This window comes from Eulemur rufifrons, chromosome 25 (assembly GCF_041146395.1).
Source record: "Eulemur rufifrons isolate Redbay chromosome 25, OSU_ERuf_1, whole genome shotgun sequence".
In the NCBI taxonomy this organism is placed as follows: Eukaryota; Metazoa; Chordata; class Mammalia; order Primates; family Lemuridae; genus Eulemur; species Eulemur rufifrons.
In genome coordinates this window covers 5,290,165-5,351,112 of record NC_091007.1, presented here as the reverse complement: position 1 = coordinate 5,351,112, position 60,948 = coordinate 5,290,165, and the positions used below count along the sequence as shown (strand labels likewise).

General features: G+C 48.8%; 1 protein-coding gene across 1 annotated transcript; it reads right to left on the bottom strand.

Moving 5' to 3' along the window:
* Positions 1 to 13,527: 13,527 nt before the first annotated feature.
* ECHDC3 (enoyl-CoA hydratase domain containing 3) lies at positions 13,528 to 29,125 on the bottom strand. Its single transcript, XM_069458623.1, has 5 exons — positions 28,870 to 29,125; positions 24,038 to 24,159; positions 22,222 to 22,319; positions 17,442 to 17,642; positions 13,528 to 13,917 (listed from the first exon to the last, which is right to left on the bottom strand). The coding sequence occupies exons 1-5, from the start codon at positions 29,028 to 29,030 to the stop codon at positions 13,606 to 13,608; spliced, it is 894 nt and encodes a 297-aa protein (XP_069314724.1). The 5' UTR covers positions 29,031 to 29,125; the 3' UTR covers positions 13,528 to 13,605.
* Positions 29,126 to 60,948: the final 31,823 nt, after the last annotated feature.

Below are 60,948 nucleotides of genomic sequence, written 5' to 3'. Positions count from 1 at the left end.
TGGTGGAGAAAGGATTAGGGCAAAGGTCTTTCCTAAGTGATTAGATGGCTTTGGGGACTGCCTGCTCTTTCTGCTCGTAAGTGGCCTTGGAGAGGTGAAAGATTTAAAAGGCTAAAAAAAACTTATATGACCCTGAGTTTACAAATTGCACAGAATCCCCTCATACAGACTCATCTGCCGGATGCAGTCCTGTCTCTTACTCGGTCTCCAATCTTGATTCCTCTCCGTTTTGTTTCTAGAACCTTGAAAGAATCAATAGCCTAATTTGAAGGTGGGCTAATCCTGCAAGTTCTGCTGTTCAGTGGACTCCATGTCCCCATAAGTGAGTTATTTTGCGATTTTGTGTCTTGATTTCTCCCAGTGCCAGACTGTAGTTACGCTGCCCGCTGCCTCCTTGCTCCAAGTGGTGGCAGAAACATTTAAGCTAAGAAAAGGTTCAGGTGGCCGGGCGCGGTGGCTCACACCTGTCATCCCAGCACTCTGGGAGGCCGAGGCGGGAGGATCGCTTGAGCTCAGGAGTTTGAGACCAGCCTGAGCAAGAGCAAGACCCCGTCTCTACTAAAAATAGAAAAAATTAGCCAGGTGGCTAAAAATGGGGAAAAAAAAACTAGCCAGGTGTGGTGGTGCATGCCTGTAGTCCCAGCTACTCAGGAGGCTGAGGCAGGAGGATCGCTTGAGCCCAGGAGTTTGAGGTTGCTGTGAGCTAGGCTGACGCCATGGCACTCTAGCCCGGGCAACAGAGTGAGACTCTGTCTCAAAAAAAAAAAAAAAAAAAAAAAGATGCAGGTTCTTAGTAAGTGTTAAATATGTATTTAGAGCCAACATGCTTCTTCCTGTAAGTGGGATGTACAGTGACTTAAGATTTAAGTTCCCTCTTTGACTTGTGAGGCTAGAAGGGACTACTTACTGCTTTTTATGAAAAAACACTCCCTTTGCTCTTTAAATTGTTATCACTTTCTTTTAGCAATAAGTCTGTGGTAGGTAGAAATTCCCTGAAACCTTGGAAAGGATGGCTTCTCACTTCACTGTCATTTTGATAATTGCAGCTAAGGGCAGCTGGGGCTGCAGCAGCCTTGGCCGCAGCGGGAAGCCAGGCCTGCGTGCCCAGGGTTGTCGCATTCTGTCTTCCTCCCCCAAGTCCCGTGGGGCGGCGGGTTCTGCGCTCTGCGTCTGATGTCACTGCCCCCACTGCGGGACTCAGGAGTGCGGGGAGCAGGGGCTGACAGCCACTCTGTGACCATGGCATGTGAGAGTCCTGCCCCGGGTGCTTGGTAATCTTGGCGACCTTGGCCCGTCCACCCTCTTGCTCCGGGCAGTGGGAGCAGCGTTAAGCATGAAGCCAACAGCCCGGCTGGCCACGGGGCCTCTTCTGGGCACCGGTGCCAGTCAGACACGTCTATGCCCCACTGGGCCGCTGCTCTTGTAAAAATGCTTTAATATATCATTTTGCAATAAACACCACACATGAATGTTCTAGGAGTTCAAAGAAAAACGTTCTAGGAGTTCACTTCTCCTGGCCAAATTCCTTCTCCACTTTCCAAAGGGAGAAAGCGCAGAGAAGGTGCCCGAAGAGAATATTATTAACTCCCCACAGGATCTCTGGGGACTCTTCCCTGTGAGGGATTAAGGCTTCCCTCGAGTTTTGCGTTCAAATTAACTGAGATAAGCCTCCCGTTCCAGTTTCCTGTCTTTGGTTATAATTGCTATTGCAGGCGCACTAATCATTTCCTGCAGTTTTTCCTTTCTTGGCGATGATAAATATTAATGCCTTTAATTTGCCATTCCTCCTTTGGGCCCGGGAGTCTGGGGGAGAGTGAGGTTTTCTTGTTCTCTCATCTGCCTTTCTCAGTGAGGAACTATCTTTATATTCTGTAACAGAGTTTTCTAGGTCTAGTTTCTAATTCAAACCTTCCCCTTTTCTTTTCTTTGTTCTAAAAAGAATGAGAAGCCTACAGCCAGAGCCGCATCCTAGAATCTGAAGTTCCTTGTGGTCTCTTTTGCATTGTTTTCTCTCGAGAGCCTTAACCCGGGCTTCAGAGGGGGTTGTCACCCCCTGAGATGATCTGCGACGTGTCATTGGTATGGGAGGATGTGCCTTTTTCCCCAGATAAAATGTCATCACTCTCACTGGGTTTCCAAAACATTATGTAATACTATAATAAATTTAAAAACATTAAGGAACTTTGCTTAACCATTCTGAAGATTAGTTGCTTTGCGCAACTCTGGGGTGACCGAGCTTCCCCCGATGTGGTAATATCAAAGATCATCGTATCTTCTAGGGATTATATGTAGGAAAAAGGATACCTCCTTCTCCCTAAGAACCACAGAACACTGGAACCCAAAATGATTGCCCCTTCCCCACTTCTTCCTTGTTCTGTCGATGCAGAAATTGATGGCTCAAAGTGGTGAATGATCTGTCTTTGCAGAGCTAGGACTGGAACCCAAGTCTTTTCCTGCTGGATTCAGGAACCCGTTGATGATCCACCTGTGACCAACAGCCAGGTGGCACCTAGCACTCCAGGTCATGCAGCACCCCAAATTCTCTCCTTTTTGCGGTGCACCAATTCATTCTCTCTAACTGAAGCAATTTCATCCCACATAGCTAAGTGCCTAACTGATATTTAGTAGTTGAAAAGCAACCTTCTCAACCATTTAAAGTGTCTGTGTGTACAATCCACCTGAGAAATCATTTCTTGTCCTTCCCCACCTGCCCAGTGCATTTTTTTTTTTTTTTTTTTGAGACAGTCTCGCTCTGTTGCCCGGGCTAGAGTGCCGTGGTGTCAGCCTAGCTCACAGCAACCTCAAACTCCTGGGTTCAAAAGATCCTCCTGCCTCAGCCTTCCTGGGACTACAGGCATGCGCCACCATGCCCTGCTAATTTTTTCTATTTTTAGTAGAGACGGGGGTCTCACTCTTGCTCAGGCTGGTCTCGAACTCCTGAGCTCAAGTGATCCTCCTGCCTCGGCCTCCCAGAGTGCTAGGATTACAGCCGTGAGCCACCAGTGCCCGGCCTCAAGAGTGCATTTTTGTGCCTATCACACACACCAGAGGTTGCATTGTGAGGTGGTGAGTTATGGCTTTGTGTTCCTGTTCCTCATCCTCCCCATCTCCCAGGACTTTAAAAGCCCTGAAGATGAGGATCTTGTCATTGGTGCTTTTCTGAGAGGATCTAGCACAAAGGGCTTTGGGTGAGGCAGGTATTTGCAGAAGGATTAACACTATTTACAAATTCCATTACACTTTTAGGACGGTGTCTTGGTGCCACCCCTGTGGACGGTGAATCATAAGCTTTCAAAAGCCTTCTGGGGCCAGGCGGGTAACATACATGAATGAAACAAGACAAGCGAAGGCCCCAGGGGTGGTGGACTCAGTGGAAAACTGGGAAATTCCTGCCCCATCACATTTAAAAATTTTTACAGCCCTTCAGAGGCCAAACTTGCAGCTAGGGTGGCATGAAAACATCAGCAAGTCCTTCCCCAAGAAAACTAAGAAAAAATTGTCAATCAACAACCATTCTGGGCTCTGGGAACCAGTCACAGGCAGACAACAAAGTGAGAAGCATTGACTGGAGAGAAAGAGCTAGAGCTTCAGCCAAGGGCAGCAGGAGTCTGCAGGTTCTGTCTGGTCTGTTTCTACCCCTCCCTCTTGGTGTTGTCAGCAAGGGGCTGGCCGGAAAATACGGGAACGTTGTTGCCAAATGGGGCAAACTGACTTTGGCGGAAAACCCACAGTGCTGACAGTAAAACAGACAACTCCACGGGGAACAAATGGGAGAAGCCACAGCCCCGCCAGTCTGAGGATGTGGCCCTGGTGGGGCCACCCAGGGGCCAGCCCTAAACTTAGCAGAAACTTCACGGAAACTTCTGGAAGGAGACCGCCACCAAATGGCCAAAGTGGGCAACGTTCTGTTTAATGAAATCTCGCTTAAACCTCCCAACCACCCAATGAGGACGTCACTCTGATCATCTTCTTTTTTTGTAGTATTGTCTTTCTTTCCTCTTTGTTTTTTTTTTCAAATTTTATTCTGATAGTGGGTGGTGAAGTTTGCTAAAGAACTGAAATTCCAAACGTCCAAATTTGTTTTGAAGCTGAGCTGTCCTCTCGAGTGTCCTGGGCCCCGGTGGGGGCCACAGAGGGGGCCCATCCGCTGGGCGCCAAATTATTCCCCTGAAACGTGATGAAACACCCCTCAGCGTCTCTCAATTATGTCACCCACCTTCAGTTTGGTGTGATCGGTTGTGCAGGGAAGCCTGGGCATGAGTGTGTGTTTGTGCACGGATGGGGTGGGGGTGTCTGGTGGGAGGGGATTCTCCGCCCAATTTGATCCGACTTAATGAACAGATTAGATCTACCTTGTGGGTTGTGAGACTCAGCATTTTATTGCCTTTTTCATCTTTAGTCCTGCACACGCGCAATGAGGATACACCTGCAGGAGCAGCTGCGTAATGTGTGGGGCCCGGGGTTCAAAAATTACCGCGTTCCAGACGGCCACAGCAGACCATCAAACCGAGCTCCAGGCCCTCGTGACTGCCTGGGTGACACGCCCGCCCGTGTGGCTGGCCCTCGGACCCTGCCGGCGTCTCTCCTACGGTTAGACTGGAGAGGATCTCGCTTAGTTAGTTATCATCCGCCTCCTGGAGGACTAACTAGTCCTCACGTGCAGAACCGCCCATTATCCACCTCTGCTCCGCTGGCTTTGTCGGGAGCCTCGTGCTGTCGGGACGAGCTGACCTGGCCTCCACGGTTATTCTCGTTGCTTTGCCCAGCCGGGTCAGGGGACAGGGGGTGCAGGTGGGGCCTGGGAAAGCCACCAGAGCTGACACCCTCTGCGTCACTTCTCCCACCTGGCTGCTCCTCTCTGAGGCCCACAGGCTTCCCGGCCCCTGCTGGTGGGGGTAGAAAAGTGGAAACACCTTTGGAATTTTGTCATTCCTGCAGCGGGAGGGAGAACGGCCCGGGCCAAGCCAGGAAGGCAGGAATTGCTGGCGTGGTTCTCTAGTCGGTCCTTGCTGGCTCAGTGGGCTGGGAAGGGCAGACGCGGTAACCGAGCTGCCCCTTGGTGCCGGTGCCCGTCATTCACCGTGGCCGTGAGTTCCAGCCTGTCCACACTGTCCCAGACCCACTGACACCGTCAGCTCAGCCTGCTGCCCTCTTCCCATCTGGCTTCTGATCCACAAGGGCCGTGGCATCCGTACCAGCCCTCGGGGGGTGTCCGGGGCCTCGTGGGTATGGGGGTGCTTCATTCCGCCACGCTCAGGGTCCCAGCAGGTGCACCAGGGGGCGAGCAGTACCGTCTTCAATCCTGGATGAAGCGTCTACACCTGACCCTTCTCTGTGAGTCACCCAGATGCTTCCTGACCCTACGGGGCAAGCCCCTTCCTTCTGAGGACTTAGGTCACACGGGGGTGGTCGGGGGGTAAGCGGGGTGTGCACAGTGATAAACCAGCACTTCAAGAGGAAATCCTCCGCTGCTGTCTCTGAGCCCCAGAAATGACCTTGAACCCCGAGAACCCCAAGAGGACAAATGGGGCAGTGAGGACCTGAGAGCCACAGGGACACCAGGGATGGGTGTTCACGGACCTGGGCTCCGGTCCTGTGTGGCAGGCGGAATAATGGTCCCCCAAAGAGGTCCCTGTCCTAATTCCTGACACCTGGGACTGTGCTAACTCGAGTGGCGGCAGGAACGCTGCAGGTGTGATTAAGTTAAGGCTCGTGCGCGAGGGAGACGGCCTGGATTGCCCAGGTGGGTCCCATGTGACCACAGGGGTCTTTGCACGAGGCAGGCGCGTCAGAGAACGAGACGTGCTGGAGGAAGCAAAAGGCGGAGTGACGCGGTCACCGGCTGGAATCGCAAAAATGATCCCAAAAAGCGTGGCAGCCTTTCAAAGCTGGAAGAGGTGAAGAGAAAGATCCTGCCCTAGAGCTTCCAGAAGCACGCCGTGGTTTAGCCCTTTGAGACCCCTTGTGGACTTCTGACCTCCAGACCTGTAAGGTAATACGTGTGAGTTGTCCTAAGCCACTAAGTTGTGGCAAGTTGCTGTGACAGCAATGGGAAGCCAACAGGTCTTACCTCTGTCGTGGGTGGGTTATTTGACCCTCGGGTGGGTCATTCTTCGGGGTCTAAGATACTTATCTTTACTGTAGGGAAGGTCATACACAATGGCTTTCAAACACTTACAATCTAAAGTAGCAGGATCCTTTCATCTGTGGAAAAAGTCCAGGGCGAGACAGACGGCCGTGGACCTGCCATGGTGCGGCTGGGGCCGTGGGCTGGGTGAGGCAGGACGGGTGGCGCTGGCAGAGCGGGGTCCCCGGGACGTTGCTGTTGACTTTCCCTTTTGTGGGTAGGCAGGTACTCTGCATGTGACCGGTTGGCACCTTCAGACACAAAGCTCCTTGGAACTGGGTAGAACTTGAACGACTGTTATTACAAATGAGGCTTCACAGGTGTATTAACTTGGGTTCTCATATAACTCACAAGAGCAGACCTCATCTGCAAGACACTTGCGTTTCTTCCAAGATCCTTATTTCAAACCTCTTTCTCTCTGGGAGCTTAAGCAGGGAGGTAACCTCCTCCTCCCCTCCTCTTCCCCCTCCTCCTCCTCCCCCTCCTCCCCTCCTCCTCCTCCTCCTCCTCCTCCTCCTCCTCCAAACAGCCATTAACATCCCAATCTAGTTTTAACAACATCTAGAAAAGTCCAGACATTGTTGAAATTGACTTTTATAGCCTCCTAGAGTCCTCAGAGCGTCCTTGGGGAAGGTCTTCTTTCCATGGTGTTTTCCTTGTGATTTTTCTTCTGTTGCTCTGGAAGTCTAGCCAGAGTCTCATTGGGGACGTCCTAAGACACCACGCTCAAATCATCCCGGAGTGAAGTAAGGAGGGCGGCAGATGCCCGCGTTTTCTTGTTGGCACTGAGATTCCCTGGGAGGCTGCCAAGGGCAACACAAACCCAGCCTGCCTGTGAGATCAAAGCATCCTCTGAAAAACAAACAAGCGAGCCCGACGGGCTGGGATCACCACTCCCTTATTAAAAGCAACTTTTGGACCAGACAAAACAACCGCAAACTTAGAGGAGGATTATGTGAAGGGTGCTTCCCGGGAAAGCATTACCTTGCCCACCTGAAGGAATGCGTAGAGCAAAACGAAAGCGGAGAGATGGATACGTTTTCCTGCTGCAGCAGGTCTGGTGTGAGACACTCCAGGTGATTCTGCCATGAATGGTCCCAGAGGGAAATTGTGACAAGCAGGGAGGACGGTATCTGAGCTGCCAAGGGGAAGGCGGGGTAGTCCAGGGATTTAAATGCGGTCTCGGAAACTCTTGAACGGCAGGACCCGGCCCCCCCATACTTGTGTTTACTTCCTGCGCTGCCTTTCCTCCACAAAATTTTATTAAGTGAATACACAATGGTTCGATAATCAAAAGTAATTATTATTGGTGTGTTGTGCAGCTTCATGTAGTGTTGACTGTCAACGTATCGTAATCCAATTACATCGTTAGATTATTCTTTCTGAAATGAAGGAGCTCTCTGTTTTCTCTGCCCGTTTAAAAATTATCTGTGGAGTCACAGATTCAACATCTCTCTGATGCCAGAATACGTGGGGTTTGAAGAGGCTGGGAGAACAGGTGAATCTACTCACTCGTCTTTCTTCTCTCCCGGGGTATCTGATCCACCCTTTGCACTTCCCCTGCCATTGTCCTAGGAGCCTGCGACGTCCATAAGGACAGCCCAGCCAATAAGATGTCACCCATGATCCTGACCTCCGGTGACCTTCACGTCCACACCACTGCCCAGTCGCGCCTGGGATCCCCTCAGCTCCCGGACCCTGTGCTGCACCCGAGAATTCCAAACCAGCACCCCCTGCTCTGCGGTCCCACGGTTCTACCACGCCAGTCCTCCTGGGCCCAGTGGATTAAAATAATACGTGGTGGGGTGACCAGATGACTTCAGACTGGGTGACTAGGCAGGGGCTGTCTCCAATTAAATACCCGAGCTCTGGATGCCACGAAATCATTCCTGCTAACATCAGAAGCGGGGAGGCATCCAGGCAAGAGGGGGACACATGCTCAGGGAATATAAATTTAAGATCAGAGCAAACAACATAATTAGCAGTATAATTTTGTGCCCCCGTTAAATAAGTGTTCAAAAACCTATATTTCTATCATACCTCCAATAAAACAGACTAGTCAGAGTCAACTGTAGAGAAATAAGTCGTTACGGCCACAGACAGCAGAGAGATGTCAAGCTGCTTAATGGGGTGAAAAATCAGGGAGCAATATTTGCAGCACGCTGTGACGTCAGCAGGCTCTATTATTTCAAAAAAATTAGAAAAGCAAACAACTATATTTATGAGCTTCTTCCTCTTCACTGCTTTGGCCAGACAGCTAACAAACTCTATAACCTGCTAAATGAGTTACTTAGTTTCAAGGACGGAAAAGCAAAGGCAATTTTTGCAGTCAGTGTAACCAGCCGCAAAATTTCTATCTAGAGATAAACAACCACCGCCCTCTGCTGGAGAATTTTATAACTGCTGCGTTAAGTGCTGAGAAAAAGTGGGCGTAGGTTGTTCTAATTTGACAAGTGTCTGGGACCACTGACTTCTTTCTCTGGACGTGTGATTGCTGACAGGGGCGGGGAGTGTATTGGTTTATATGACCAATGTCTTTCTTATGTAGTACCCTAAAAGTTGAGATATTATTATTTTTTGAGACAGAGTCTAGCTCTGATGGCCAAGACCTGCCTCGAGGGGCTGTAAGTGGCTTGCAGGCACCGGATGAGCGAATGTGGGTGGGCTTTCGCAGACGCCCCCACTCGGTGCTGTGACGTCACCCCTGTGCAGAGCGGTGGGATGAGTCTAAGGAGGTGAGAGAGGTTCTCTTGGACAGACTGGGCTCTCTGGCCCCCATGTCTCCTTTCCCGGCTCGTGTCTTTGTTTTGGTGGGGCTGTTTTCCAGGAGTATTGTCAGGTTCAAAGGATGCCACAATGGCAGAAGGCACAGTGATGGCAATCTCGGTACGTCAGTGACGGCACAGGACTATAGTAGAAGACAAATGAAGTCCTCGGGTGCTTGTACCTATATGTAAAATCACTGTGAATGCCACAACTACAAAAGCAGATCGGTTAGATGTTTTAGGTGACATAAGCTCTAGCCACAGAAGACAGGTTACAATTGAAGCAACAGGGTTGGTTGCTAAATGAACAAAACAGCATAGGCAGTAAGTATTACAGGGAACAAGACAAAAAAAAAAATCCACTTTTGACTCATTAGTGAGCAAATGTTTTTGGGGACACAGTTTTCTAAATGGTGAACGACTCTTGGTAAAGTTCTTCCAGCATCCACAGTGGAATTCCCGGCGCGCTCTGTGTGCCGTGCAGCTGTGCAAATACACGTCGTGCTGATTTGCGAAACGGAGTTGCTTTCTAGCTTTGCATGACTGCACGCCGGTTTCTCACCCACCCGAATGTGCAGCCCTGTGGAACGTGGGACGCTGCTCTGGTTTAAGGACTGTTGCATGCTTTTTGAGACAGCTAATATTTCTGGTCCTTGACAGCTAAGTGCCTGTAATGTTTCCAATTCGTTTCGACCATAAAAATGCCCTCACAAAGGTCCAACATTGCCCCCTAACATTGGGATTCCCCCAGGGAGAACGCCGGTTATCATATGCGGCAGATAATGAGGAAGCCTGCCTCTCTGCGCTGGCTGGCAGAGTTCTGGTTGAATGTCACTGATGTGAATCTTCTTAGATGTGAAAGAGACAATGTCCCTCAAGGGAGAGGAGCCGGGATTAGATTGGGCCGGTGGAACCAGTGTGGATGATAACAATGTTTCTTGAGTAGAAAATAAACTGTCTTTGCTGAAAAGTCTTTGACCTATATCTTAAGGGTCCTGAGTCTTCTACTTGCTGATTTATAAAACAAAACTTATTTGGGTCCTGGGCGGAGGGAGTTCCCCAGATCTTTGGCCAAAATTGCTCCTAAAACGATGACATCATGTGACTGTCTCTACAGTCTAAACAGGCAGCCCCTTTGGGGACCTGTGTTCTGGGAGAAACTTACTGTTGAGCTGTACTTGCGGAGTGGCCACATTAGTACCCTACTTATAACATGTGATGTGGAATTCACTTCCAAACAGTCCAGGGCGTGGGAGGTGTGTGTGGGTGGGGTAGAGGAAGCAAGATTGGCCGTGAATCGATCATTGTTAAAGCTGGGTGGCGAGTACACGGTGGTTTATCACACTTTCTCTTGACTTTTGTTTAAACGGTTTAGATTAAAAACCATCTCTTAAAATGTGCCGATCTAGGTTAGATTCCTGTGTCTGCTGGTAGGCAAGGTGGGGGACAGCATATTAAAGTCGATACTGATGCTAAAGAATGACAGAAACTTCAGGAATTGCCTCCAAATACTTTCCTATACCCTGTTTTAAGGTGATGCATTTGAGAGCTGAAATTAACAGCCCCTTAAGGAAACCGGGCACCTTCTTCCACCACCTGCTGGCTCCAGATCTTTCCAAGGCAACTTGTCACTGGTCATAACAATCTGTCATCTCTAAAAAGTGAGTCCTGGTGATTGCTTCTCCAACAAGTTCCCCATAATTTATTTTAAAAAGAAACAGAATCAGACTTGAAATCGGTCTTTAAAGGAATGGAGCGACATGATGCCGGAGGACCAGAGTTCATTAGAGCCGGCGTCTGTCTGGATCCTTGGTCGTGCCCCGGGGCGGCTGTCAGCGCGGGAGGGGCATTGAAGCGGATTATCTGAGCCTTTGCTGTTGCAAAGATGGATGGTTTCTAAGTGAAACCTCTTCTCCTCACGGTGACCAGGCATAATATTGAGTAAAATAATGGTCAGAAAGAACATCGCCGGGCCCCTAATGAGAAGCTGTTGACAGAAAAATTGCTCCAACATTCATCAAAAAGCCAATAAATGCCAAGGAAGGGACTGGAGCTGTAGTAGCTCATAAATTCCTTCTCCGGGGGCCTCTGGAGGGGAGTTTTGGGGCAACATACCTGCTCTTCCTTCCCCCGAATGTTGCTAAATAAATCTCCAGAAAGCCTAGGACATTCATGGGGCGGTTTGCCCTGTTAGTTTGGGGGGATGTCAACAGGAAGGCCACTCTGGCATGTGGTCAGAGGATCCTGTTTTGGGTACTGGGACCGTCTGGGTCTATATCTTTCTAGTCATTTGTATGTATGCCATGTCCCAATTAGTAACTTAGAGCCGAGATCTCCTCCCACTTGGAGAGCCAGAGCTTATAGGGCTGGTGCCATTTGCTCACTAATGGGTCAAAGTGGATTCCCCCATGTGCTTCCTGCAATACTTATGGCCTGTGCTATTCATGTAGCAACCAATCCTGCTGATTCATCGCAACGTGCCTTGTGTTGCTAAAGCGTGTGCACGGACACTTCTGTGCTGGGGGAGTGGGGTGCTTATGAATGCCCAGTACGAACCAGCTTCTTGACTCACTTTGGGCCCCCCCCCAACAGCAGACACTGAATCGAGGACTTGCAGCTGTAGTCCCAGCTACTCGGGAGGCTGAGGCAGGAGGATTGCTCGTGCCCAGGAGTTGGAGGCTGCAGTGAGCTATGATCGTGCTACTGCACTCCAGCCTGGGCAACAGAGCAAAACCTCGTCTCTAAACAGTAATAAAACCCAGCCCTGCCCCTTACTAGCTGTGTGATGATGAGCAAGGCATTTAATATCTCTGTGCTTTTAGTTTGTCACCTGGAAAATGGGGTTAATAAGGCCTACGTCGTAGAGCATTTGTGAGGATTTAATGTATTTCCATCTGCAAAATGCTCACACCAGTGCCAGGCACAGAGCAGTGACTCTATCAACCTAGGAGCTGATAAGATCTAAATCACATTCTACCTTGACCAGTACATTTGCTGTTTGTTTTCTAAATTGCTAGAAATAGGCCGGGCGCGGTGGCTCACGCCTGTAATCCTAGCACTCTGGGAGGCCGAGGTGGGCGGATCGTTTGAGCTCAGGAGTTCGAGACCAGCCTGAGCAAGAGCGAGACCCCATCTCTACTAAAAATAGAAAGAAATTATATGGACAGCTAAAAATATATATAGAAAAAATTAGCCGGGCATGGTGGTGCATGCCTGTAGTCCCAGCTACTCGGGAGGCTGAGACAGGAGGATCGCTTGAGCTCAGGAGTTTGAGGTTGCTGTGAGCTAGGCTGACGCCACGGCACTCACTCTAGCCTGGGCAACAGAGTGAGACTCTGTCTCAAAAAAAATAAATAAATAAAAAATAAATTGCTAGAAATTTCCAAGACTGGAATTTACACTTCGGTATAAAATTTGGTAAGAAAAATACAAAAAAAATACAATATAAAAAAGGGTTCTTAAATGTGTAAAAGATACTTGCAAAATTGATTTTTAGGGTCTGTCCTTAAACATTCTGGGGCAGGCCAGGGAGATCTGAAGGAAAAAGTGACGTCACTACGAGATCCGGGAGAATGAGGTGCCACGCTGGGTATATGAAGCTGGTGACACTGGGGTCACCTAACCCCCGGGGTCCCTTTTCCCCATTTCCCTGGCGAACGGCCACCTCCCCTCTCACAGCTAGACTGGGCCAGACTGTTCCATTCAAGACACTGTAGCCACAGTGCAGGTGGCCTGCCAGCTTTTCACGGGCCTATTTGAGACGGGACAAATAAATTTTGGGCTCCAAAAGAGGAAAAGAAAAACCCTTGCAAGTCGAAAATGTACTATTTTATTAAAAGTTTACAAAATGCAACATGTCAACTTCAATAGTGTTGAATTTAACTCTTACACACTTAGATTGCTAAGAAATAATCATCTTTAGTCAAAAATGTTTAAAAAACTTAAAAATCAAATTATTCAACCGTTTTCCCAAAAATACAAGAATTATATTTGGTGTGGGACGTGGGTGTGTCCTGTGTGATGTGATGTGTGGGGAGGGGCTTCCAAAGGCACCTGGGGCTATGAAGGTCACAGAACCTGCTTCAGGGGTAAGATTTTCACAGACGCTTGGATGGCATGGAAACCCGTGACGGGCGTACCGGGCGCCCGCTCCGTGGCCATCAGCGTGGCCAAACAAAGACAGAGCTAATTGATTTTTTTTTTTTTCCCCTTAGCTTACAGTGTAGTTGGGAAGAAAAAATTACCAGTCTCTATAAATATTTAACCTATTTAAATCACATAAGATTTAAATCACATAAGATTATTCCAAAACCATAGGAATGATAATTTTTTCTCTTTCGAATCCAGATTTTCGCTGTGGAGAGTATCGTGGAGATGTGAAATGTTGTCCCTCTCTTGAGCCACCAGAATTAACTGCTCCTTGGAGGACGTTTCTGAATAGGTCAGGTCGCCACCCTCCTTTCTTGCCTCGACTGGGCGGTGTGACCTGCGTGAGGGTGGCCGCCGCAGGGGCTCCCGGCCTCCCACTGAGTTAGCACCGCAGCTACTCCTCCACTCATCCCCTCCCCGTGAATTCGTGGCTTTCAATATTATTGTCATACATATGACGATACTGATGTGAACCCGATATTAATATGAGCAGCCTGTCGTCCATTGAGAGGCAGCGGCAGTGGCTGGGATCGGGAGGTGAGCCGTGGGCCCGCTCGCCGGGGCTCAGTGGGACCAGACCGGCCTCCTCTTCTGGAGGAAGGCCGTGATCCCCTCCTGCCCGTCCCGCAGGGCCAGGTTGTCCACCATGGCCTGGGAGGTGAGGCAGTAGGCCGTCTGCAGGTCCTGGGGCAGCTGCTTGTAGAAGGTGGCCTTGCCCAGGGACACCACCGGGCGGCTCAGGGAGGCGATCTTCGCCGCGATCCTCATGGTCTCTTCCTGCAGCTGCGCCTCCGGCACCACCTTGCTGAGCAGCCCGTGCAGCAGGGCGTCCTGCGCCGAGATGGGCTCCCCGGTGAAGAGCATCTCCAAGGCCACCTGGGGGCAAGCGGGGGACACGGAGGTCTTTAAAGTGCTCCCCTGTGACCTGCCCTTTCCACTCTGACCACCCTGTTAAAACTGTGAAACAAGCTCCAACACTGTGTCCCTTCCCGGCTAAATTTTTAACCTTTGCACTTCCCCCATTGAACATACTATGTATTTCACAGGTTTATTGTGTGTCTCCTTTGCTTGCATGTGAACTCCGATGGGGCAGGATTTTTTACGTTTTAAAATCTTGTTCATTTCTGTACCTCCAGCACTAGAAGGCTGTCTTGCACACAGTAAGCAACCTGCTAAATATTTACGAACGGATGAACGAGGGCCAACAGCGCAGCACAAGTGACACCTGGCTCCTTTGAGGCCGGGTCAGAAAGGTGGTGCAGCTTCCAAGCGGCTCTTCATCTTGGAACCTGCAGCCAGGCTGTCAGAATTGGGGTGTTGAACCGTGTGCTCTCCAAGGCTGAGCTCCTCAAACTCTGGCCACGCAAATCGCTGCTAAAATGCGGTCTGGGGCGGGCCTGAGACTCAGCATGTCCCCCGGGGGCCCTGGGGTCTGCGCAGCAGGGCTTTAGCCCTGTCCAGCTTGGCAATCCTGCTCTGTTCTCATGAGACACTTAGATTCTACAGACACACAAAGCTGCGATGGGTAAACGGGGAAGCGAGGCTCCCTAGCTCGGAAAATGACTGGTGTGGGACCAAGGGGCTCCGATTTGTCACGTGCTGTCTGGCGAGGCCAACTGCTTGGGGCTTGGCTGTGCCCGGGGAGGGGAGCAGCGGCACCTGACACCTGCTCACGTGGCGCCGAGAAGATGCATTAGTCAACGCGCCGGAGGAGAGAAGCAGTTTACAAACGGGGAAAATGATTCCCGCCCGGGCCGAGTGTGGCTGCAGCGCGCAGCTCCACTGCTCGGTTTCTGCACCCGGGGGACAGATCGCGGCCCTGGGTCTCCGGCGCAGCCGAGCAGGCAGGTCCCCGGGACGACCAGCAGAGGGCGCCAGAGACCGACTCGTGTCGGCTCAGCGGGCGCGACGAGGGCGGCAGTTTCCGGCCCCGCCAGTTTGCAGAAGCACCTGCCCGCCTCCCCGTGGCTGCATGTGGGACTTGCACCCAGCGCCCATACGGGCTCCGTGTGCCTGTGCGTGGATGCGCTCCTACGCCTGCAATGACGCACAGACGACAGGCAGGTGTTTGGGGTCGGGTTTAGATTTTTACGAATCCCAATTTTTCCTCCCCAAACAAGCCACACAGGTCAGATTTGCAAATCCAGGAACCCGGGCAAAAGCCTCGAGTTCCGGCAGACTTTTTCTCCTGCAAAATTCCCTTTATCAGTGACTGAGGTTTCTGCGCATTCGTGTGGACCCCAAACCACATCCCTCGTTCATGCCCCCAAGTAGCCCAGCATTAATGACCCCGCGCTGCAAAGCCACGTATTGCCAGGACCCCAGACCCCTTTCTGATGTCTCAAGTTGAGCGATTCAGGGACCTTCTGGGGGCCAGAACATGAGGAGCAGGGAGCAAGATAATCTGGGAGATTTTTTTGTCCCATGTCCTGAGGAGGCCTGGCTCTTGCCAAAACTGTCTTTGGGAGGTAAAAATCTACTTTGTGTCTTACGACATCCTGCCCTTTAATCTGTGTCACTGGGCAATTTTGCAATGTGGTTCTCAGGACGGGGGCGTCCTTGGAACTTCGGGCCTGTTTTTGTCCCATCTTTCCCGTCTGTCTTTTTTTTTTTTTTTTTCATGGAAAAACCCTCTCGTTTATTTGATTAAACAAAAATAAAATAAGCTGCATAGGAACAATTTTAAAGTCCAAAGAGACACCAACTTTGTTTTAAGGCTGTAGTAGCTGATACAGCATCTCCTTGCTACTTTCTCCAGCCTTCTCTGTGGACTTTCCCGTCTTTCTTAAAAACTGATTTAAAATTTGATACATACGGTGTTAAATTTGTAGGAATCAATTCTAATCAGCCTTTATTTCAAAAGTTTGTTTTGAGACAGAATGGATTCTTCTCCTGACAGCAGGGCTGATTTAAAGGTTTCAAACGCCGGACTGTGGAACCTTCCAGCATGTCAGGTGTTCAGGAGGACAAACAGCTACCAGGCAGGCTAACCGACCCAGTACAGCCACCTTCCACTATACGAAGGTCTCGTGATTTGATTTGCGCAGTTATAAGATGATTTATGAATAAGCTCTGACAATAGATTTGTATTATAACGTTTTCATTTAATGTACTGGCACGAAGTAGGGACTTAAGAAATATTTACTGAATGAAGATCTATACTTCTTATTTATTTATAGAGTCAGGCTCGCACTCTGTCGCCCAGGCTGCAGTGCAGTGGCACATTCGTAGCTCACCGTGACCTTGAACTCGTGGGCTCAAGTGATCTTCCTGTCTCTGTCCCTGCAAAGTGCTGGGGTTACATGTGTGAGGCACTGCGCCCAGCCACATATCTGTATGTTTAAGGTAAATGTCTACCTTGACAGAATGAAAACGCCCTCTCAGTCTGAGACATTTTAGCAAGCTGTCACCTGTTGCCGGGCGGAGCCCACTCCAGCCAGTTTTCCTAAGCGTGTGAGCTTGCAGGTGTACCGCCCTGAGCCTCTTGGCCCTACTGCTGAAGTCCCCCTGGGTCTCGTTTCTTTTGTGCCTTGGGCATGTGAGCAGCTGCCAGTTTTCATGGCTGATGCTGAAACAGACAATACATTCTAGAAAGCAATTTAGATTTCCCGCTTGGTGTGATATATGACTCTGCCCCCTTTTTACAGATTTCCAACTGAGAACGAGAATGCACTTTTTCAAGAACAAGGGCACTGTTGGTTTATACTTAAGGGATGTCCCATAAATATTGTTTTATGGTGTTGTAGGAAGGAAGGAAGTCTTGTGATGAAAACCATCACAATAGTTAGACTTCACCATAGTTAGCAATGACAAAAACCACTTTGTCAGCATGGCTCCTCCTTGGGCAGATTCAACCCGTGCAGAGGACATTCATGTTCCCGAAACGCAACTGAGTGTAAACCCAACACACTCAGTAAATCAGCTACTTTAAGTCCTTCCTGGAACAAGACAGATGGCTGATGAACAGTAAGCCGGCGACACTACTGTCCCAGCCTCTTGATGCTGGCATTGTATCGGCACGCAATCGTATCTCACAGGTGACTGTTCAGTGCAACAAAACTGATTCTCAACTGCCATTTCATATAAGATTACAAAAATACGTGCTTTTGTGAAAACAAAACAATTTGAACAACCTAAGTAGCTGTACCGAGGGGCATGCAAGATGGGAATGCAATGTCTTTACAAATCGACTTTACAGATGAGTGTAAGAAGCTACAGAGGAAGAGGCAGGCAGGTGGCCCTGCCTTCCCTGACAGCAGAAGGACTGTAGTGTCACAACCACCCAGGTATGCTTAGGGCGGCATGCCCTGGTAGGAACGTCGTTTTCAACAAGCTGATTCCGAAAAGCCACACAAACTGGAGGACGGACTCCAGGGAAGGATCCGGGGAAGTTAAATTACCTTTCTGGGCACGGCTCTCCCCAGGGCAACCGCAGGGGTGGAACAGAAGAGCCCGATGTTCACCCCAGGCGTAGCAAAAGAGGCCTTGTCGCTGGCCACGGCAATGTCACAGCTGGCGACCAGCTGACAGCCGGCAGCGGTGGCCAAGCCGTTGACCATGGCAATGATGGGGACGGGGTGGTTCCGGATCAGCATCATGACCTGTGGGAGCAAACACACCCGTTACTTCCGTGCACAGTGAGGCATGACGTTAGCACCCACCATTTTATACAGGACTTTTCCAGAGCACCTTTCCTATGTATTAGTTCATCAGATTCTGTGCAAAAAGGCATAAAAAGCACTAACTTGCATGAAATACCAGACTGTATAATCTGTTCTTCCAGAGAACCCCATGAAGGAGGAACCCTATTTTGCAAAAAAGTCACCAAGCTCTGAGGGGGACGTCACCGGCCTGAGGCCACCTGGCGGGAAACGGGAAACTGGTGGACTCAGGGTCTGTAGCCCCAAGACTAGCTCTGCGAGGTGGCAACCCACCCCCACCCCACACCCCACGGCAGAACAGCGTGGATTTTTGTCTCGGGGGAAACAAACAAAGCCCTTCATAAACAGTTCAGTTCTCACCCTGCCTGTGTGTGGCCCTTGGGTTAAAAAGTCTGAAACTGGTATTTGGTGCTTCCTTGAAAAATTAAGGTGCAAAAGGGACTTGAAGGCCATCTCCTTAGTCATTACTTCTCAAATTAGCACCAAGAATACTCTCTTCATTCTATTCAAATGGGGGTGGGGGGCAGGCCCTGCTGTCTTCAAAATAAACAGAATTCCCGAAACAGCCACTGGCACAGAGAGGTGAGACCAACATGTGCTCGTGGGACCCCAGCCCCCGCCACGAATCCCCAGAACTTTCACTTAGGTTTGCGGCTTATTTTTTCATGACACTCTAAACAGATTGTGTTGCTATGGTAACTTCAATTTCTAAATTGCTGCTCTTTGAACCTTTGCAGGGAAGGAGGGAGGGAGGGAGGATAAAAACTAAATCTGAGTTTCTTTCCCCAAGGCAGCAATTCAAAGAAAAATGACCTTCATTGATTTGGAGGTTTTGTCTAAGAAATATACCTTTTGTATTCGTAAACATTTGATATTTGTTAGCTCTATTCTAAAATAAGCAGTTCTATATGGAAGGCTGTGGTGTCTTATTCTAGAGTGGTGGTTTTGACTTTTTGCAGGGAGGGGCACCTTTTGAGACTGTGATAAATGCTAATGACCCTCTCCCCTGTGCATACCTGTACACAAAACCGTGCGTGGATCTAGGGGGTTCGTGCATCCTAAGGTGAGGTTGGGGACAGGCTGGTGATAGACTCATTCCCGGTGAAATGGAATAACAAGGAGAGGAAAACACAAGAATTTCTAGTCTTGCCACAAAGAAAGATCTTTAGTTCTGAGTGTTGTCCGTCCCTCAGTGAACTGAAGTGACTTAGGAAAAGCCAGCTGATTGGGATTAGAGGTGAACAGTCTCTGTGTCCTGTCTGCCATCTGTGGACAGCTAGGATTTCACAAAACCCGGTAGAAAAATACTTAAGTAATGCAGTAAACATTTGACAACACGAAAACTGCTTATACCTTTGATCTAGGAATTCTACTTCTAAGAAATAATTGGAAATAGGTAAAAAGCTCTATGGTCAAAGATGCTCACCAAATCATTGTTTTATAATAGTAAAAAACTATAAATCATATAAATACACAAAAATAAGTAAATGGCCATGTAAACTAAACTATATCCATTGAAGAGCATGCTGTATTCTCATTAAAGTGAAATTTTCCAACAGAAATACCAGCGTGGCAGTCTGGAGCTTGCTGCCTAACCCTGGATGAGTCACTTAGTATCTCAGTTTTCACATCTGTAAAATGGGTATGTTAATAGTACCAACCTTGCAGAATATGACAATCATACACATTAATGCGCCTAAAGTACTTAAAATGTCATCTGAGGCCGGGCGCGGTGGCTCTTGCCTGTAATCCTAGCACTCTGGGAGGCCGAGGTGGGCGGATCGTTTGAGCTCAGGAGTTCGAGACTAGCCTGAGCAAGAGCGAGACCCCATCTCTACTAAAAATAGAAAGAAATTATATGGATAGCTAAAAACATATATAGAAAAAATTAGCCGGGCACGGTGGTGCATGCCTGTAGTCCCAGCTACTCGGGAGGCTGAGGCAGGAGGATCCCTTGAGCTCAGGAGTTTGAGGTTGCTGTGAGCTAAGCTGATGCCACGGCACTCACTCTAGCCTGGGCAACACAGTGAGACTCTGTCTCAAAAAAAAAAAAAAAAAAAAAATGTCATCTGACATATAATAATCATTCAGTGCCATAATCATACAATTAAACCCTATAATCACGCCTATATATGACTATTCAGACAAATAAGCACACCGGAAAAAATGATTTAAAAGAAATAATATGGGCTCAGATCTAGGCTTTCTAGAAAAAAGAAATATAAAATATAGTTCTCTCTAGGTGATATGATTATGGTACGACATCAGTAATTTATCTTCCTTTTATTTTTCTAGATTTTCAAAAAATTTTTTACAATAAGTACTTGTTACTTTCATAACTGGAAAAATAAAGTTAGAGTGGTTCAGAAAAGATGATGTATAATAAATATAATAAACATTTATAATAAATATAATAAGCTAGGATAGTCAAACCCTAGAAAGTCAAAAATTGGTTCTATTTCCTATTTGCCCCTCCTGAATTAAGTGCCATTTTTGGTTCTGCCTGCTCCAAAACATGACATAAATTGAACTCTGCCCTCGCCTCCGTTAATGGTGTCGCCGAGGATTCCAAGTTATTTCCAAAAGCGAGAGACCTTGTCCAATTGTCATTTTTTTGTGGGATGTAAGAAGTAAGAGCAGGATCCCTCCTGGACTTGAGTTTCCCTCTCCAAACTTCCACAGGACATTAGGACAGAGACAAGGGACACATCTCCAGCAGAAGCCACCAAATCAGCCCTGCAGAAGGTCACGTTCACTCTTCCATAACCAAGTTCTTCTCATTCTCATTCTTTTCATTCTTAATCGGCCCTGCTCCTGATCTGTAAATAATTAACTATCATGCAGTCCTCATGGTCTGTAACAAATGTGCTGTAGTTTTTAGATGCTGAGCTAATTCAGATACCTCTATCTTCCTTTCTAAAAATCAAATTTTCTCATGCATGAATGGAGCAATGAAATATCTAGCTCATTCTGTTCCGATCTGCCTGTTGATTACGCTTGGAAATTGAAATCTTGCACAAGTTCACGTTGCTCATATTTATCCAAGACAATTTGATTTTCTTAGAAACAGTATTAAAGAAATCAATACACTTTCACTCCTATCTTATCACTTTAGGGCCAGGGCCTGTTTATGCACTGAGTCTTTTTCTGGGAGCTTCCAAGGAATCTGGCCTTTATCCTCTGAAGCAGCCCTGGTTCCCCCGCAGCCCTCTGCTAACCCGTTTAGATCTCAGGTCAAGACGTTACCACGGCAGAGTGATAAAAGCAGACCCTTGAGGGAGGATAGAAGAGCTCTACTGGTTTTCTTTGATGCTTTTCTTTAGCCAAACATACTTCATATTAGAAAAAAAAAAAAAACTTTGTAAAGCACCAAGCCTTGGCAAACCCAAGAGCAGAATGTCACATAAACATTATTAGCATAGGAAACGGGAGACCTAAGTCTTAGTTCTAGGTTGCTTCCACCTCCACATGGAGCTTCAAGTAAATCACTTTCCTCTTTGCCTTTCTATGAAATGAGAAAAATATAACCCGATCTCTTTATGGGTTTCTGGAAGAGCAAGGACAACAAGCGGCGGTCAAGAGCGTCACTCGGTCACCTTTCCTTTCACCTCCCTCGTGCGCACCTGTGTTGTCGGCAAAGCAGGGGTCATCACATATTTGCTGGATCGTTAATGACCACATGAATGAATAAGTCGACGAATGAATGAAAAAGTAAGTTAGTTTCAGGTCAGGTTACAAAACTGTCTTATATGTCTCGTTTACCCTACTGGACTTCCAGATTCAGTTTGGCAGCAAACTTTTTTCCCCCTCTTATATTTTCCTCAATACCTTGCAAGTACCTGCATTATGCATCTCGTAGGCGCTCAACGCACATTAAGTGAACAATGTGTTACTGTTACGCAGGGTTGATTTGATGCATTTATAAACCACCGGAACTTTTTGTACCTCTTTTTCCTCTGTGGCTGTTGGCAATTTTCCTCCTTACTATGGTGAAAGAGGCAGAAAAGCAGCAAAAACAAAGAGGTTAATTTTCCTACTTGGAGGTGGTGATTATAAAGGTTGATTGAAAGAAAGATTTGAAAATAATTTTCAAAACCACTATTGTTGTTCCACGTGTGAATACTTTCTTTCCCATTTAATAGAGTTATTGCAGTTTAACAATTTTTAAAATGATCGTGATCGTAGGTTCTTCCTCTCTAAAGATGTGCGTTTGCACCTTTTACCTCTTACTTAAAACTTGTGTACCAAGACACCCCCGCAGTGCCGGAGATGGCAACTGTACCATTGTATATTCTATTTTCTTTAGCACAAAACAAAATCAATAGCAAATTACGGTCACTTCTTAAAAATCTCAACCAAATAATTGCTCAGTTGAAGGATTCGAGGACCACAGAGTTTTCAGCTGCTCTGAGGTGTTAGGGCTCACAGATAAAATCTTACCCGTAAACCAGATGGCTAACTCGACATTAATATAATGATCACTTTGAGGTTTGCAACGTGGACCGCCATCCCGGCTTACCTCGGAACAGGTCTGAAACACTTCAGCATGGTAATCTCGGCTTTGCTCACTGGTCAGTTCCTTCAAATCATGCCCAGAAGAAAAAACAGGCCCCTCGGCTGCGAATGTTGGCAATTGAGAGAAGAAAAGGAGAAGATGTCAACGGCCAGACCTTGGGCAGTTCGCTCACTTGTCTGCCTGTAACTGCAGCAAACCTTCACAAAGAGAAGGTTGATGGCTCCATTCTGATAAGACTAATTCCGCTGCACTTGAAAAGTTACAGCCAGAATTATGTGATAGAAAATGCAAGGTGAGGCATCTGTATCCTAAAAGTCCAGGATGGAAACTGATCAAAACATGCAGCTGCACAAGGAGAAGGCTCAGGAACCAAGGTGAAGGTGTTTTTAACGGAGCTTTTGTGACTTGGTCTGGCCCGGGTGTATCAGCTCATGTGGGCCCATCAAAACCCCCCTTGCCATAGGCAGTACTCCTGCCATTTATCCCTGTGGTCTCCAAACCCTGGGCCACGGACCAGTACTGGTCCAAGGCCTGTTAGGAGTCTGGCCGCACAGTGGGAGGTGAGCGGTGGGTGAGGGAGCAAAGCTTCATCTGTATTCACAGCTGCTCCCCACCATGGGCATCACCGCCTGAGCTCCGCCTCCTGTCAGGTCAGTGGCAGCATTAGATTCTCACAGGAGCTCGAACCCTCCTGTAAACTGCGCATGCGAGGGATCTAGGTTGTGCTCCTTCTGGGAATCTAATGCCTGATGATCCGAGGTGGAGCTGAGGACGGGGGAGCGGCTGCAAACACAGACTATCATTAGCAGAGAGGTTCGACTGCACAGAGACCATGATAAATCAATTGCTTGCAGACTCATATCAAACGTAATGCACTCGAATCATCCCGAAACCATGCCCACCCCGCCCCTGGTCTGTGAAAAAACTGTCTTCCGTGAACTGGGTCCCTGGTGCCGAAAAGGCTGGGGACCACTGATTTAGCATGTGGGCAGGAGCCTGTCACAGGGGCTGAACTGGGAAGGTCACAGTGGGAACAGGCCTCTGGAGCCAAGCTCTTGATTTTACAGATGAGAGATTCATGGATGTGGCAGCTGTCATTGTCATCAACAACAATGACAACACAATGTCATTCCACTCATGAGCTGATAACACTTTCTCATATTTCCTTTTGTTGTGGTTATTTTGACAGACAATACTATTTTCTTTCTACAAGTGAGGAAGTAGTCTAGTTAAGAAGCCGGTTGCCTTTGCAACATCCCACATGGCAGCTGAACTCTACTAGTTCTGATTTCTTTTTCCACCGCCATATACCACAATTGCAAATTTTAGTTTAGTAAACCATTGATAAGATAACATTCTGAGTATTGGGTGCCAGAAGCACTGATCCTTATTTGCAAAATAAAGCATCACAAAGCATCGTCTATATTTTTCTGGTAAGAACAGACATGGCAAACACATCAAACCACCCAAATGGTCAGGTCCTCGCTGACTAGCTAATCTACCAAAAGGACTAGTGGTTAAACCCATTTTTTAAGGCCCATGAAGAAATCGATTCTCTGATTTTGATGGGAAGACCAGCATAGCCAAGCACAAAAACGTTCAGCCTCTGACAGTATTTTCACTGAACAGGAGTCTTTAATAATTTCTGCAGTTAGTAGTGTTAGGACCAAGTCCCCGACTACACAGGAGTTTTCCATAATTAACATTCTTGGAAAGAAGCAACAATTCTCCAGTTAAGGGAAGGCCCCAGTTAACCAAAGAATTGTGAGAAGCCTCTTCTGGCCACTGCAGAACACTAAGGACGGATATCACTCTGTACCTGAAATGACGATGACTTTCAGATCATTGCTTTCGGCTTCATGAAGAATGTCATTTTGCAGAGACTTCAGCATTGCAAGTGACAAGGCATTCCTCTTCTTGGGATTGCTCAAGACAATGTTCCTGTGAAGAACATTTTACAATCACTGGGTCATGCACTAGTCAGAACAAGCGAGGACCCCTGCAATTCCTCTCTAATTTGGGAGCTATTTTTAAAAACCCAACGGTGGGTGCTTAGTGCCAGTGTGGAGGGTCTGCGGCTCTCTGGAGTTACAGCTAAGTCAAAACAAGAAAAAGACGCCCTGAAAGGCAGGCTGGTTTTTCTCCCTCCTCCCACGATTTGTTTCTCTTTGTCTCTACACTTGCTGTCAGAAACATGACTGCCACCTCCACAGACAGGGCAAGTCACAGTGGTCCCGAAATCACCGCTGCCTGTACAGAGAGGATGCAGGTTTTGTGTGACAACAGGGGTCAGGAAAATCGGACAGGCAGTGGCTGCCTTCAGCTCACTTCTTTCCACTGTTCTTCAGAATCAGGTTAGGGATGGAGCCCAGACTGAAAATACCCCCTAAGCCTCCCCCAACCGGCCCCGAATAAAAGGCAGCTGAGGTATAGCTGTCGATATGCATATACAACATAATTTTTTCACCTTTTTTTTTTAAATAGTGGTGTCCTGTAATTCTGCGAAATAATTCATGCTGAGGACGGGATGATACATGAAGAATGAAAAGACAAAGCCATACAGATCACGAAAAGCTGGTATTCAAAGGGCCTGCTTGCTATTTTAGGGTATCCCATCTGCTGAGTAAAATAACCTATATTGTTCTCTGCTACCTGTATACACAAATGTCTTATTTTTGCTGTTACAAGAAATGGGCGATGAGTCACACACCAGATTATTGTGCTACATTTTTTTTTTTTTTTTTTGAGACAGAGTCTTGCTCTGTTGCCCGGGCTAGAGTGAGTGCCATGGTGCCAGCCTAGCTCACAGCAACCTCAAACTCCTGGGCTCAAGCAATCCTTCTGCCTCAGCCTCCCGAGTAGCTGGGACTACAGGCATGCACCACCATGCCCGGCTAATTTTTTCTATATATATTTTTAGTTGTCCATATAATTTCTTTCTATTTTTAGTAGAGACGGGGTCTCGCTCTTGCTCAGGCTAGTCTCGAACTCCTGACCTCCAGCGATCCACCCGCCTCGGCCTCCCAGAGTGCTAGGATTACAGGCGTGAGCCACCGCGCCCGGCCTATTGTGCTACATTTTATATGTTTCCTCTCAGTCTCCGCTGCTGGTTTTCTGCCTTTTTTCATTCCTTTTTGAATCCGATACTCCTACTGCCACGTCGTCCACTCGGACCCTCCATAGATAACGCTCTGTTTCATAGTTTTCTGGAAAACACCTTTACTGACCGAATTCATTTCCACGCCATGAGAGTAACCCCTTTCTTTGGAATACCATTTCAATTTTGCGCAGTCTTCAGGCGGCTGCGCTGTTTATCCCGTTGTTTCCCATAGACGTGTTCTCTTTTAAGTACCAAAATTGCTTGCAGCCGATACGCTGATCGACTTCAAAACCCACCTTTGGTGGGGGTGGTCGTGGTGGTGAGAGAAATGCTTATAAACCTTTCAATAAAATAACGAGTGTGCTTGTTGTGGCAAATACAAAAAGCTTCCATCCCGTCTGACATATGCTTAAATTACATTCTGAGGCCTCAGGCAAAATTGTGTAAAGAGATTCCAGCCCCCGAACACCCTTGCAGCATGGCAGTGTCTGTTCCTGCGTGTCCCATTAGTCCGCTGGCTCGCTCGTCACAGGCACTGCCAGGGTTCCAAACTGCTAGTTCACCAGGCTTCTGTTCCTACCACGCCACCCAGACTGTTCTCACTAGTACCCTCCTAACTGGCAGATCCAAATCCGCCCGCCATCTTGATCACGCTTTCCTTCTGGAACCAGGTTTCTTCTGTCCTCGTTGTTTTGGACTCCTCTGGCCAGTCCTTCTTGACTTCTTTCGTGGGCTCCCAGCTGTCTCCTAACCCCTAAATGCCAACGATCCCCAGAGTTTCATCCTTTGCTCTCTTCTCACTCCGTACGCTCTTCCCGGGCAACTTCACCAATGGCCTTGACGTCAGCTGCCACCTCCATGCTGAGCCCCAGGCCTACGTGTCCACTCCAATGTCTGCTGGCCTTCTCCACCTACGTGTTCCTTGGGCATCTCCCCCGACTCCCAAACTTGCCCTGTCCTCTTTCCCTTACCTCAGCGCTGCCACTCAGTCGCCCAAGCCAGAAGCCGAAAGTCATTCTAGGTCTCCATCCCTTCCTTATTCAACTGCTCGTCCACCCTGTTGATAATTCCTCCTAAAAATCTCGCCACTCTGAACTGCCCCAGTGGCTATCTTGGTTCAAACACACAATGCCCTGCGCGGAGAGCTCCACCTACCGGCCAGAAGAGGAAACCTCTTTGGCAATGAAGTCACTGTGAGCCTCGGCAGGAAAGTAAGACAGGGGAGCAGAGGAAGCACAGAATGGGTAGTGTGACCAAAGGGGACACTGAGCAAGAGAACATACTGTCACAATAACAAGATAAGAGTAACCACAAGTGTCACCAGAAACATAACAGAGATAACACAGGGCATGTTGTATGACATTACAGTTTGCTTGCCCACCCACAGTGGGCTCTGGGCGCCATGACACATCCGGGGCTAACCATGTAAGATGAAAAACTCCCCTGCCCGACAGCAGGAAGGCGACAACATCCCCACTGGTCAAAAATGAAAAAGGCTGGGGTGGGAGGAGACAACGTCATGAAGGAGGAGAGGCCAGAGGAAAGAAAAGAAGAAACCCAAAGAGACCCAAGTGCCACTGTCTGCTGGGACATGTGCCCACTCCCACCCCTTTCGGAGTGTACTGTCGCTTGCTGATTAAACTTTCCGTTTTCACAAATTGCCATGTCCCTCACTTTCAATCTTTGATGAGGGGGAGACAAGAACCGAGGTGCTCACATCAACAGCCGGTAACAGTCACCACCGGGGCATGTGATAAAAGTCTTGTGGCAAGAGATGGTCCCTATAAATGCCCCAGGAGCTGTCTGAAGATCGTTGTAAACCATGAGAAGGTCCCTGAAGTGAGGGACCGTCAGGTTCACACATGGAGAAGACACACAATAAATATCTGCTGGGCGAAAGACGGAAACCAGCATTTCTGTTTTTCACAGCCAATTCTGACTGCGGTGGATTGACCCCACATCCAGGTTTTCACCATCTCTTCTACACCCCAGTGGCAGGTGCTGAGATGGCAGCGCAGGAATAACTTTGGGGGCAGAGGGACCTCTCTCTCTGACTCTTGCTGATCTTACATTCTAGGTAAGTGGCCTGGAACAGGCTGTCACCTCTCCGGACTTGTGTCCTCACTGTAAAGTGGGCATAATATTAATGTTTTCCAGGCCGTTGTTAGAATTAGGGGTACTGCACGCAGAGTGCCTAACACAGTGCCCACCTCAGAGCTGGCCCTGCGTACAAAACAGTATTATTCTTGGGAGGAACAGCTTTGAAAAGGGACACTTGAAGAGCCACCAAATTGCTCAAGCTCTCCTGCTTAGCACCTGACATAGTACTGCTGAAATGCTTGAGTCGGGTTGCCTTCTAAAGATTCCTAACATTTATGATAGATTGTTGCAATCTCCCCCCTTTCTGATTCATGTTTAACTCCCAGGGACTCATCTGGCCTTCTTTTGTCATCTGGTTGCTGTGCCCAGAAGGCAGGCTTCTGACCAGGTGTAACTAGAGTTACAGAAGAAGAACTGTCTTTAAAAATGGGCAAGAAGGACCCTGTGTGGGTCCTGCACTTTAGAGCCCAGCTCCAGTCTTCTTCCCGCTGTGCCTGCCCCTATAGATGAGCAGGAGTCCACAGGGGGTGGAATTATCCCTCTTTCAAACCTTGCTGCAGTTACCGAGACCCTAGAATTCCCTGCCCCTGCAGTGGGCACCACAAGGCCCAAGGGTGGCCAAGAGCAGTGGTGTATAGGGGTGAGGGGACATGCTGGATGGGGTGTCTGCAGACCTGTGTGCCAAGCCCCTTGCAGAGCAGCAGGCAGGAGGGGTGGAGAGGTAGGAGGGGACCAGAGGAGGGTGGGAAGAAAAGGAAAGAACTGCTGCCACCAGTTGATTCTCTGCCCCTTCTGAGGAACACGTTGGATTATGAATTCTGGATTCAAACATGGCCTTCCAGGTCTCAGGACCCTACACTTGTCAGGGTAGGAGAATAACACCTCTTGTTTAACAGCTTGACTGGTAATTCTGAAACACTGCCACGTGCTATGGAGGCTTCCTTTTTGCACCCCTGCCCTGGCCAGGCAAATGTTAGGGTCAGGCCTGGATGGTGCCAGGGGCGCTCCAACCTTTATTACTCCATCGTGCAGTCTGTGCACTGGTGTGTTTTTAAGGGTAGAGCTCAGGACACTGTGTCCTTCGTCCTACTTACCGACCCGCCCCATCCCTGCACTCCTGGGTGAGCGCCAAGGAGCAGCCCGGCCAAGCCTACACTCGCCTGCAGCCGAGCCGGCTCTAGGGGGCACAGAGCCGTCTTCTGAGGGGCCCACACCCAGCCCCACGTCCGGCAGCGACTGGGTTGCCCTGAGGGTTTGGGGGTGCCGGGGCGTCCAAGGCAGCCCCACTTCTAGGGCTCCCGTGTGCGTCCCGCCGCCGTGCCAGGCACAGGGCACCCGCGCCGGTCCGCTGGGACTACTCCCAGAGGGGCCTGAGCGGGTCGGTGCGGCGACAAGGGCCCGACCACCAGCCCGGCCTCTGCCGCCCCTCCCGGCCCTGCCCGCGGGCTGACCTGATGCCGTCCCGCTGCCGCGCGCGGGTGAGCGGCGCCTCGGACTCCGGCCGCCCCGCCCCGGCCAGCCCCCGGCTGCAGAAGCGCGCGGGGAGCGGGGCGCTCGGGCCGCGCCGGAGCCAGCAGGGCCCCTTCGCCACCAGGACCCGCGCGGCCGCCATGGCAGCGGACAAGAGCCACCTGATCTCGACGGCCGCAGGCGCTGGGCGCTCCGAGGGCGGCGCAGTAGGCCGGGCGGTGAGCGAGGGCCGCACCCAACCGCCAGGCGGCACCCAAGCCCCGCGGGGACGCTCCTCCCAGGTTGGACCACGCCCCCGGGCTGCCCCGCCCCGGACCACGCCCCCAGGATGGACCACGCCCCCGGGCTGCCCCGCCTCCCCGGGCTGCCCCGCCTCCCCGGGCTGCCCCGCCCCCGGGCTGCCCCGCCCCCGGGCTGCCCCGCCCCCGGGCTGCCCCGCCCCCGGGCTGCCCCGCCCCCCCGGGCTGCCCCGCCCCCCCGGGCTGCCCCGCCCCCCGGGCTGCCCCGCCCCCCGGGCTGCCCCGCCCCCCGGGCTGCCCCGCCCCCCGGGCTGCCCCGCCCCCCGGGCTGCCCCGCCCCCCGGACACACGGCTGGGGTGAACGACCCGGATTCCAAACCGGCAACCTCGACTGCGGTTGGTCTGGCTCAGCAAGGCCTGTGAAGCAGTGTAAGGGAGGCAGGGGCGGGTTGGCTGTTTCTTTTTTCATCGGCACCGGAACGTGATGGTTTAGTTACCAGACGGGGAGTGGCCGCGCTGTGGCGCTGTGACTCTTCAGGATCCGCTGCGCTGCGACCTCGGGTCACAGGGGACGCTGACCTTGGCATGCTCGGGTCCTCTCATCGAGGCCTTTGGGATCCACTTTTAGATTAGGTTTCTGCAACCAGGCAGCATGGGGGTTTGAAGTGGAAAGTAAATTAATAAATAAAGCTAAATTTCCAGAACATTCGAGGTTGTGCACTGGGATTTGTATCTGCCCTCTTTTTTTTTTTTTTTTTTTTGTTGAGACAGAGTCTCACTTTGTTGCCCAGGCTAGAGTGAGTGCCGTGGCGTCAGCTTAGCTCACAGCAACCTCAGACTCCTCGGCTTAAGCGATCCTACTGCCTCAGCCTCCCGAGTAGCTGGGACTACAGGCATGCGCCACTATGCCCGGCTAATTTTTTCTATATAGATTTTTAGTTGTCCATATAATGTCTTTCTATTTTTAGTAGAGACGGGGTCTCACTCAGGCTGGTCTCGAACTCCTGACCTTGAGCAATCCACCCGCCTCGGCCTCCCAGAGTGCTAGGATTACAGGCGTGAGCCACCGCGCCCGGCCTGTATCTGCCCTCTTGGTCTCGCCGCAGACGGTGCAGGCCGCGCAAGATGAAAAGCCGGATTAAAATGACCACCTTCATGGGCCAGAGTCCACCTGGGGAGCACATCTGCCACCTTACACCTGTCAGCTTCGCTGGGGGTGGGGGTTTGGTTGAGAGGGGTCGCAGCGACTGCCCCACCGGACACAGGAGCCTGAGTGTGAGAGAACGGGTGTGTGGGGGTTTGAGAAAAGGAAGGACCTCGAGGGACACTCAGAGCCTGGAAGTCACAGATGAGAATGGACAATTTCAGAGACAACTTCCACCTGCTTCTCAATTTTGTTGGATAATAATAACAACAGTTGCAGTTTGTGGAGCCCCCTACTCTGTGCCTGTACTTAGGCCATCTCCTTTAACTTCAGGACAACCTGTAGGCAGGTGTCAGCATGGCCCACCTGCTCATACCAGGCGCAGTGGCAGTGAGAGCCGGGCTGGGCTGCAGGCCACATGCTGGGTGGCGCTGTGGGTGGAGGCTTTGGTCCTCATCTGAATTCCTGCACCTGCTCTCCCATTCCTGTCGTGTCCTGTTCCCCCCCCCAATGTCTTTCAGAGCTTGTGGCCTGGTTTGAGAGCGGTGGACACGTGCAGGGAGGTGGAGATGGATGGAGTCACATCGCCCAGACAGGAGAAGACAGGACTTGCTGCACCGCCAGCCCTTCCCTGAGCAGTGCAAACTCTGTTCAAACGCAGTCTGCTTCTCCTGGCCTCCTCCGCCTCTCATTAATTTTTTCAGGGCTGCTTGCCTTTCTTCTCTCTTGTTCGGTGCCCTTCTAATCTATTTTCCGCGCGGGCCTTCTCCCTGGCACAATTTGATTTCGGGGTTGCTAGCAGGCTTCTCCCTGGCTTTGATTTATGTGCTCCTGTCCTGTGCCACATGTCTCCGCCGCACAGATGTGTCTCTGCTGCCCTTTCACATTTCCTTTAAAGACCTGCAGATGCTTGGCAGAACGGTGCCGAAATCATGCAGAATAAAAAGACAGTTCCAAGGAGGCTGGATCTCAGGCTTGATGTAGGAATGCAGGGAGATTTAGACCTCCTTGGGGTGCAGAGAAGGAAAAGTGAAGTACAGGTTTTCAGCTTCTTACGGGTTTTGAACTTTCCTTCTTTCTTTTTTATAGATTTCAGGCCCTTCTAAGACAGGCATGCAATGACAGGGTGCAGAGGTGCAGTGGGCAAGACGGAGGGGCTTATTTTCAGTGCAGATGCATGTAACTGACTCATGTTCCAGCTTCCCACCTTAATCTTCCTCCCCAAATCACCCCCCGCCCACCCCCTAAAGCCGTAGCAGAGTTAATTACCCACAAACCGGAAAGCTTTCAGACTTTGACCATTTCATACAGCCGCAGATGCTTGTCAGTGTCCCGGTTTTATTATATTATATTGTATCTATGATCCACCAGCCATTACCCACATGCCTTTTGCAAACTTAAATTTCTTCCCAAGGACCCAGGCCTCACGTTGGGTGAAATTAACTTAGAAACCAAATGGGGGCTGGGGTGAAGTTAACTTTCTTTTATCCCCACTTAGCATAGATTCTTGAGTTTGCTCATGTGTCTTAAACAAAACAAACTCAGTAACTTCAGGTCAGGGATGGATGGAAGTGTAATATAAACTGATAGGAGAGACATGTTTCATGGCATCAGATAACATTTTGGATGAGCTTGAAAAGTTGAAGGCTCTTAACAGTGGCAGTGACAGAGACCTTCTGGAGGGCAAGAAATCACTTGGCAGAGGAACGTTTAACGCTGGCTTCATTAACTGATGTTAAAGAAGGACAGCTGTGAGGAGGCCAGAGACATGTCACCAGTCGCCATTCACAGACGCTTGATGAGGAAGGGGCAAGAGACCAGTGATCAAGCCAAGTCCCAACGCCACGGCAGGGCTCGTTCCTGTCCTCCACACCTGCATCTGCATCTTAGTGACAGGTACCACGTCTCACCATAATGGTAATCCTGTGACACAAAGGGAAGGTTCAATTATGTTTTAGTAATTCAAGACGAGAGGGAAAGCAGTTGGCATTCTGGCATGGATCAGGTTAACCTGCAGCTAAATGGAATATTCCACTGTGCAGAGTGATATGTGCCCAAATATTGCCGACAGCCTCAGCAGAAGAGCCCAGGTAGTGGTGGGGGGAGGGGAGGAGGGAGAGATGACTTCCTGCTTGGTCAGTGGGAGGAAGGGATGGGCAGGCTCAGCTCTTGGCAGTTGCTAGATGAGCAGGTTGATGACCTTAGTGCGTTCCCTCTGAGCCTGTCTCCTCATCCCCTCAATGCCAACACAGGTCAAGTTATTTTAGAGACTCCTTTGCATTTTTGTGTTTCTCCCTTAGTCACAGCTGCCTCGAGCTCTGGGTGTCTTGCCTGACTTTCCTCTCCTCCGTCCCCCAACCTCAATCCTTCCATGCACTCCACCTCCTAGGGCAGCTTCTCTTCCATCCCCCCCCAGAACTCAGCTTAGTCAGAAGATGGAGAATCGCGGTGTAATGAAATGCCCTCTGCTGTCTCTCCCGTCTGGGTCTCATCCCTGCTCCCCAGAGTTGACAGTGCCCAATCCAAGCCCATCCTCTGCCCTCTTTCCACCACGCTTCTTCCTTTGATCCTGCCAGTGACCCTCCTTACCTGAAAGCCATGCAGGCTCAAAGCTTTCCCGTCCCCTGGAGTGCCCTCTGACCCCTGCCTTCCCTCTCGAGGTCCCCTCCACCCCGGGAGTTGGGTGAGGTGCTTTCCACACTGCGTCCTGGCCCTCCTTCCCTCTCAAGCCTGTGTCCCATTCTTGTGTTCCACTGGGACAATCGCAAGCGCCTCCTGCTTTGGCCTCCCTGCCCCCAGCCTTTCCCCAGATGAACCTTCCAGAAGCAATTGTCTCCACCCGGTTGACACCTGCCTGGCTGCAGCCACCACGGTCTCACCTGGCAGCTGTAGAAAGCTCCTAACTGGTGTCTGAGCTGCCCCTGTCTCCTTCCAGTGCATTCTCCACTCGGTGCCCAGCGATGTTTCTGAATTGTAGACAGGATCAAGCTGCTCCTCATGGTACTTAAAACCCAGGCTCATTGCGGTGTGTGTGAGGCTGGCGTGGGCTGGTGTCCCTTTCCCTCTGGGCTCCCCTGCCACCTCCAGCTTTGCTCCTACCCTCCTCTCACACCAGGCTTCTGCCTGTCCCCTCAACCTCTCTGTGTCCCTCCTTTTCAGCTGTATTGGCATGATTGACAAATAACAATTGCATAAAATCGAAGTGCACAATGTGATATTTTGATGTATGTATACACTGTGACATGATTACCCCAATCAGGCTAATTAACACATCCACCACCTCACAGAGTTGGCACTGTTTGTGTATTATGAGAACACTTAAGATCTAGTCTCTTAGAAGATTTCAAGTATGTAACACACTATTGTTAACTACAGTCACCAGGCTGCACAGATCTCCAGAACTTATTCACCCTGTGTCACTGAAATCCTGTGGCCTTTGACCAACATCTCCCCAGTCCCCCAGCCCCGTGCCCCGGCAGCCACCACTCCAGTCCTTTGACTTCTGCAAACTCCTTGCTTCTTCAGGGCCCTTGAGGGAGCGTGGAATTCCACCTCCCAGATCTTCACGTAGGTATCACCCATGTATCCTTCAGGCCTCAGGTCTAACGTCATTGTCTTAGGACTTCCCTGACCCCCAATCTCAGCTAAGTCCCAGCCCCTCGTTATTCTCAAATAGGGTTCTGTTTTTCTTCATCTGCCTAAGCATCATGTTAACCAGGCATTTATTTGTATGTATAATGTGCATATTTCTTTATCGTCTCTCTCCTGACTGTGCTGTGAGTTGCGAGAGCAGAGCAGGTGTGTGTTTTTGTCACCACTGTATACCCAACGCCTCGCACCTGGCACAGACACGCCGATATTTGTTGAGCGAGACTGTTGGATACATCAGAAATATAAATGCGCATCACTTCTCTGTTTAAATACCTTCGCTGGCTCCCACCGCATCACCCAGAGAAGTCCAAGTTTACAGTTCGACACACAAGGCCCCGTTCAAATCCAAATTCACGTTTTTCTGCTTCACAGATCCATGCTTTGGAAACACTAACCCCCTTGCTCGTCCTTCCGTAGGTCCTGCACTTGGCCTTGCTGACTTGACCTTGGTGCTGCTTAAAGTATTTCGTGAGTGAATGAATGCACGAATGGCCCTAAATTATGCTCCGTTTTCGAGGGTCATAACAAACGCCACTTCCGCGAAGCCGGTTCAGAGACCCCCCCAGCTGGAATGAATTTTCGCCTTCTTCCTGCCTTCATAGCGTGTTTGCTGTCGGCAGTGAAAGGCGTCCGTTGCTTTCTACCTCCTTAGAGTTTCTTGCTGCATGCGTGCTCTTCCCTATTAAGGGAAAGTTTCTTGACGAGAGGATCCGTGTCCTAATCGCTTTCGTATCTGCCACCACGAGGCGTCAGACGGAGCAGGCCCTCAAGGTAAGCAGACAAAAAAGATTGTGCGTTGTGGATTCAAAGCGATGGTGATGTTTGCGAGAACGTAGGTGGTAGTTCCCGCCAGAGACACACGGGGGTGTCCTAACCAAGCAAAGCTGCGTGGACGATACCGACGGATTCGTTTCTAGGGCATTTGAAAGGTGAAGGGACCCCTTGTCAATTCTGTCTCACTGACCAGCTTCGGGTGACACGGGAAAGAAATGGAAAGGACGATTTAATGGGCCAAATACGAGAGCTCGTCAGTCATATCCAAAGACGGCACCTGTTCCGCAAGACACACACCTGCTGTCTCTAACAAGGGCCCTGCGATCACAGCTGTGGCTGTCACAGTGATTACATCCACGTCATGGGTTTCCCGGTGAGGAAGGGTGGGGCCGCGTGCGGGGGAGGGGCTGCCTCTCCCTTTCGCGGAGAAAGTGTTGTTTAGACGAGAAGATGCTGTCCCCGAAGCTGGGGACAGAAGTAGCATTTCAGTTCCCCCGTCGGATCTTCTGATTTTTGTTTTCTTACAGTATGTGTGACGTCCTGAAAACCTGTCTTCTGCGTAGCGAAAAGCACAGCCATTCTCTTCTTTCAGTAACCGGTGTGTTGGTGGAAAATCTTTTCGTTAGTTCATTTGGACCAGAGTTTTAGTTCTATTTTTGAATGTAATCCTTCCATTCTTAATGGTGGGACATTGTGAAGGAAATGTGTTGTGACAGCTCTGTCACCTGGGCTACACTGATTTTTTTTTTTACTATTGATCTAAATGTGCAAAGCATTGAATATAATTAATACGGGGATGTCTGTACAACAATAACTGCATATACTGCTACCTGGGGCACTCTGACATGCCTGGGTTTCTTATTTTAAATCAAAAAAATGTTTTCTTTTTGGAGATAGGGTCTTGCTCTGTTGCCCCGGCTAGAGTACAGTGGCTCATCATAGATCACAGCAACCTCAAACTCTTGGGCTCAAGGGATCCTCCTGCATCAGCCTACAGCATAGCTGAGACTACAGGTGCACACAACCATGCTCAGCTAGTTTGTCTAATTTTTGTAGAGATGGGGACTCACCCTGTTGTTCAGGCTGGTCTTGAACTCCTGCCCTCAAGCGATTCCCCGGTTTCAGCCTCTCAAAGTGCTAGGATTATAGGTGTGAGCCACTACTAGGCTGCCTGGATTTCGAGGTGTCAAACCATTGCCTTCCTGACACCTCTTTGCTTTTCCTGGCTACTGTAAGACCTTTACAGTTTTTAATTTCTATGTTTATTTATTTGAACAAACTCAATTGCATATTGAATAAACCAAACTTGAATAAACTGAAGAAACTGGCAGAATTCAAAAGCATGTAGTGGACAAGTGTAAGGTGCAATTTAAAGTGGTTTACAAGGTTGAAAAAGATTAAATTTAAATTTCTCCTTCTCTTTCTTCACCCCTCCACCCACCCAAATGGTTTGTGCTAGTGTGTGTGTGTGTGTGTGTGTGTGTGTCTGCATCATTGTGTCTTTGTATACATTAAGATGGGGCTGAGTTTCATGTCTCGTACAACACGGTGCAGCCGTAATAACATAAGTGTCTTCTCCCTCCCCATGCATGGGACTCATAGAAATCTCAGGAAAGGCTTTGAACTTCCACAATCCATGTAACTGAAGAGGGATTCAACCGATTATAACTAGATCTTGAGAAATAGAGAGGTCCCAGTTTATTTCTAAGTTACACATATTTTCTAAATTTATATAGTTTATAAAATAAAATGTAAACTTGGAATAATATGGTGGGATGTTTTGTAACTTGCTTTTCCCCCTAATATATTATAAACACTTCCATGACACTAAACATTTTCCTACAAACGACCTTAGTAGCAGCATGCTATTTTATCATGTAGCTTTACCATAATGTATCTAACCAGTCTCTCTCTTGACAAGCATTTAAATTGTTTCTAATTTTGAACGTTATGTATAACACCACAGTGAATGAGCTTTCGCATAAATCTCTCTGAACGTCTCCGATATTTCTCTTGGATGAATTTCTAGAAGTGGAGTTTCTAGGTCGAAGGATAGGAACATATTGACGGCCTCTGGTCCTTGTTGCCAAATTGTCTCCAGAAACATTGTTCCTCCTGCTCCCAGGTGTGTTTAAGAGAAAGGGTGTGACCTTGGATCAGGCTTAGAAATCACCTATTGATGTGGCTGAATTTGCTCCACAAAGGTGACAATGCCCACTGGATGCCTTAGACTGCACGTGTGCACATGTACATACAGCCTTGTAGGATGAACAGTTTAAAGGCGTCCTCTGCATTTGCAACAACAACTAAGGGAAACGTGGCCATGGTAGTCAGGGTTCTCCAGAGAAACAGAACCAATGAATGTTTGTATAAAAATATATAAAGGCCAGGCGCGGTGGCTCACGCCTGTAATCCTAGCACTCTAGGAGGCCGAGGTGGGCAGATCATTTGAGCTCAGGAGTTCAAGACCAGCCTGAGCAAGAGCGAGACCCCGTCTCTACTAAAAACAGAAAGAAATTATATGGACAGCTAAAGATATATATAGAAAAAATTAGCCAGGCATGTGGCGCATGCCTGTAGTTCCAGCTACTCGAGAAGCTGAGGCAGGAGGATTGCTTGAGCCCAGGAGTTTGAGGTTGCTGTGAGCTAGGCTGACGCCACGGCACTCTAGCCCGGGCAACAGAGTGAGACTCTGTCTCAAAAAAAAAAAAAAATGTATATATATATACATATATATATGGAGATTTATTAAGAGGAATTGGTTCCCATGGTGATGGAAGCTGAGAAATCCCACAACTTGCCATCTGCAAGCTGGAGACCCAGGAAAGCTGGTGGTGTCATTGGGTCTGAGTCCCAAGGCCTGAGGGAGTCAATGGTGCAAATCCCAGTGGTGCACATCCCAGTAAGAGGGCAGGAGAAGATGAGATGAGGTGTCCCAGCTCAAAGAGAGAGACAGAAACGAAGGGAGTTTCTCCTTCCTCCACCTTTTGTTCTATTCAGGCCCTCAAAGGATGGGATGAAGCCCACCCACCCTGGGAAGGGCCACCTGATTTACTCGGTCCCCAAGTTCAGATGCTAATCTCTTCCAGAAACACACTCATAGACACACCCAGAAGGAGGGTTTAATCTGGGCACTCTGTAGCCCAATCAAGTTGACACGTGAAGTGAACCATCACAGCCACTGAAGGGGAACAGGGAAATCTCAGAATCACTACAACGTTACTGTATTGACTTAACCATTCCAGACATTTCACAGATGGATCAGCAAAAACTCCAGAGAAAGACCCAAACATTCCAACACTGAAGTTACATTACCAGTGATTTAAGAAACAGCATTTTCCAAAATGCCTAGTTCAGAATTAGCCGATCTCAAGTTAATTTGAGCCCCTTTGTAACATAAGAGATGTGGTCCTCTTGCCCAAGGAACCAAAGCAGAACGTAGTGTCATCTTCCGTCTCCCAAGTCAGAGGAAAGAGGTCTCTCTCTTTCTGATCCCTTATATATGGAGAAACTGCCTCTGACCTCCTTCGGTCAGAAATGCTTGATTTTTTTCCCCGTACAATGTCACTCAGATCCCTCTTTTGCATTCTGTCTGTCTTCCCCCTGCTATGCCACCACCATCACCGCTACCCTCACACTGTTATCAACTGTTCCTGCCATCCTTGGCGTGGCAGAAAGAGGGGTGAACTGGGTCTGAAATCACGACACCAAGGTTGGCAATCAAACCTCTCTGGACTTGTCAACTCACCTGTCAAATGAGAGTGTTGAGCTCACTGGGATGTTTCCGAGCAGCATGATGGGAAGCCCTGGGGCTCCTGAGGAGAAGCTCAGCCTGTGGCTGGCACGGGAATGATGCCAACAGACCCAGGGAGACAGACCGCGACCTCAGCGCCAGCCTCCACAGCTCCACCCTTACCTGTTTGTTCAAAATTTATTTGAAGAGTGCATTCTACTGATTTAATACAAACCAACTTTGGAGACCATTAAACCAGAGTTGTGTGTGTGAGGTCCCTTCCAGACGCAACGTTTCAGGACTTTGAGTCAGCCTAAAGAAAGCAATCAGCTTAATTTTTCTTCTTAGCAGACATCCCGGGGAACTTGCCATGAGGAGGAGGAGGCATTTTAAGAATGACATAAATTTACTAGGCTCCGTCTGCCATCTGCTTCTTGCTTTAGTCAGAAATGCATCCTTCAAGGGGAGTTTTAAGCACCTGTGCACAGCCAAGGCTGAAACCTGGCGTTGGAACGCGTTTCTCCCGAGTCCCAGTGACAAGTGTTCGCCACCACTCCTGGCCTTGCATTTTAGGGAGGCCCTGATTGTTCTTCGGTTTCCACAACACATGCCGTAGTGTGACTGGTTCCTGCTCTGCAGCAGAGGAACCAGGATACTCAGAGGATGCGCCACTGACCTCACATGGCATCTGCTGTCTGTCGGAGCGAATGAATCGCCCTCAGAGCTTCCTAAAATCAGTTCCCTTCCTGCCCAGCGCTGCCCTGCCACAGAGAGACTTAGTTTTCTTTTTCTGATCTCTTGGTGGCACCCAGAGTGCTGCTTTCTCTTTTAGTTTCTTATTCTGGGAAACCGGCCCTTCACTGGCCCGTTTCACTGCCCTGCCCAACAGGCAGCCTCTGAGCTTGGGACGGCGGGGCCTCAGAGTCAGCGCAGGCGGGAGGCCGGGGACACCTGTCCTGCGTGGCTGGAGAAAATGAGCGTTACCCCGTTTCCCCCTGCTGCTTCATCGAGTCTAGTGTCCCTCGTTGCCTTGGGGACATTCATATGCTGCAGCAAAGGGATGTCAGCGAATAATCCAGAGAGATCAAAATGACATTTAAACTTACAGCAGAACTGATACCATAAGAGCCCAGGCCCGTTTCATTTGCAAGAGATGAGCTTTTTTTTTTTTTTTTTTTTTTTCAAATGAAAAGGTTTTCGAGTTCCAAAAGTCTGACTCTGAATGCTAAGAGGCAAAGGCCAAAGAACTCAACAAACAAAGTTTATACCATGAGGCTGAGCTTCCCCACCAACCTTGTGCATTTTGTGGCATATGGAAAAAGTGGCATATGAGTGACTGCCTTTGTCAAGCACACAGAGCGATGCCCTGGCCACCAGCCCAGGGTGGCCGTCCCCACAGACCCTGCTTGGCCACCTGAGGCTGAGGGGTCAACGTCTTATCTCACCCATTCTTGTTGCTGCCCAACACCATGTAGGTCTGCCAAATAAACAACGGAATGGGAAGAGTCAACCAAAGTGACAGCCATGTTTCCCATAAAAAAGAGAAAAAAAAAAAAAAACATCTAGACAGCAGAGAATAGAGGAATACAGTGACTTTGATGCAGATACCCTGAAAAGGGCTTTTTCTCTGGTGGGGTCTGGAGGAGACTGGAAGTAAATTTTTGAAAATTCAAGATAGAAGCCTAATGAGAAACCACCTCACACCCATTAGGATGGCTGCTATCAAAAAGACAAAAGAGCAAGTGCTGGTGAGGATGAGGAGAAACTGGGACCCTTGTGCACTGTTGGTGGGAAGGCAAAGTGGTGCAGCGGGTTGTGGAAAACAGTATGGCTCTTCCTCAAAGATTTAAAAGTTGCATTTCCTTATGATCCAGCAATTCCACTTCTGGGCATATACTGAAAAGAATTGACAGCAGGGACTTGAAGAGATATTTGTACTCCCACGTTCATAGCAGCCTTGTTCACAATAGCCAAAAGGTGGAGCAGGAAAGTGTCCATCAGCAGATGAATGGATGAACAGAATGTGGTCTACACATACAATGAATATTACTCAACCTTAAAAAGGAAGGAAATCCTGCCACATGCTACAACATGGAAGAAACTTGAGGACATTGTGCTAAGTGAAATAAGCCAGGTGCAAAAGGACAAATGCTGTATCATTCCACTTATATGAGGTCCCCAGAGTAGTCAAACTCATAGAGACAGAGAGTAGAACGGTGGGTGCCAGGGGCTGGGGGAGGGGGGAAATGGGGAGTTGTCATTTAATGGGTGCAGAGTTTCAGTTTTGCAAGATGAAAAAGCTCTGGAGATGGATGATGGTGGCGGCTGCACAACAGTGTGAATGTACTTAATGCCACTGAACTGGAGACCTAAAAATGGTGAAGACGGTCAATTTTATGTTATATGCATTGTACCACAATTTAAAAACAATTCAGTACATAGAGTAAAAAAAAATTCAAGATTAGGTTTGGGAGATTCTGGGAGAAGTCCAAGGAGGCAGCAAGCCTTGGAAAAGTGACCTCTGTCAGAACAAGTGGCATCTCTGCAGAGGCCTGGAGGACAGAAGATGACCCTTTCTTCCTCCACTCTTCCTCCAGGGAGAGACCAGGACAGGGAAACCCTGATCTGACTGATTCAAAATGAATCGGGAAGTCAGTAACATGACTTGTGTTGCCTGGAAGTGTAACAAGGTTAATTTATGCTATTAAGACAGAAATGATGTTATCATAGAAAAATATAGAAAGCATATGTCATAGAAAGCACACTTGAGGTTTGTGACCATAAAACTCACACCCCAGAAGGAAACAAGAACACACTCTAGAAGGAAACAGAGCCATGGCTGGGTTTGCCCATGGCACTCAGCCTTCCTCACAAGATGGCGGCTCAGCCGTCAAGCTACTACTTTAAGGGTATCTGTCACTTCCTTTTTTTCTCTGCTCTTACCCAGACTAACTTTCTCAGGAGAGCTAGCTGCTAAAAAGGAGCCCAATACAAATTACATTCTGGGTTGCCTACCGGTACAGACCTTGCCCCATTTTACAAGGTTCAGGAGTTGTAGATGTATTTGCGATTGATCCTGATACAAAGTTTGCAATTTTTTGAACTTTTTTCAGAGCATACAATTTTTTACAAAATTATTGTGTTTGACTGTACTGCTCTCCTCTCTCCTATTCCTTCTTCTTCTTCTTCTTCTTCTTTTTTTTTTTTTTTTCTTCTTCTCTTTCTGTTCCCCTGGATCCCAGGCTAGAGAGCAGTGACATCATCACAGCTCACTGCAACCTCAAACTCCTGGACTCAAGCAATCCTCCCGCCTCAGACTCCCAAAGTGCTGGGATTACAGGTGTGAGCCACTGTACCCAGCCCCCTTCTGAAATGCATTACACCAGGGGTGGGAAACCTTTTCATGTTGGAAGCCACATGAATTTAGCTGTAATCCAATAAGGCCATATTCAAGAAACTTTAATTAGATATCCTTAAAAATGTACATTATTTTGTAAAAATCTAACTACTATGTACTTAATAATTTCAAAAAATGAAAAGTACTTGTTTATTTTAAAGTTAATTGACCTTTTAATGACTGTGTTGTGTCCACTTTTTGTTGGAAAGCATTTGAATATTTGGTTGCAGCATGGAGGTCCACAGTTTCAGTTGATCCTCTAGACGGGTATCAGTCAGTTGTGACCTTAAGGGTCTCTTGTTTGGGGTTAGGTAGGAGAATGTATATTCACAGCAATAAGTGGTTGAAAAGCAAGAAAGCATTTTTTGGGCATGTTGCTGAAGGCATGGGTATTCTACTGCGTTTTTCCCTATTTCAATTGGATCTTTCTTAGCATCAAACAATGACTTTAAAATGTGATATCCTGAGAGCTCAATCAATTCCATCTGTAGTTCTTTAGTTGCCTTGGTGATATCAACTAGGTGAGGCCTAAATGCTAATTTGAGTGTGATGTTATGATTCTCAAAGTCAGTGAACCTTTCCTTGTATTCTCCAATTAATGGATCTCTAACAGCTGTGTATTCTTCAGATGATTTGCCTATATCATCCTGCTCATCAGTGACCTTTGCTAACTGGGGAAAACGTTCATCTGAAGTTTCCTTTTGAAGAGGTGTTTTGAAAAAAGATAGCTTTTTTTGAAATGCTTGGATTTTTTGCCATGTATCACATATAGACTTAGTTTTTTACCTTGCAAAGAAATATTCAAGTTGTTTTGATTTGACATGATATCACACAGAAATGCTGCATTCCTATAGAAATCTTTCAATAATTCATCTTGTTGATTCTGTTCTTCATAAAATTTAACTGTCCTTGTAGAGATAAAATTTCGACTAGCACCTGTCCCTGACATAGGCAATGCACTTTAGAATGATATAGCAAATCCACACTGAACACCTCTTATTTCAACTTTAGCATGTTACGAAACTGAGGATGCCCTGTTTCATTTGGAGGAATATAGTTAACAGTACTTATAACTTCTTGCAAAGTGTCACTTAAAACAGTAGCTTTTGCACAGAGATTTTGCTGATGCAAGGTACAATGGAAAGAAATGAGAGCATCTGGATCTGTTAATACTTTTTCTAATCTGTGCAATAAACCCTCATGTTTTCCTGTCACGGAAGGTGCACCATCTGTACAAACACTCACTAAATTTACCATATTCAGTACAAGGTCATGACACATTTATCTTGAAAGTTGTTAACAATATCTATTCCCTGTGTTCTGTTCCCAAGAGAGCCCAAAGCCAGTAACTCTTTGTGGCAAAGAAAATCTTCTGTTATGACACTAATGAAGTATAAAACCTGTGCCAAGTCAGTGGTATCAGTTGATTCATCCAAAGCAACTGAATAATATATCTTCCTTTTGAAGTATTTCATGAAGTTGTTCTGTTAAGCTGAAGGCTAATTCATGCTGCAGTTATGTTTCTCCTTAAAAGTGGCAGTTGCTTGTACTTTGAAACGTTATTGGGGTCTAAGCATCCTGCAACTTCAACAATGCATTCTTGCAGTTTCTACATCACTGAATGGCTTCCCTTTTCTCTCAAGTACATAAGCTACTGTATAAGTTGCTGCAGTGGCATTATTTCCAGGTCTTATTGCTGCTTGAAAGGATTCTTTGGTTTTGCTTTTCATCTTTTAATTTCTGCAATACAACCTTTTGCGCCTCTCCCTCTAATTTAAAATATTCATGGTCCTTGTGAATGTTATAATGCTGATGAGCATTGAATTTCTTTCATGTTGATATTGCAGCATCACAAAGCAAGCCAGTCATCTTATCTTTAGCAGAAACAAGATAATATTGCGTTTGGGGAGTGGTAACACTTGAAGGTGCTGACTCAGGGAAGGGGGGGTGGGGAAAAAAATATGAAACTGTTGTTTTTAACTTGCACTGTTCACTTAATAATTTATCATGAATATTTCCCATATTATTTCATATCATTGTACAAGAAATAATGTATACACTATGAGGACATACTGTATCTAACAAGATATACTGTTAGACTCTTTGATTCTGTAAATTTAAATTGTTATTAATGATAAAAAAATAATAAAAAAATAAATAAATCACACCAATTAAAAAAAAAAAGATAATATTGCAATTCCCAATCCTCATGAAAAAATCTGTTTTCTTCCTTCACCCTTCTCGTGGTCTTCTTTGACATTATGACCTGGTAAGCAGACAGAATTAAAAAGTACTGTTGAATTGTGCGACTATTCACAAAGTCTACTTTAAACAAAAACACAGTGCACTGTTGGCAAAAGGTGATAATAGACTGGCATTCTCAACCCCCATAAACTCTTATCAACCAGCCTCATGTGGCAGTGGCACCAGTGAGGCACCAGAAGTTAGAACTACATCAGGAGTGTAGTAGCTGTCAGTTTAGCCCTTACGGTTTACTAATGTTCTAATTCTGCCGGTCAATCTGGGAGGATGATTTTGTTGAAACTTATTTTATTCTTTGGTATTTTAAATATGTTCTTTATAAAAATAAATAAAAATATAAAGTATGAACAAAAATGTATTAATAAAAATAAAAGGATTTGTTCTGTAACATTTGGATTCAGTCAAAAGGCCACACTTAAGGACTTAAAAGGCCACGTGTGGCCTTAAGGCTGCAGGTTCCCCGCCCCTGGATTAACCCCTTTGTTACTGCAATACCCAAACATCATGGACAGGTGAGGTCGCATATTCATTCATACCTGTGCTGCAATTTGGCTGTGTTGTCATCGTGCTTGACTATAAGAAATGCTTTCCTAGGGTCCCCCCCAAGCATTTCTGGGACTCCCCGAGAATGCCAGTGTGTCCCACCCACCCTTCCTGGCTGTTGCCCACCCCCTGCTGCTGGGCTTCACTCCAGAACCCTGCAGTGTGCCTTGGCCACCACCGGCCACCACGGGTCCCTCCCCTTCCCGTGGAAGTGCCTCCTGCCGTTTCTGGAACAAGAAATTCCAGGGCTTTCATCCAAGTGTGAACACAGCGCAGGTCAGATGGTAACTTTTGGGAAGACTTTATTTTTAAGAGAGCGTAACCCAGAGAATAATGTCAGGACAGAGACTAGCTCTGAGCTGGCGCTGGATAAATATTTGCTGAATAAATGAACTTTGCTCTCCGCCCACGGGTCTAGACTGAATGCCTCCTTGTCTACCCAGGCTCTACGAGGCGGGAACCAACTTAGCCGTGAACCGTTCTGACCTCGGGCTCATGGTCCAGGCCCAACTTTCTCCCTCGAGGGGACCAGCGGGAGGAAGTCATTTCTCCCTTTCTTGGGTCTCCCTTGCTGCCCTTGTTTCCTGGGGCAGCATGCATCTCTTCCAAGATGGGGGACAGTGGGAACATCCACCCCTTACTCCTGCCCAGGGGTCCTGCCAAGCAGCCTCCAGCAGGATTCAGTGGTCCAAACCTGGCTCATTCCAAGTCACTCAGCCATGCCAGACACTGCGGCACCTGCTGGGCATGAGCTTCTGCAGGTATCGGGAGGGGCACGTCCTTCCCCCAGCGAGAATCAACACTTCCCACAACAAACAACAGCAACAAACAGAAACAACCCCCTTGACCCACACTCATCGCCAAAAGACAGACCCAGGCAGAGGAAGGAAGCCTGGGGTGTCTCAGACTGACAGCCTCAGAGGCCCCCAGGGGTGTCCCCAGTGTTAGACCAGCACAGTCAGCTTCTGGGTGAACAGCATCCCCCAAACGAGGAGGCCGGGTTTAGCTTTACACTGCGAATGCCAGCTGGCAGAGGGTGGTTTTCCCTACACAGAGAGCAGATGTGCCCGGGAGGCAGAGGCCCGTGTCTCAGTGACGGTTTGGCCCTCCCCCCAGCTGGCTCCATCCCCTCCTTTCTCCCAGCTCCGGGGGGCATTTTCCTTCTCTCTTTGTGGGGCGGGGTCCAGGCACACTGTGGACACAGCCTGCATCTCCCCGGCCTGGGTTCCATCCGCTCAGCTTAGCTGTGCGCCTGAACCTCCCTCTGCCCCTCTGCCCGGCTTCCCCTGCCTTCCCTCCACTGTGGCAGGGCCTCCAGACTGTGTCCCCTGCCCCTGATGCTCCTCTTGCATCCAGTTGGGGCTTTTCAGGCTCTGGTGTCAGCCACCTCCCCTTCCTAAACCGGGGAGACATCCACAACCATGAGTTCCTCTCCAGGCACCATTCCTGGGTTCCAGCCAGTCTCCTAAACCAGTTAGAGAGAAGAAAAGTTATTCCTGGTGTATTTTCCCTTTTCTGTCCATTCTTCCCTGCCCTTGGTCTGTGCCTTTCTGAGATGGGACACGCGGTTTCAGGCAGCCTTGATTCATCTATTGTGTCGAGATAGCATGGTTTTGGAAGGGTCAAGGTCTTTAGCAGTCTTTCCTTCTGGCACCTCCTGGGGAGGGGGGCAGGGAGCCCCTGATACAAAGACAACCCCTCTGTCCCGACAGATGCCCTCAGACCTCGGGCTGGAGGGGCAGGAGCACAGACACGGCTCTTTGTCCCCAGTGCCAGCTGGACCTGCCCGTCCCACACCCGCCACACCAGCTCCGTTCATGAAAGGACAGCTCTTTATTCAGGGCCAAGTGCAGCCTCCACTCCACCCATCCTCAGTGGCGCTTCTTCGTCTAGGGCATGTCTGTGGTGTAAAGTCATTCCCCCCTGTGGTTTTGGGTGAGTTTCCAGGCGAATTTGCATGGGGCACCGGGAACCGAGGCCAGGTTTCTGCTCGGCTTTTGTCCTTTGACTGACATTTCCGACTCGCTGCCGGAACTCACGTTGCGTAGGGCCAGCCTCACCGGCCCCTCTGTCTGGGCCCCCGGAGAAGGCGGAAGGGACTTCTCTGCTGTCATGTCAGAGGAAAAGATCTGCCACACGCCATTCAGATCCTGGGACATGAGGCGCCCATTGTGTCAGCCTCTTTGCTCTCTAGAACCCCTCCCTGTGAACTGTCCCCTACAAACCCAGCAAGGACGGTTTCCAACCATGATCTTAAAGTCTTTCAAAGACATAGTACACTGTTTTCTTTTTTTGAGACAGTCTCACTCTGTTGCCTGGGCTAGAGTGCTGTGGCATCATAGCTCACAGCAACCTCAAACTCATGGGCTCACGTGATCCTCCTGCCTCGGCCTCCCCGGTACCTGGGACTACAGGTGTTTGCCACCACGCCCGGCTAATTTTTCTATTTTTAGTAGAGACAGGGTCTCGCTCTACCTCAGGCTGGTCTCAAACTCCTGAGCTCAAGGGATCCTCCTGCCTCAGCCTCCCAGAGTGCTAGGATGACAGGCGTGAGCCACCGCACCTGGCCCCAAACCTGTGTTAAACGTGATATAGACGGAAAAGATCCTTCTCTCTGTAGAGCCAGCTATTAGTCAGCCCAGGCCACTGTAACAAAGTAGCACCAACTAAGCGGCAGCTCAAACAACGTAACTTTATTTAGTCCCGCAGTTCTAGACGCCAGAAGTCCAACGTCCAGGTGTCGGCAGGGCTGTGATGGAGGTACCTCTCCAGGCTGCTCACTTCGCTCAAGATGTTCCCCCACAGACTCAAGCAACATTGGCGGTTACTGCTTCGGGAAAAGATTCTCTCCAGGGGACACAGACCCCAGAGAGCCTGAGAAGGGGACGGCAGAGGGGTCAGGGAATGCGAGTCCCTCACCAGGTTGTGCAGAGGTGACAGCCAGTGAAGTCATCCCTGTGGGTTGAGTGTGAGTGGAGAGATCAGTGTTGAGGGCGGAGGCTTCTATTATGGAAGAAGCGGAAGGCTTGCTTTCCTCGGTTGAGAGCATGTACCTGTCTCCTGGGACCCAAGCCCATCCCCAGGTGGAGGAAGAGAGGCTGGCGCCGGGGCTGGGCCTCTCGCTCTTCTAGAACCACAAGGCGACCCCGCAGCCTGAGCTGTTGGATTCCCTCCTCTGCCGCCCACACCTGCCGGGAGAACACCTGTATTTCCTCAAGAATAAATAAAGCCAGACCACGACTCTCTCTCTCCAAAGCCTAACGAAATCAACCAAACACGGTCACGTCCAGCAAAAAAAATCACCACTGGCGACCACACATGGACACAAGTGCAAGCCCACGCTATAAATATAGAAAAGTGGTCACGGGGGAGAGAAATGTGATTCTGGCACAACCCAAAGAAGCTCCTAACTCTACTTTGGTACCCCTTTCCTCCACAAAAGTGGGCTACAAAAAGGAAGGTTAATCGATACAATTCCAAAAAATCTCATGGAGCAGCCTGGATGACACGGATGGCGAATCTCAGAGTATAAAACCTCCCACGTAGCCCCAGACGCACAGGAATTTAGCCCCTTCCCAAAGCTCCACAAAGCTTGGAGGAATGACTGCAAGACTTGAGGTGTCCGTACGGTGGTGAGAACTCTCTAGTGAGATCTGGAACAAGACGCTTCCCAAAATCTCAGAAGAGAAGGCAGGTTGTGGCTTTTCCAGCAAAGGCAACACAAACTCCCAGCAGAAACTCTCCCTCGGCCCGTGCCCTCCCTGCCAAATTAGCAGGTATGGGAAAGTGGCCATATGCAAAGCCCCTGTCCCCAAACTGTAGTTCAGAAGGGCAGACACAAAAGCAATGGGGTAAGGAGTGACGTGTGTCGAGGAGAAGTCAGCCACCCTCTACGACAGAGGAGCAGCAGGTTGGGACGGCAGAGCAAACATAAAGGAAGAAGGGAACACCTGTGCTGATGACAGGTGACGAAACCTGTCTGGGAAGAAACCTAATCAAAGGACCAGAAGTCAATTCCGATTCCCTCAGGTGTTCCACGCTGTGACAGGTGCTGTCGGCGGCCCCCTGGACAGGCAGTGTGGGCTACTGACAGCTCTCAGCTGCCCCCTCACCTGGGAGGCTGGGCAGCTTCCGCACTGCCAGGACGGTCTGCAGACAAGGGTGCCTGACGACACATCCCTGTCCTCCTGCCTGCAGGTGGGCCCCACCCTCTGGTGTGGGTCAGGCCCCCAAGTGCCAGCCTGTGGGAGGGACAAGTTTGTGAGCGATGCCGCAGGAAGACGGGAAGAGGCTGTTCGTGCCAGCTGGGAGTCACAGCTCACTTATTTCTCGACGAACACAGATCTCGTTCTTTCCCCACCCCAGAGGAAATATTTCAAAGGGTTTGGTGTGGCTGCGAAGGGAGGCATTCTGCCCAGGAAAGTCTCACCGAGGCTTTTCGTGGGCCTGCCATTCAAGCAGCCGCAGGCAGCCGGCAGGTGGAACTGGTTCTCCGGGCAAGGGTGGGGATGAGCCATCCCATCCTCCTACGTGTCGCCATGGCAGGAGCCCAGAGCACCTGCATGCGTGGGCCCAGTCGGATGTTGCCGATGATGCCATTTTCTGTTCCCAGATACCTCCCTCAACCCTGCGTATAGACCCCCTTCGGAGGGGAGGCTTCTCTTCTGGGAGTCCGAGTCCCCTCTCTCCAACCTAGGGCACTACCGCGGCTGCACTAGAAGAGCCAGAAGTGGTCGGGTCACTCTTGTCCATGAGTTAAGTAGTTGATCAAAGGAGGTTAAGGAGAAGGATCTGTGACATTGAGCAGTGGTTTCTCCTGAACAACTGGTCTTGTGTGTGGCTCCTCCTTGGTGTGACTTCACAGCCCCCACCTTCCCCGATACCTCCTCTTCCTCTGACATCTGAAACTCCAGTTAGAGCACATTCCTTTTCCTTAAGGCTGGGTTGACCTGCAAGATGCAGATGCCACCCAGAGAAGTACTGACTGCATTCTTCCTCCAAGCGTGTGCTCCGGGAGGACACGGGGCCGGGCTGGAGCCTGCGGGAAGAAGGAGAGGATGAGGCCGAGACCAGGGAGGGCAGGCTGAAGACGCTGACGGTCCCTTTACCCACTTCGCCATTCAGCCCTGGGCGGGTCCAGCTCTGGGACAGATGTGGGAAAGAGGGTGACCAGGAACAGGGGCCCGTGAAGACCCTACACACCTCTTCCTGGGCCCATGCCAAGCCCACACCTTGCTTCAAATACAAGATCAAAATAAGACCTCATTTATACAAGGGCTGTCCAGAAAGCATCCAGCCATTGTTAACATAACAAGGACGTATCACATGGCTGGATGCTTTCTGGACAGCACTTGTATTTAGAGTCTAAAATAGTGAAATGCACAAAGTGGAGAGTAGAACGGAGGTCGCCAGGGGCAGGGCCAGGGCACAATGGGGAGGTGATGGTTAAAAGCTTTGATTATGCGAGATAAATAAGTTCTAGAGATTTCCTATATAGCATAGTGCCTAGAGCTAGCCACACTGTAATGTGTACTTGAAATATGCTAAAAGGGTAGATCTTAGGTTGTGTTCTTAACACACACACACACACACACACACACACAATAGTAAAGGGGGCAAGAGGAAGCTTTGGGAGGGGAGGGATGTGTTTATGGGCTTGATGGTGGTGATGGTTTCACAGGTGTGTACTTACCTCCGAATTCACTGAGGTGTAGACATTAAATATGTACAGATTTTTACATGCCAATCGTACCTCAATAAAGTGGTTTTAAAAAAATCAGGCAGGGCACAGTGGCTCACACCTGTAATCCCAGCACTTTGGGAGGATGGGAGTGGGAAGATCACTTGAGGTCAGGAGTTTGAGACTAGCCTGGGCAACATAGTGAGATCCTTTGTCTACAAAAAATATAAAAATAAAAATTAGCCAGGCATGGTGGTGCACACTTGCGGTCCCAGCTACTCAGGAAGCTGACGCAGGAAGATCACTTGAGCCCAGGAGTTAAACACTGCAGTGAGCTATGATTGCATCACTGCACTCCAGCCTGGGCGACAGAGCGAGACGCTGTCTGTATTAAAAAAGGCCATAGTGAACCCAACCCCTACCTGTAGCTTGTTCGGTTACAGAAGAGGAAGAACCCGGTGACACAACCACCACTGGCTTTGTGCCCTGGAGGGGCTGCCAGGTGACTGCAGACCTCAGTGAGTTAGGTTTGTTATTATGTTTGGCTCCTGGAGTGTATTGTTTTCTTTCCTTTTTTAAGACATTTGAAGTCCTTTGATGAGCTGGTGTTTACATTTCATGTTCTTTCACACCAAATGAGCGCCTATTAATACCCAGAATTACGAAAGCCTTTGGGTTTTCCAAGCTCTGATGGCCAGCTCCAGAGTCCACCAAGGGCTTGCTTTACACCAAAGAGGGGGCTCGGAAAAGCTGTACGTAAATCAGATTTCTGATAGTTCAGTAATAGTTAAAATTCACTAGAGATGCCACCAAAAGGATGAATGAATCTGATGAATTTTCTTTTTTTTTTTTTTTTTGGTAAATGAAATGATTCACATCTGCAATGAGTATAATAATTGCTTCCATTCTAGACAATTTAAATATCATAAATTGAGATTGTGGGTTGGCCTTTTTTAGAGTAAGGCATGGCCGTAACGTCAACACTTACTTGCCTTGTAACCTATACCTAGTTTTCCCATCTTTTACTTTCATTCTTTTCTTTGGCCACTTTTATTTTAATTGGATGGTGACTCATATAACACATCAAGTACATTAGGAGCCAGACCAGGATACTCAGGGACAGTCCCGAGGAACCGGGCTTGGCAGGCACCCGCACCCTGGCTGCAGGGGAAGCCATCCGTGTCCTCAACCAGCCCGACTGGCCGAAGGTGATTCTAGTCTGAGGTGCTCGTTAACGCCGCAGGCACAAGGAGAACAGGTTGAGCTGCCCTTTTGTGTCCAGCCCAGAGCCAGCGAACTGTCTTCTGTTCACAGTCTCCTGGGGGAGATGCTTATAAATAGAGCTTGAAAACAGGCCCCTGCTGCCTCGAGGGCTTTAGGGTGGGTGGTGCCTGGGAGTGGAGGCTCAAAGCAGGGGGCTTCCCCACCCTCCACCCAGCCCCAGAGTTCTCCATGCAGGATTGCGTCAGGACCCAGGGACAGCCGGAGCCACGAGTCCGGAATGACTTGGCCGGGGAGAAGCAGTGACTCACAGTATCAGGCAGGACTTAGGTGTGAGGCAGCTGCCTCCTTCAGATGAAATGCAACCTCCTCCTCGCCCCTCCAAGAGGGAGCAGTGGTGCCCGGGTTTCACGTGGGCACCACAACAAAGGAGCCCCGGCGCCTGCAGATCCAGCTTGGAAGTGGCTTACGGGAGTGGCCGGGGCAGGGCCACCCCAGGGCCACCCCAGATGGCCGGCAGAGGCCTGTGAACCTCATGGCCAAGCAGGCCTGGAATCTAAAAGGCAGATTCTTTTCTTTCTTGTTCCGAACAAGCTGTGGGACAAGCCAAGCTGCTCTCGTTCTCCATGGCCATGATGTTCTGGGGTCCCAGAGCAGAGGAGCTTTCAGCGGGAGAAGGTTCCAGAAGTGAGGTGGCTTCTAGGTTTCCACACAGGGGGTGAACGTGAGGGAGGGCTTACCAGGGACCCCCATTCTGGCACCAGGGACATTTGGGGCCCCGGGATCCCACGTTCTCTACATCCTCAGCCCACCACATCTCAGTTCCTGTCCCCCACCTTTCAGGGTCTTGTCCCCGTGTTTGCAGGGGCCCCCAGGAAGGGCAGGGACTGCTCCGCTGGCAGCAAATTTAGAATGAAAGGGGAAGTGAAGCTCACATTCTTACATTCTTATTCCGGAGGTGATGTCATTTCTGCTTTTCTGTGCATTGCTATTCATTTATGCATCTATTTGACACACACCTGTTGCAACATCTACTCTGTATACAACACAGACTCTGCCTGGGAGGGCGGCCGGGTGATGTCCACACCCCTGCCATTGTGCGTGTGAGAGAGAGAGACAGAGAGAGATGTGAATTTAATGCACCATTTTAGTGTGATTTTAGAGGCAGGGTCCTGCCTACAAATAGCATGGACTCAGGTAAGTAGCACTGGGCATCCCCCCTTCCTTGGTTGGAAGTTGCAAGTGAAAGTCAACATAGACACCAAGGTGTCTTTAAAAGGAAGAAGCCCCTGGTTGACACAGCATAACTGGAGGTTGCAGGTGGGACACTGTGGGGCAGTGTGGTTCTTTAAGGATTTGCCGTACAAGTTTACCTACATAGAGCTATATGCAGCCGTCCATATATAGCCCTAGCTCCAGGGCACTCTCTCTCAGTAGCAACGAACAGCACCACCTCCTTGATTAGTCCGCTGGCCCCCAGGTTCCCCTAGAAGGGGGGCCAGAGCAGGGAACAGTGTTTGTTCCGTCTGTGTGTGACTTACATATGAGTAACTCCGTTTCCTGCTGTCCTCAATCTGCTAGGTTAGACTTCCCCCGTGGGCCGGCTGTCCTACATGGAAGCGCATTCTTCCACACTCTGTGCAGTATTTCAGGCTTAAATATTACCCTTTCCAAAGCATGCAAATGCTAGCGTGAGCTAGCACAGAGACAGATTGTGGATTATAAGTAGTGATTATACCACTTTCTCAGAAATGCCTGCACAACGATTAGCACCACATATATATTACACGGGGGTGGCTGACATCTCCTTGGAAGAGAGAGATTTCAAAGGAAGCTGCACTGGTTTTAAAAACAAGACCAGTTTAATGTCTGAGGACCCATTCTGTCACCAGGAAGTCAGAGTTATTGAGACATGGATGGAACCATTTCACCCTGAAGTCACGGGCACACACTTTTTCTGTCTTTAGAATGTTAAAGAAGAAGAAGAAAGTCCCACAAAGCGCTGTGACTTTTTTGTGGGGAGGACAGAACTTCCCTTGGCGGTTTACCCTCTAGCTGAGGCCAGAGAGAGATGGAGCTCTCTGGCAGGGGGGCTTCTGTGCCGGCCGGCGCTGCTGGGAGCTCTGAGCTGACTTCAGTGTGTTGGAGTCCCACCCTCTCTGGGATTCCGTTCCCAACGTGCGTCATCCCTTAATGTGGTAATAAAAACACCTCAAAGTCATGCACAACAACTGTCCCCACAGTATTTCTTCTCTCTACTCTTTATTGAACCTGGTGTCTGCCCTCGGGCAGTTCAGAGGCCGGCGGGGCAGACAGGCACTAGATACAGGGTGGCGAGGTCTGAGATCACAGGCGAGCTGGGGGCCCTGGGAGGGCCGTGGGAAGACCCCTGGACCTCCACGTGGGGAGTCCTCCCGGGGGGCTGCATGGCCTCTGACTGGGTGGGCGAGTCTTAGGAAGCCACTGGGGTGCACATGTCACACGCCACATTCTTCAGCGTCAACTTCCTCAGTAATGGAGGTGATGACTTTGGTCTCTTGGTCTTATTTCTCAATGGGCTCAGAACTTCGAGAAGCAGGGTGCTATTTTGGGGGCCATATTGAACTCCAGTAGTGACAGCTAGCTCAGCCCAAACCCAGATTATTAAAAGAAAAAGGATGTTGGGAGTGTTCTATCTATATCTAGAATGGAGATGTGTGAAGTTGGAGGGTGGGGGAAGAACGTTCCTGGCACAGGGAACCTAAAACACAAGAGGCCTGAGCGTGGGAAGGAACAAGAGTGTTTGAAGACCGTGGAACCCTGATGCTGCTGGAACCCTGAGTGAGGACAGAGGGATTGAGAAGAAGCCAGAGAAACAGTCAGACCAGTGCACTCGGGGGTCGTAGGAGATGGAAAAGGGTTTGAATTTTATTCTAAGTGCTGATGGGGGTCCCTGAGGAACCTTGAGCAGGGCAATGATATGGTCTTTTTTGCTCCTCCAGAAGTCATTCGTGTGACTCCGTAGGGAATGGTCTGGCAGTGCCGTGAGCATAGATGAAGGGAGATTTCTTAGGGGACTTTCACACTAGTCCAGACCTCGTCTAGACAATGGTCCCCTGGCCCACGGTCACCGCAGTGGTTACAGAGGGAAATTGTCAGACGGGAGAGAATATTGGGAGAATGGAGCCCAGAAGCTGCCAGTGATTTGGATGGAAGAGTTGGGAGAAAGGGAAGAACTAGAGTTGGATCCTAAGTTCTGGCTTGACGAGCAGGTGGACGTTGGTGCCATTTGCAGAGACGGTGAAGGCTGGGAGGAGGGTGGGGAAGACCACTGTATTTCAGACTTCCCAGAGCAATGTCAGGGGAACACTTGGATATAGGATCTGACGCTCAGAGGGTCACAAGAAACGCCAGCACCGAGAGGTGTGTGTGGGAGGACACCCACACATAGGGGCCGAGTGAACGAATCCAGAGGTCGCCTGTGTCATCCTGCCTGGACGGTCATTTGGCTAGAGGACACGAGTGAGGCAGCTACTTTTTAAATTATTCAGCAAGGTTTGAGGCTGACTGATACAGACAGCTTCCTTTGGAAAATTCTGCCTGGCATTATAATGAATTATTGCATGATTTTATTTTGGGGAAATTCTCATAACTTCCAGAATATTTTTTCCTCTCTGTACAATAACTAGTTGTCAATCACTTTTCTCGCTGAGGGTGAAGGACACAGAAGACTTTCAATTCATTACAATGACTGAAAAAAAAAGACCCTTTAATTAACTTGCATGTGAGGCACGAGGCTTTTTAAAGACACCGCGTTCCTTCCGACGCAGGCAGCGGTGTTTGGGAGCCTGAGTTTTCACCCGGCCAATTGTGGATCACCCGCAGGCATCCACAATTCATCCCAACCCTGCCTGGCCGCACTTTCCGCGGTGGAACCACTTCCTGCAATGCCGCCACCTGCTGAATCCCATTCATCGCCCTGAAAGGCGTGGCCAACATTTAAAGTTCATTTCAGGAAGGTTTCATAATAACTGGGGAAAATAACAATCTCATTTTAAAACGTTTCCTTCCTCTGTTCTGCGGATAGAATCAAACAATCCAGGCCTCCATCTGTCCTGTAACAGGTCCAGATCGTGTGATACGGGGTTTGAAGTGATTCGTTTCCTTTGTTTCAGGGCACTGCTGGTGGGATTCCCTCCCCCGCTGGATGTGTGCAGACTGTACCATTTGATCCTCAGATTTGCAATTGCAGGCACAAAAGAATTCACAGCACGGTAGGAAAATGTCCCTCTGCCCCAGTGATCAGCCCCTTGGACGGGGGCGGGAAGTCAAGCTCTCAGTGGCAGAGTAGATTTTGGCTTCAAGGAACACTTTCAAAGTTAACAGAAAAGCACACACACATAATATAAAACAACAACTATAATAGAAATCCCAATGTGCATCTGTAAGTGACACGCTGGCACGTGCCACCGTTGGTCAGTCTTCTCCTCTCTGGGACTCTGGACAACATGGCAATGCCACCTTTGCAGGGAGACCAATTCCCTGAGCTCAGTTCTGGATGAAGGGGGAAGACAGCTGTCCCTCGCTGTGCCTCCCTTGGTTTTCTGACAAGCGCACCCGCCCCTCCCCTCCAGCTTCCAGTTTGAGGGTTGGCAGCTTTTTTTTTTTTTTTTTCTGTAAATGGCCAGACAGTAAATATTTTAGGCTTTGTGGACCACACAGTCTCTTTCACAATGACTCTGTCGTGTAGCATGAAAGCAGCCACAGGCAATATGTAAACGGCTGAGGGTGACTGCCTCCAACAGAACTATTTATGGATGCTAGCATTTGAATTTCAAATAACTTTCGCATGTCATGAAATAGTGTTCTTCTTTTGATTTGGGGGAACCATTAAAAAATGTAAAAAGCATCCTCAGCCCATGTGTTGCACGAAAACCAGGCAGCAGGCAGGACAGATCTGGCCATAGTTTGCAGACCCTTCTTCTAGTTTGTGGATTTGGTGCAAATTTTCCCTCTGGTGACTGGGGGTCACTTAGCTTCCTCCCTGCCACCGGATCAAAATCCTTTCTCTACCAAAGCAGGGACGGGAATAAGAGTTGGTTTTTGTTTTGTTTTGTTTTGTTTTTTATCAGATTACAGTTCAAAGGTGGAAGAATCCTTATTTCTGTGTTTTTGTTCTGTTCTTTTACTGATTTTTTTCCCCTCACTGCTTCTGCCTCTCCACCCTCTGACATCCTGAGGTTCCCTTTTTTCCATGTTCCCTTCTCTCTGTGAAGTCTAAATATTTTTCCAAGGCTTCTCATCAAATCTCTCAGTGTTGGACACCTCCACACCTCAAACACAGGGTGGCCAAAGGCAAACCAAACGGCCTGTGGGACACAAGTTTCTCAGATTTGCAGCAAAATGACAAAAATGGGGATGATGGAGGGAGTTTTTCATAAGGCTAAGTCCGTTGGATTCAAGGAGCCACCGTTCTTCTAAGACGATGGCTTTTATGCTTGTTGGGAATTACAATGTCTGCTCCTTTGTGAAGTAGTGGAGATAGTATATGATAATATTTAACATACAAAAAGTTAATCATGCAAACTTCCCCTTTTTTGTTGAAAATTACTAAATTTTGAAATTCAAAAGACTGAGAACATTATAATTAATGACTCCCAAGTTTGTATTTTGAACCCAAACTTCTCTCCTGGGTTCCAGTCCCATACATCTGAACCACCTGCTGGGCAGCTCACCTGGATGTGCTGTACGCACCTGTGATTCAACATGTCCAACTTGAAATACTTTATCTTCTCTTTCACTTTCTTCTTCTCCCTGAAATAAACCCAGATTTCCCCTCCTCTTCCTGAATCCCCTGTCCTGGTCAAGATCATTGCTCTGCGCTTAATTGCTCAGGTAGAACTTCGGGGTTCTAGTCCACCCCTCCTCCTTCCTCACCTCCATCTCTGATCAGTTGCTGAGTCTTGTTGATTTGACCTCAGATAAGTCTCTTAATCTCCACCACATCTTCCACTTTCAGGTTTTAAGAGTTTCTTCCCATGTGCTCTCTGTCCTATGACCACTGCCATCAGTGGTCATCTTTCTAGACAAGACCTCATGTGTCATTCACCTGCTCAAAGAAACCACCGTGTTCTCCTCCTTAGCTATAAAATGAAGCCATGAGTTCCTTGCCCTGTTGCTCCAGACTCACGGTGATCTGCCTCAGCCACCTTGCTGAGCTCATTTTGTGTTCCTTTTCCCCTTGGCATTTCCTACGCTCTAGTCAAGATGATTTAGTCACCAAATAGCCTTGACTTCCATCTCTATTTTTTTTTTTTTGCTAATGGCATTCTTTTCATTTGGAATGCCCTTTACTCCTCCCCAAATAACTGAATCCTGCTTTATCTATAAGATTTAACTTAAATGTTGCTGCTTCTCTGCACTTCTTTGATTTTCCCATGCATATCTCTTCCCCACACAGCAATCAAAGCAATCTTTTCCCACCTGGGTGTGGCGATTCATGCCTATGATCCCAGCACTTTGGGAGGTCAAAGTGGGAGGATGGCTTGAGGCCAGGAGTTCAAGACCAACCTGGGCAACATAGTGAGACCCCGTCTCTACAAAAAATAGAAAAATTAGCTGAATGTGGTGGCTCTTGCCTGTAGTCCCAGCTACTTGGGAGGCTGAGTCAGGAGGATCACCTGAGCCCAGGAGTTGGAGGTTGCAGTGAGCTATGATCTCACCACTGCACTCCAGCCTGGGTGACAGAGCAAGACCCTGTCTCTAAAAAAGAAAGCCGGACCCACTGCACCCTCACCCCCAGGACTGGGCCAAGTCCCTCTAAACTTTTTGCATATACTCCTATAACTGTAATTTGAATGTTTATTTGTGAAATAAATTACTCTTTTAATGCCTGTGTCCTTCCCCAGACTATAAGCTTCCTGGGGGCAGGGACCTCGACTGTCTTGTCCATCACTGGAGTTTCAGCACACAGCACATGTTACCAAAAACACAGCACTTATCTACGAGGCCAAAGAAGAACGAGGACAAGTGGATGGAGGAGGAAGGAAAGAAAGAGAATTTATTTTGCGGGGCGGAAAAAAAAAAAAAAGAGAGTTTATTTTGCTGGCAAAGGAGGAAAAATGGTAGACCCTCTCGTCTCAAAATCCAAATGTTTCCTGAACATTCGCAGAAATACAGAGCTTTTAAAGGATGGGTTCTCAGCTTCAGGCAATTACTGCTCAACTACAGTTGATGATTCTGATCATCCCATCTCCGCTGAAGGCAGTCCCGTGACCTCCGCCCAGGACCTCCCTTCACCAGGTCGGGCTGGGCCGTCTCCTGCTGCAGGGGCGGGGCAGCTTTAGTCCTCAAAAAGGAGCGGAGGATGTTTTAAGGGGCCAGAAAATATTTTTGCCATTTTTTCCAGGCCATTCCCTGTGTTACACACAGGGTCATGAATGGAGGGACAAATGAGTGAGCAGATCCCTGTGCTTGTGGCTGGAATTACCCTGAAGTGATTATGTTCTGCAGAAGACAACAAAACTGTCAGGGCGAGGAAAGAAATAAACAACCTGCCTGCTTTCATCTGTGTCGAGAAATGTAAATCCTGAAGGAAAAGGTGGTTTCTTTTTCCTCCTGTTTAGAAAAATCACTATTTCTCTGGCACGGCTAAGAGAAAATTCGATCTAATGAAGGCAACAAGGTGTTTCCGGCTCGGTGACTTTGCTTGTCGTGGTTTCTAAAGTGTGTGCGTAGCCGGATGATAATAAATGACTAAGAATCGGGGCAGATGAAATCCTGATTTTGTTTCTTCACTTTTATCTGTCTCTCACTTTCCGTAATGACTTCCATATGGTGGTAAACATGATTTACAGCTTGTGTTTTTAAGTTAAAATGTGCAAATCACAGCTCTCTGGTACGCCTCATTGTTTTCGCTTTGCAGAGGCTTCATACGAAGCAGGTCGTCTGCCAGCATCAAGCCCTCCCTGGGTGCCGGGCAAGATGAAGCTGAACTTCCTGCCACCAAGTTTCCCATGGGTGGGCCACACAGGGCCTCTGAAAGACCCTGGAGTTCCCTCCTTCCATCTCCTCCGCCTCTCACCTTCCTTCTTTCTCCCGCCCACTGACTTAGCTGGCTCCCATCAGAGGTTTGGAAAGGAGTATTTCTTTCGTCCACCTGTAGCATGCTAAGTTCAATTTGCAATCCTACAAAGGACCCATGTGAACTTAGCTGAAGAACAGGGCTCCAAAATGGTATTGAAGACTTTGATCCCATGGGCGGTGGCCACCAATTAATTAGTTGACATACGTGTCTTGAGAGTCGTCCTTGAGATCCGTACTGTGGTGGATGCTGGGGAAGTGGAGGCTGAAGGTGTGACTGAATTGCTGCAGCCGCACGATACACCTTGAACAGGTGAGGAGTTGCTTCTTGTGAATGAGCAAAGAAGGTGGTTTCCTGAGATGGAATCTACTCCCGGGGGAAGACGCTATGAACGTTGTTGAAATGACAACAGAGGATTTAGAATATTACATAAACTGAGTTGATTTAAGAGCAACAGGGTTTGAGAGGCTTGACTTCAATTTTGAAAGAAGTTCTACTGTGGGTAAAATGCTAACAAGCAGCATTGCATGCTGCAGAGAAGTCTTATGTGAAAGGAAGAATCAATTGATGCTGCAAACCTCACCATTGTCTTATTTTAAGAAATCACCACAGCCACTCCGACCTTTAACAACCACCACCCTGATCAGTCAGCACCAGCAACATCGAGGCAAGACTCTCCACCAGCAGAGAGATGACAACTCACTGAAGGCTCAGATGATGGTTAGCATTTTTTAGCAATAAAGTATTTTTAAATTAAGGTAGCGTGTACATTTTTTAAGACCCAATGCTTTATTTCACTTTATTGCAGTGGTCTGGAACTGAGTTATGCCTGTATATAATGCACTTATTTATTTTGTATATGAGTTACGTTTGCCCCCTCCCCACTAGAATATAAATTCTACAGAGGCTTATCTGTCGTATTCACCAATTTAAGTGCCTAGAACAGTGCCTGACATACAGTAGATGCCAGCTGCATCCAAGTGGCTGGAGCTCAGGTGCACACTGCAGGTGCTAAAGATGGGGGCCGGGGGGGCATGGGGGAGTGGAGGAAGTGAGACTCAGGATGGAGCATGGACAGGTCAAATTTGGACAAGCAAAGACCTCAGGGAAGAATATTCCCAGGCAGAGGCACAGAGGAGAAAGTCAAATGTTGACTTGATGACTGGCCCACAGGCCACTGAGAACTGGCGGGGGGGGGGGGGGGGGGGGGGGGGGGGAAGGGAGAAGGGTGGGGGGGCGGGTCGGGATACTGACGACTAGGAAAGCCGGACAGGGGAGTGAAGACTGTGTGAGCTGGAGGAGATCTGGCAGGGGAGTAGCAAGATAACAGCTTTGTTTGGGAAGAGTCACGAGG

Bases quoted from the DNA above. Each gene is read 5' to 3' on its own strand.
- ECHDC3 (XM_069458623.1), bottom strand. From the start codon at position 29,030: ATGGCGGCCGCGCGGGTCCTGGTGGCGAAGGGGCCCTGCTGGCTCCGG. The intron at 24,160-28,869 runs GTCAGCCCGCGG...TGTTCTTCACAG, and splicing joins CGGCAGCGGGACGGCATCAG to GAACATTGTCTTGAGCAATC. The intron at 13,918-17,441 runs GTAATTTAACTT...GCTTGCCCCCAG, and splicing joins GGAGAGCCGTGCCCAGAAAG to GTGGCCTTGGAGATGCTCTT.